General features: G+C 37.7%; 1 protein-coding gene across 1 annotated transcript; it reads left to right on the top strand.

The window, feature by feature from the left end:
- Window positions 1-5544: 5544 nt before the first annotated feature.
- LOC133338200 (uncharacterized) lies at window positions 5545-26900 on the top strand (the record flags this gene model as incomplete). Its single annotated transcript, XM_061546384.1, has 7 exons — window positions 5545-5634; window positions 15028-15261; window positions 21455-21639; window positions 21904-22010; window positions 23290-23443; window positions 23553-25030; window positions 26854-26900. Coding segments are annotated over 7 exons (2295 nt in total), but the record flags the coding sequence as incomplete, so codon positions are not given.
- Between the last annotated feature and the right edge of the window lie 45189 nt (window positions 26901-72089).

The raw sequence follows: 72089 nt of genomic DNA on the forward strand, positions 1-72089 counted from the left end.
ATTAAGCCTAGAAATATGTGTGTTAAATTTCGTGAAAATCGGTTCAGATTTAGATATAGCTCCCATATATATTTTCGTCCGATTTAAGGTAAATGGTGCACCAAAGTCCCTAAATATCTTTCGATTTGCACGAAATTTGGCATAGCATACTGAATTGAGTCTAGAATGATGCGTGCTAAGTTTCGTGAAAATCGGTTCAGATTTAGATATAGCTCCCAAATATTTTCGTTCGACTTAAGGTAAATGGTGTGTCAAAGTTCCTAAATATCTTTCGATTTGCACGAAATTTGGCATAGCATACTGAATTGAGTCTAGAATGATGTGTGTAAAATTTCGTGAAATTCGGTTCAGATTTACATATAGCTCCCATATATATTTCCGTCCGATTTAAGGTAAATGATGCACAAACGTTCCTATATATCTTTCGATTTTCACGAATATTCCCACAACGTGTTGTGTTGTTTTACTCCCTATATCTCTCTCTCTCTTTCGCTCATATGTTTTTATTGCTCTATAGGTTGCTTAAAATTAAGGTTTGTGTCTTGAGTCTTTTGTTTGTACTTGAGAGGAAAGCTTACAATTGAAATATTTCTTTGAAACCAAGTCTAGTAAATGGGTTAGGTTATTGTTTTGCATTGATTTCTGACATTATTTACCCATTTTAAAAATATACTAGAATTTTAAAAATATAATTCCATTTCAAGAAAATTTTTTCCACAAAATAAAGTACTTAGCAAATCCCACTGTCCACCACCCAAAAATAATTTCCATGACCCTATCGTCAATTACTACTTACTTTGTTGTAGTTTCATCGTTTTTTTGATTACTTTTTATTTTTCAAAACGGCAACCATATGCCGTGTCAGAGTCAAGCAAAACAATTTGAACTTTGTATGTTCGGTTTCTGTGTCTAGAGAAATTATTACCAGGAGCAAACATAACAGAAACTCCAAAACACCAAGTGAATCCATCAGTTGGAATATGAGAACAACAACAACAACACCATTTGGAAATTCCTAAGAAATTCTAAACATGGATGGCAACAAAAAAAAACCTCTTCCATCTAGCCACTATTAACATGGAATTTCATTGATTTTTTTCGCAAATGTCTTGTTTTCTGGTTGTTGGGTAAGGTAATGATGCGACAGCAGGTCCCAGTTGTTGTTGATGGGGGAGGCTTTCATTAAAACCAACCATTCAAATGTTGTTTTTTTTTCAATTATTTTCAATTATTGTGTTGATAGTTTCAATTTTTTTAAAGTTTCTAAAGTTCGAGAGAAAAAGGAAAAACCAGTAAGGACGGGGCCGACTATATGATACCCTTCACCACTTTGGATATATATGCAACAGATGGAATCCTAACAGACGTCGCATTTTTGAAGGACCATTAACATGAAATTAAACATGTCATTCTGCAACCTTTACTAATCTTGGGTCAGATATAGAGTTGCTTCTTACTATAGGGCAATATTATGTAAATAAATTTAAAGCAAAATATCGAAATCTAAAGCGATTTCATCGAAACCTGTCACATGTTAGGTTACACTTATTTCAGTATGTTTTGTGCATTCGGCCACATTTTGAGTTCTCTATTTACTTATAAATCCAAACTTCGTGCAAATTGAAGGATATATAGAGACTTTGTTGCACCATTTACATAAAATAGGACGAAAATATATATTGGAGCTACATCTAAATCTGAACCGATTACCACGAAATTTAACATACATCTTTCTAGACTTAATTCAGTACGCTGTGCCAAATTTCGTGCAAATCGAAGGATATATAGGACTTTGGTACACCATTTACATAAAATCGGGCGAAACTTATATATGGGAGCTATATCTAAATCTGAACCGATTTTCACGAAATTTAACATACATCTTTCTATACTTAATTCAGTACGCTGTGCCAAATTTCGTGCAAATCGAAAGATATTTAGGGACTTTGGTACACCATTTACCTAAAATCGGACGAAAATATAGATAGGAGCTATATCTAAATCTGAACCGATTTGCACGAAACTTAGCACATATCATTCTAGATCTAATTCAGTACGCTGTGCCAAACTTGGTGCATATGGAGAGATATATGCGGACTTTAGTGCACCATTTACCTTTAATCGGACGAAAATATATATGGGAACTATATCTAAATCTGAACCGATTTGCACGAAACTTAGCACACATCATTCTAGACTTAATTTAGTATGCTGTGCAAAATTTCGTGCAAATCGTAGGATATTTAGGGACTTTGGTGCACTATTTACCAAAAATCGGATGAAAATATATATGGGGGCTATATCTAAATCTGATCCGATTTTCACGAAACTTGGCACACACCATTCTACGCTCAATTGAGAACGCTGAGCCAAATGTCGTGCAAATCGAAAGATATTTAGGGACTTTGGTACACCATTTACCTTAAATCGGAGGAAAATATACATGGGAGCTATATATAAATCTGAAGCGAATTGCACGAAACTTAGCACACACCATTTTAGGCTCATTTAAGAACACTGTGCCAAATTTCGCACAAATCGAAAGATATTTAGGGACTTTGGTGCACCATTTACATAAAATCGCGCGAAACTATATATGAGAGCTATATCTAAATCTGAACTGATTTTCACGAAACTTAGCACACAACATTCTAGGCTCAATTAAGAACACTGTGCCAAATTTCGTGCAAATCGAAAGATATTTGGGGACTTTAGTGAACCATTAACCCTAAATAGGACGAAAATATATATCGGAGCTATATCTAAATCTGAACTGATTTGCACGAAACGTAGCACACAATATTCTAGGCTCAATTAAGAACGCTGTGCCAAATTTCATGCAAATCGAGATATATTTAGGGACTTTGATACACCATTAACCTTAAATCGGACGAAAATATATATGGGAGCTATATATAAATCTGAATCGATTATCACGAAACTTTGCACACATCAGTCTAGGATGAATTCAGTACGCTGTGCCAAATTTCTTACAAATCGGAAGATTTAGAGGGTTTTTGGTGCACCATTTACCTTAAACCGGTCGAAAAAATATATGAGAGCTATTTCTAAATCTGAACCGATTTTCACGAAACTTAGCACAAATCATTCTATTTCTAATTCAGTACGCTATGCTAATTTTCGAAAGATATATAGGAACTTTGGTGCATCATTTACCTTAAATCGGACGAAAATATATATGGGATCTATATCTAAATCTGAACCGATTTTCACGAAACTTAGCACACATCATTCTAGGCTTAATTTAGTATGCTGTGCAAAATTTCGTGCAAATCGTAGGATATATAGGCACTTTGGTGCACTATTTACCTAAAATCGGATGAAAATATGTATATATGGGAGCTATATCTAAATCTGAATCGATTTTTCCCAATTTCAATAGGGTTCGTCTTTGGACAAAATAAATGAGCTGTGCCAAATTTCATCCAATTCGAATCAAAAATGCGACCTGTACTTTGACGGACGGACATGCATAAATCGACTTAGAAAGTGATTTTATGCATATTCTCAAAAGGAACCATGTTTCTATCTCGTTTCCTTTTGCCTGTTACATACATATGCACAAAGACATAATACCCTGTACCACAGTGTGGTGAAGGGTATAAATAGACAAACAGAAAATAAAAATTGCAATAAGTTCGGCAACAATATATCGACATTCAATATATCTACTATAAATAGGGATTTTTATATGCGGACTATGGCGTTAATTGCTGCTAGGAAAACGAAATACTAAAGTACAGACCCTCACAAGTCGGAAAATTTGACTGGGCTGATGCTAAAATACCGATAAATATTAAAAATGTTCTGCGAAAAAGTTGTTTATCCGTGAGTTTTTTTTTAATATTTTCAGGGTCTATTCCTAGGGCGTTTTTAAAACAAAAAATTATGGGTCTACCCATAGTCGTGGATTTATAAAAAAATATTTTTCAGAGCCTACTTATAGGCGTGGCTTTAAAAAAAATATTTTTTCAGAGCCTACTTAGGCGTGGATTTTAAAAAAAAATATTTTGTTAAGCGTCTACTTATAGGCGTGGATTTTTAAAAAAATATTTTGTTAAGCGTCTACTTATAGGCGTGGATTTTTAAAAAAATATTTTGTTAAGCGTCTACTTATAGGCGTGGATTTTTAAAAAAAATATTTTTTCAGAGCCTACTTAGGCGAGGATTTTTAAAAAAATATTTTTTCAGAGCCTACTTAGGCGTGGATTTAAAAAAAAAATTCAGAGCCTACTTAGGCGTGGATTTTTAAAAACAAATATTTTGTTAAGCGTCTACTTATAGGCGTGGATTTTTAAAAAAAAATATTTTTTCAGAGCCTACTTATAGGCTAGGATTTCTTTTAAATATTTTTTCGAAGTATTGCAAACGTAATAATAAATGTAATATACACCCCACTTCATAGTGCAGGTTGAAAAAAAATACAGCCAAAGTGATTAGAATGGTTTAGAATTTAGTTGGAATTGTTGGCCTTCAAAGTTTGTTTGTACAACAACAAAAACAAAGCATTTAAGGTTTTGCAAAGGTAAAAGCTTAATGGCTTATAGATGTATACACACACATACAAAAACCAATCTCCTTACATTCACAGCGATATACGTTATTTGGGAATAAACCTCCACATGGTTTGTCATTGCAGTTAACCATTATTCCCTCCGTTTTTTTTCGTTTGTCCATCTGTCAAGTCCTCTCCAAGCACATAAATGACAATCATTCTTAGGAAACAACTCTATTAAGTCACCAGTTACTTCGCTTTGTTGTTGTTGTGTTTGTTTGTTGACTGCGTTGACATTTACATATCAGAAAAACGAACTAAATTCCAGGGAAGTATTTAAAAGTGGCACCCCAAAAAAACAACGAAATCATAGCTGTGGATACCACAACAACAACACCAAAATGTGAAATATCTGCAACAAAATTGACTGGTCAAAACTTCCACTTAAAAGTGTTATATTTGTGGGAGTAGCAAGGAAACCTATCCTGTTTTTTTTTTATATTTTTTTCAATTTTTTTCCAAACTATGAATTGCTAGCCCGGCAAGGCAAGTGAATGGCTACTGGGTTAAGTACCAGAGGCTGGTGTAGCCTAACTGGCTGCCAAAAAAACCAACCACCACTTCACATGAATTTTGAGGGAAAATGAAATTGTTTACAGACAGACCTTGGCAATTGTGGCCAAAGTAAGTGAGTGAAGGAGATTGATCACAAATCGATAACTGGAAAAAAAAACACACACACACCAAACCCTCATTCGTGACCATAGTAAATATGTAGATTGAATTCCCTCTCCTAAATAACGAAAAAAAAAACAATTCTACTAAAAGTCGTAGTCCATATTATATTTTGGGGCTTTTACTTAACATAAATGTCTGGTTTTGTTGTTGTTTTTTTTTTACTATGTGTGATTTATTGTTTTTAATGTGGCCCTAACACTCAACCATTACTTAATGGCGTAGAAAATAGGTTTACATTTCAATACGATTAAATTTAAAATATTGTTTCTTGTGTTTTCATTTCTTTGCAGGCTTTATCCGGTTTCCTAATGATGTTAACCCAAAATGGCAAACTATTGTATATTTCGGATAATGCTGCGGAATATTTGGGCCATTCTATGGTAAGTTGAAAATTAAATTAAATATAAAAATAATTGGTAACCTCTCAAGGCAGAGGTTATAAATAACATTGTGCAACAAAAATTGGGAAGGGGTTAAATGTCTTATAAAAACCCTTGGCGAGAGGGTTAAAAATTGAAAATGACAAAGAAAATATATAAAATATCGATGTCTTGTCTTTGAGGACCGCATGGGCGACATTTTTGTAGAATATTTGGAGGACAAAAAAACAAGGATAAAAATACGCACAAGGGCTTGAGGATATAGGAGTATATTTTTTATACAAATATTCCTCATTCGAGTTGACTGAAGAAAAAAAAATAATTTTTTCCAGTCTCACCATAATGGTGATGAAAATATTGATCAAAAATCTAGCCCTTTCTCTCCTATCTCTTTCTCTGATGTCTATAGGCAAAAATAAGACATAAGTCTTTCGTTCTATAAACTAAGAGAAGATGTTGAGAAGTATTGTTAATTGTAGGAGGATTCTTTGTAATGTTTGGGAAATTACTCATTGTCGCCGTAGAAAAGAGGCCCAGGAGAACGGCTCCGAAATATAATATTAATCTATACTAATAGAAGATCAAAGTGACTGACATAACGATTCATCAACACCCGGACGAAACGGCTGAAGCTAGAATCTTGAAATTTGGGGTGAGGAACACTCTTGGTCCAAAAAAGTGTCAAATTTGTTGGAAATAGGTAAAGTACTAAATGTGGTACCATTTGTTAAGGGTCTACCCATAGTCGTGGGATTTTTTAAAATAATTCTTCAGGGCCTACCTACAGGCATGGATTTTTTTAAAATATTTTTTCAACGTAGGCGTGGATTTTTTTAAAATATTTTTTCAACGTAGGCGTGGATTTTTTAAAAAATAATTTTTGAAGGACTCATTTTTTGGGGTCCTTAAGTAGGCGTGGATTTTTTTTAAATATTTTTTCTATGACCTACCATAGGCGTGGATTTTTTTTAAATATTTTTTCAGTATCTATCCATAGGCGTGGATTTTTTTAAAATATTTTTTCAGTGTCTATCCATAGGCGTGGATTTTTTTAAAATATTTTTTCAGTGTCTATCCATAGGCGTGGATTTTTTTTAAATATTTTTTCAGTGTCTATCCATAGGCGTGGATTTTTTTAAAATATTTTTTCAGTGTCCTTCCATAGGTGTGGATTTTTTTAAAATATTTTTTCAGTGTCCTTCCATAGGTGTGGATTTTTTTAAAATATTTTTTTCAGTGTCCTTCCATAGGCGTGGATTTTTTTTTAAATATTTTTTCAGTGTCCTTCCATAGGCGTGGATTTTTTTTTAAAATATTTTTTCAGTGTCTATACATAGGCGTGGATTTTTTTGTTTAAATTTTTTCAGTGTCTATACATAGGCGTGGATTTTTTTTTAAATATTTTTTCATTGTCTATCCATAGGCGTGGATTTTTTTTAAATATTTTTTCAGTGTCTATCCATAGGCGTGGATTTTTTTAAAATATTTTTTTCAGTATCTATCCATAGGCGTGGATTTTTTAAATATTTTTTTATTGTCTATCCATAGGCGTGGATTTTTTTAAAATAGTTTTTCAGTATCTATCCCTAGGCGTGGGTTTTTATACCCTTCACCACACTGTGGTACAGGATATTATGTCTTTGTGCATATGTGTGTAACAGGCAAAAGGAATCGAGAAAGATCCATTGTTCCTTTTGAGAATATGCATAGAATCACTTTCTGCGTCGATTTACGCATGTCCATCCGTCTGTCCATGTATTTTTCTGAACAAAGTGCAGGTCGCAATTATCATCCGATTTGCTTGAAATTTGGCACAGTTTATTTATTTGGCCAATGGCGAACCCTATTGAAATTGCAGAAAATCGGTTCAGATTTGGATATAGCTCCCACATATAGTTTCGTTCGATTTTAGGTAAATGGTGCATCAAACTCCCAATACTTGTCCGATTGAGACAAAATTTGTACAGAGTACTGAATTACATGCCAAGTTTTGTTGAAATCGGTCCAGATTTATATATAGCTCCCATAAATAGCTTCGTCCGATTTTATGTAAAAGGAGCATCATACTGTCCATATTTGTCCGATTGAGACAAAATTTTACACCGAGTATTGAATTAGACCCAGATTGATGTATGCGAAGTTTTTTTGAAATCGGTTCAGATTTAGATATAGCTTCCATATACATATAGTTTCGTCCGATTTTAGGTAAATGGTGCACCAAAATCCCAATATTTGTCCGATTGAGACAAAATTTTGCAGAGAGTATTGAATTAGGCTCAAATTTATGTAGGTCAATGAATTGAGGATCATTAGTGGATTAGAGAATAGATGTAGCAAAGGGCTTTTTGGACATTCGAACTATAAATATACGAAAATGTACTAAATTTGGTGCAATCCTTAGTATGTGAATGGAAGGTTGAAATAGGGTCGATATAAGGAGGTGGTTTTGAAAGCGTAGACTTATGTATGAAAGAAGTCCTACGTTGTACTAAATTTGGTACAATTTGAATTTGGAGAAACGGAAGGAGCTGGAATCCTGAAATTTCAAATTAACATTACCGTCAGAGTGTAGAATAACGATATGTAGTTAGTTTTGAAAATTTGTACTTATGTATACGAAAAGTACTAACTGGTACTATTTTGGTACAGTCTGAATTTGGGTGAACCGATAGAGCTGGAACACTAAATATTTGGAAATAAGATTACAATTGTAAAATTCAATTCTAACACTGAAATTTGGAAATAAGATTATTGTCGGAGTGCAGAATTGGAAGTGTAGATGTAGTTTTGAAAATTTGTACTTATGAGCTGGAATGCTGAAATTTGGGGTGTAGGATTGGACAATGTAGAAAGCTTTGGGTGTAGTTTTGGAAATTTGTACTTTTGAGTAATAAATGGTACTAAATTTGATACAATTGGGGTTTAGATTAGAAAAGTTGGAATAGAAAAATTTGAAATTATGATTACTATTGGAGTGTTGGTAGTTTTGTAAATTCGTACTTATTCGTACAAAATGGTACTAAATTTGGTATAATTTGAATTTTTGGAAAACATATAGAGCACAATCCTTAAATTTAGGGTTAAGATTTCTGTTTGAGTGTAGGATTAGGATATGTAGGTAGTTTGAAAAATTTGTACTTCTGGAATACTCAAATTCAAATTGGGGTTCAGAATTGAGGTATGTAGGTAGTTTTGTGAATTCGTACTTATGTGTACTAAATGGTACTAAATTATGTTCATTTTGAATTTTGGATTAACCGATAGAACTACAATCCGTAAATTTAGAGTTAGAATTCCTGTTGGGATGTAGGACTGGGACATGTTGGTGTCTTTTTACACAAAAAATCAGTAAAAGAGTGTGAATTGAGAGATCTATTATGAAAATTAACTCAGCAAATTTTTTCTTAGAAAAACAATGGATATGATTATGAACTCATGTATTTTTAACAAATTTGGGAATTTAAAAAAATTCTATATTTTAACTTTTTATATATTTTTTGTGGAGAAGAATCTTTCTTATTCTCACGAAGAAAATACTGAGTAATTATACCCTACACCCAAGAGTTTGTAAAGCGGCGAAATATTGGTCCTAGACCCACCTTTAAGTATACCGATCGTTATATCTCGACTAGGTGAGTCGATCTAGACATGTGTGTCCGTCCTGCTGTCCATTATAATTTGTAAACACAATACAGGCCACAGTTATGGACCAATCTTCACGAAATTTTGCTATGGCCAATGAAGACCAGTATTGTTTTTTGAAGTTGATAGTATATCCAAGAGGAGTGCTTGACCTTTAAATTTGGTATCAATTTTATTGTCGTGCGCACTCGGATGTGGGAGTTACACATAAATATTTACAGTTGCTTACGTGTTCAGATATTATTTAGTAACCACTAGAAGGCGGAAATATAGCACTGATCGCTTTAAAAATGTCCACGTATGGTCAAGGATAACGCCTATAATTTTCTATGCTGATCAGATAATAATATTGGGACCAAGTGGAGCGAAACTTATTTGTTTGTGCTTTTTTGAGTCGATCTATAGACCACAATTGAAAGGCGAACATCACAACACAAGCCAAGGTGAAGGGAATCTGGACAAGTAATTAGAAGGGCGGTACTGAATATTTGTAATATTTTTTTAAAGAATATTTTTCACGTACCTTTATGAGGCGTGGATTTTTTAAAGAATATTTTTCAAGTACCTTCATAAGGCTTGGATTTGAGTCGATCTATAGGCCACAATTGAAAGGCGAACATCACAACACAAGCCACGGTAAAGGGAATAGGGACAAGTAATTAGAAGGGCGGTACTGAATATTAGTAATATTTGTTGACCTCCAATCGGTCAAGAGGGTGAAAATATCGCGAAATATTGCCCATGCTCAGAATATGGAACCTAAGAATGTTATATTTTCGTGGAAGTGTATGGTCGGCCCCGTCCGACTATTCTGCTCCACTCACTGGTTATTACTGGAAAAGTAGCTTATCATATATAATGATATCATATTAATGATAATGGCATAACCTATTTATATCCTAATAACCTTATTCCCAATAGCCTCCTCTCAATTAAATTAGATCAAAAATAACCTAGCCTTCAGCAAAACAATAATTTCAATTAAAATACAAAATTTCGAAATAATTGTGCCTTCATTATAGTTATGTGCTTTTCTTTTCTTATTTTGTATTTGTAAATAATGGACCCCGACTACTTTTGTGGCCATAGAGATATAGCTATACTTTATGAGTCCTAGTGTTTACGGTGTCAATAGTTCAAATTCAATTTTTACCAGTTCATAATTAATTCTCAGTTCAAAACACCAGCAACAACAACAGCACTGTTTTATGGAGTTTGGTCAGCAGAAGAGAAATAAACGTCAAATAAAGTAACGATAGCAACAACAACAACAACGACACCAGCAAAAATAGCAATACCCTTTCAAAGTTTTATAACTTATCAATAAATCTTGGATATGTGGCTTTTGGCAATGGCCTGGACGGGCCAAGCCAGGCCGAGTCAAGTCAAGCAGGCAGGCAGGCAGGCCATAACAGCAGACACATAACGACACACCCAAATGAAATGAATTCATAGCTGTTTTACATATAAATTTTCTAGCTCACACACACATATATATAGGGGTTAGACAACTTGTAGTTTTTGGGGGGTGTTTTTTGTTTTTGCTGGGACAAAAGTACTTTTAATTTACTTAAGTCGGAACATTTCCTTTTTCGAAAAAAAGAAAAAAAAACACACACACACATAATCGAAAAGTCTCAAAAATTATGGTCTGGTTTATAAATCGATGTATGTGTCTTTGATGATATTCAAATAAATATGCCGGTTCATATGGGGGTCTTATGAACAAAAACACTCACACACACATACACCCGAATATTGTGAGTGAGGTTTTGACACAAAGCCCATTTGCGGTGTTGTTCTTGTTCTTCAAATGCAATTTTTAATTTGCACAAATAATTGAAGTGGCTTGGCTATTCGTTTTTTGTTGCTACCTTTGTTGTTGTTATTTTGTTGTTCTCTGCTGTCGCTATTATTCTTCTTAAGCTTTGCTGGGTTAAATGGAAAATTTATGGCCTGTCTTTGCATAGCTGGTCAGAGGTTTAATTCCTTCCAACGACATGCCACTAGTCTTGGTGTCTATGGCCACGACGACAACAACAACAACAACAACAAAAATTTATCATAACTATGACATAATGGTACAGTTTAATTAAATGGTGTCTTAAGGCGTGTCGTCATCATCATTGAGTAACATGGCCTGGCCTGGTGTTACTAACATGTCTAACATTTACCAGTGGCTGGTCATTTAGCCAGTTTAGCAGCCATCCCCTCAATTTGTTTTGAATGGAAGATCCTTGTATGAAAATTCATAGCGGCATCCATTGCCAATTGCAATGACATTTCGATAAATGAAATGTGATTGCCAATTAGCGTTGTTATGACATTTATTGCCACATTGTTATTTGGAATGTGTCAAATGGAATGAATGTACTTTTTCGGATATGACCCCAGGGAGTCAGTCTAGAGGATATGTAAAGATGAGTGGATTACAATGTTTTTAATATGTTGCACAACAAAAGACTTAAGACACAAACACGTTCTGAACTTCTTCTATCCTACACAAGAAGAAGAATCGTTTATAAGATTGGATTGGACCTTAACAAGGCGTGGATTTTTTAAAGAATATTTTTCAAGTACCTTTATGAGGCGTGGATTTTTCAACGAATATTTTTCAAGGACCTTTATAAGGCGTGGTTTTTTTAAAAATATTTTTCAAGTACCTTCATAAGGCGTGGATTTTTTTAAAAATATTTTTCAAGTACCTTTATAAGGCGTGGATTTTTTTAAAAATATTTTTCAAGTACCTTTATAAGGCGTGGATTTTTTTAAAAATATTTTTCAAGTACCTTTATATGGCGTGGATTTTTAAAAGAATATTTTTCAAGTACCTTTATAAGGCATGGATTTTTTTAAAATATTTTTCAAGTACCTTTATAAGGCGTGGATTTTTTAAAAATATTTTTGAAGTACCTTTATAAGGCGTGGATTTTTTAAAAATATTTTTCAAGTACCTTTATAAGGCGTGGATTTTTTTAAAAATATTTTTCAAGTACCTTTATAAGGCGTGGATTTTTTTAAAATATTTTTCAAGTACCTTTATAAGGCGTGGATTTTTTAAAGAATATTTTTCAAGTACCTTTATAAGGCGTGGATTTTTTTAAAAATATAGAATCACTTTCTAAATCGATTTATGCATGTCCGCCCGTCCGTCTGTCTGTCTAGCCATGCTAAATTGTATACAAAGTACAGGTCGCATTTATGATTCGAATTGGATGAAAATTGGCATAGGTCACTTATTTGGCCCAAGGACGAATCCTATTGAAATTGGGAAAAATCAGTTTAGATTTAGATATGGCTCCCATATATATTTTCGTCCCGTTTAAGGTAAATGGTGCACCAAGGTCTCTAAAAATCTACCGATTTGCACGAAATTTGGCACAGCGCTAGACTGATGTGTGCAAAGTTTCGTTAAAATCGGTTCAGATTTAGATATAGCTTCCATATATACTTTCGTCAGATTTCGTGTAAATGGTGCACGAAAGTCCCTATTAATCCTTCGGTTTGTACGAAATTTGGCATATCGTACTGAATTGAGTCTAGAATGCTGTGTGGTAATCGGTTCATATTTCGATATAACTCCCACATATACATATATATTCGTCCGATTTGTATGTCCGAGGGAACATTGGCATGTAATTGTAAAGATATATATACCCATAGTGGTGAAGGGTATCATATAGTCGGCCCAGTCCGACTTTACTACTATCCTTACTGGTTTTTAAATATTTTTAAGGATTTGGATTTTTTAAAGAATATTTTTCAAGTACCTACGTCTTAAGAATATTTTTAAAATGAACTGCGCAAGTCGTAGGTTTTTTAAAAATATCCTTTTTAAGTTGTGGTTTTTTAATAAATATTTTTGAAAAGGACATGCATAGAGCCTGGATTATGAGAAATATATTTTAATGACCTTTTTAAAAGATCCTTTATAAGGTTTGATTTTTTGAAATTATTTTCAAGGACAATAACATCATATTAAACCCGTAAGGAAAGTAGTAAAATCGGACCGGGTCGACTATATGATACCCTTCACCACTTTGGGTATATTCAACAGATGAATCCTAACAGACGTCGCATTTTTAAAGGAATGAAATTGGATCCATAAACATTTTATTCTGCTACCGATACTAAATTTTTTTGGTCAGATATAGAAGCTATATCTAAATCTGAACCGATTTCAGGAAACTTAACACACATCATTTAGGTCTAGAATGATGTGTGTTATGTTCATTACGCTGAGCCAAATTTTGTGCAAATCGATAGATATATAGGAACTTTGGTGGACCATTTACATTAAATCGGACGAAAATTTATATGAAAGCTATATCTATATCTGAACCGATTTTCGTGAAACTTAACACACATCATTCTAGACCTTATTCATTACGCTGTGAAAAATTTCGTGCAAATCGAAAGATATATAGGGACTTTGGTACACCATTAAATCGGACAAAAATATATATTGGAGCTAAATCTGAACCGATTTTTCCCAATTTCAATGGGGTCCGTCTTTGGGCCAACCAGATGAGCTGTGCCAAATTTCATCCAAATCGGATCATAAATGCGACCTGTGATTTGTTTACGGACGGACATGCATAAATCGATTTAGAAAGTGATTCTATGCATATTCTCAAAAGGAACCATGGGTCTATCTCGATTCCTATTACCTGTTACAAACATACCTGATACAAACATATGCACAAAGACATAATACCCTGTAACACAGTGTGGTGAAGGGTATACAAAAAATAAGTGAAACCGTCGTTAAGCTTGGTGGAACAGATCTGTTTATACCCTTCACTATGTGCTTTACATTAAAAATTTCGTAAATTTTAGTCATTTGAATTGGAAATGCGGCTAATACCGTGAAAATATCGACCGGACAAAATATTCGATATAAATGAATTTTTATGTGGTTATGTCGATGGCATTTCTTCAGGTTCAGAGTGGTCGCCTATAAATAAAAAATATTTTTTTTGTAGATTTTCTATTCATGCAAAACCTCTTCAGGCATCTAGGCACGTTTCAGAGGTCATATGATGTATAATACTACAATTCCTTCAGATTTTTTCTATATACGAAAGGCGCTTTCTCATTTATAGAAGACCCTTCAAATATAGGAAATATTTAAGCGATTGTCTAATAAGTAGAATTTTTTCGTGGTCTAGAAAATTAAAAAAAATGGGTCTGTGAGACTTTATAAATATGGGTGCTTTGTAAAAACATGGATCGGCATTTACCATCTTGTGCATAACAAACAAAGTTTGGATAAATCCTACAAAATACCGAAAATGAGGTAAGGCCTTTATATGGGAAATATTTCAATACATGGACCTATATTGATTTATTGTACCTATTTCTGCATAGATGTATGCCAGTCTCTCAAAACCTAAAATGCTAGATTACAGCCACTTTGTTGGGCTATATTCGGACATGACATTCTATGTCGATTTAGAATTTTATTTTGATAACGAATATATTTTAAGGTACCTCAGATGAATATCTCGAGGTCTTGTAAATGGAATGACAAAAGTTAATATACAATCCAGGGTATAAAAATTGTTTAATTTTATAGAAGAGGATTTCATGTATTTCACAGAATAAAAAAAATGCATAGGAACCCTGCATGACTTCGCATTTCTTTCCCTCTTCATTATTAATAGATTTTATAAAAATAAATATATTTGTAATTATATTCCAGTTATTTGATTATTCAATTGCCTATTTTCCATTTACATCCATTTGTAGGAAGATCTACTCATCCATGGCGATTCGGTGTACGATATCATCGATAAACAAGATCATTCAGCGATACAGGCGGAACTTAATCGCAATGTGCCACCACAGCCTGGACAACATATCAATTCGGCGGCAGCAGCTGCTGCGGCAATCTCAAATTTAGAGGGGGAGCATCGAATGTTTCTGTGCCGCATGAATGTTAGTCGCAATGCTCGCAGACAAATGCGTTTTGGAGATCAGAAGGTAAGTTGGTTATGGAACTTGGCTGCCTGTATGGCTCTCCGGCCATAATGTGCACTGCAAAATTACTTTTTCAGCGAGAAAATCTTTATTAATAATTTTGGATTTTTTGTGCGCGTTATCTATTGGCTTTTGCAACAAAAAAAAACTAAACGCTATTGAATAAATCATGAAGATGCTGGGGGTAGATAGAATAATATTTTTGGTTGCCAAATGCCATACATATGTATGAGTGTGTGTGTGAGAGTGTTGGGAGCCAAGGGGAATGGGAAAAAGGATTTTTTGTTTATGATTTAATAAAGATAAGATTTTAATTTAAGACTAATGAAATATTTATTAAAAAAAAATACTCACAATTGCGTGTTGAGCCCATGCGCCACGTTATGAAGCCATGCGCCAGCAAGCCAGCATTGCAAAATGGAAACCTAAAAAATAAATAAAACACTTTTGATTGGGAAATGAAGCTGCTAATTAAAATCAATAAATTCAAAACTTTTTTTTAATGCTTAAATAAAAAATAAGAGTTTTAGGCACTCCTTGATTTGATATTCTTAATTTTCTTTAGACAAAATTAAAGGGTTCCCTCCATATTACCCTGGTTGAGAGGTCAAAAAAGCCCCTGACAATTTATGTTCAATTTAAAATTCTTTCAATTCAAATGAAGATGTTCACAAAGCCAACAGGTGGTGGTGGCAGTGGTGTACAAATATTTTGCCAGTATTTGACATTAAACAAGCCGATCCAGCGAACCAAAGAATTTCAACAATTTATCAACATTAACTTCAATATGTTGAAACAAGCACACGTTGTTTTCAGTTGTTTTTGTTGTTGTTTTTTTTTTTTTTTTTTTGAAACTCTGAATGCTCATTCAAAAAACCACAACTTCGATATCTCAAAAAGGCTTAAAAATATGCAGTTAACGTTACTGGTAGCACGCCACAATCCGTCCATCCATGCTGGAGGTTCACTCCGCATGCTAAATTTTTTCTTGCTGAATTATTCATCATTCAGTATTTTTTTAGCATGGAAGGCATAAGTGAGGTCGTTGGGGAGGGGAGATGCTTTGGAGGATTTTGAAAATCATTGCATGTCCGTCTGTGGCATGTCAAAACCTGTGTAGAAGCCACCGAGATGAGTTGAAACCTTAACATTTGGCGTTTACGCTTCGCGTTTTTGTTTTTTTGCGAAGTGAAACTCAAGTGATTTATAAACTGACAAACGATGACAGTTGTTGTGATGTTGGCGTTTTGTTTGTGTGCTCAAGCACAACGAAAAAAAGGAAACCTACATTCGTATGTTCGTTCTTCATACATCAGTTGGATTGATGTGAGCCTTGCTGGGATTGGGGCGTAGTTTTTAGGTAGGGGTGGGATTTTTAAAACATGAGAACTTTTGAACGACTTTTTTGAAGGAAAAATATTTTGCAGGATTTCAAAGCAGCTTCGGACGAAAATATATATGGGAGCTATATCTAAATCTGAACCGATTTTTACGAAACTTAGCATACATCATTCTAGGCAAATCGAATGATATTTATGGACTCTAGTGCACCATTTACCTTAAATCGGCGTAGATTTTTTAAAAAATATTTTTTCAATGACCAAAGAAGGCGTAGATTTTTTAAAAAATATTTTTTCAATGACCAAAGAAGGCGTAGATTTTTTAAAAAATATTTTTTCAATGACCAAAGAAGGCGTAGATTTTTTAAAAAATATTTTTTCAATGACCAATGAAGGCGTAGATTTTTTAAAAAATATTTTTTCAATGACCAAAGAAGGCGTAGATTTTTTAAAAAATATTTTTTCAATGACCAAAGAAGGCGTAGATTTTTAAAAAAATATTTTTTCAATGACCAAAGAAGGCGTAGATTTTTTAAAAAATATTTTTTCAATGGCCGAAGAAGGTGTAGATTTTTTAAAAAATATTTTTTAATGACGAAAGAAGGCGTGGATTTTTTAAAAAATATTTTTTTAATGACCAAAGAAGGCGTAGATTTTTTAAAAATATTTTTTTAATGACCAAAGAAGGCGTAGATTTTTTAAAAATTTTTTATGACCAAAGAAGGCGTAGATTTTTTAAAAATATTTTTTTAATGACCAAAGAAGGCGTAGATTTTTTAAAAAATATTTTTTTAATGACCAAAGAAGATTTTTTCAATAAAATATTATTTTTCAAGGGCCAAAGTCTAAGATTCTGAGGAGTTTTAAAGAATATTTTTTCTAAGGCGTGGATTTTTTAATGATTTTTTTTTTTTTTCAAGAACCACGTAAGCCTTGGTTTTTAAATAAGATTTTTTCAATGACCATCTATGGCGTGGATTTTTTAAAGGACCATCTAAAGCGTGGATTTTTTAAATAATATCTATTCAAGTTCCCAAAATAGGCTTCAGCTTTTCTATGCGGCCAGAGAAGACCTTCAGCTCTTCTATGCGGCAGAGAAGACCTTCAGCTTTTCTATGCGGTAAAGCGAAAATGTATTAAAAAATATTTTTCAAGGTCCAAAATTATTTTTGGACTTTGAAAAATATTTTTTGGAAGGCTTAGATTTTTTCAATAAAAAATTATTTTTCAATGTCCAAATTCTAAAATTTTTTAGTCTATTTCAAAAAATAATATTGATGTTTAAAAAATATCGATAGTTTGATTATGAAAATATTTTTCTCAAGCTCCTTCTTCAAATCTTACATTTCCGACGCCTTATCTCTTCTGACAAACCACACTCTACAACTCATTCATTCACTCATCATGTTTTGTCGTTGGTTAGCTCACTTGTCATGTCATCGTGTCGGTGCGTCGTCCGTACAGCAGGATCATCATCATCACAGCAGTAGTCTTGCTACATACCATCGCCACCACCAGTCACCACTTACAGTAGTCGTCAGTCACATTATGAGTTACAAACGTCAAAAATTGTCATGATCGCCCAAAACTGATAGTGTCACTGTGACAACGCAATGAAGTTGTGTGACGACGGCGGCGGCTAAGTTAGTGATTTTCGGTTTCAATTTTCTTGTAAGCCACTTTTTATTTTTTGTATTTCAATTGCTTGCGTTTTCATGGAGTTTCAACTAACTTCAGCTGGTGGCTGGTGGTTGGATGGCTGGCAAAAGGAGGCTGCTGTTTGCCACTGTAAACAATGTGTGCCACATTATATTTGTGGTGACAGCATGTGGGCGTCATCTTTATCTGAAAACGTTGCTAAGCGCTCTGCAAGAGCAGTCACAGTCGGCACAGCACCACACAGCCACATTAACAACTGCGAATATCTCAGCAACGATAACAACTAATTTAACACAGACAGCCAGCCAGCCACAGCAACAGCTTCACTCTCTGTTGGCCAACTTCAGTTTTTTTTTTTGCCATTCGTTTCGGTTTCAAATCAAAATTGTTCCATATATACTTAAAATAATAATTATTATTAAGTGTGGCTTTGTGTGTGTGTTAGTATTTTAATGATTTCTATTTCAAGAATAATTGAATAGCAAAAAACCTAGCATCGTAGACCAGCAATCCGAAATTGTAACATCCTTTGCGTTGAAGTGTCATCTAAAAAAAATTGCCAAATCAAATAAAGACAGCAAAACGAAGAAGACAATAAGCCGAAGAAGAAGACGAAGCTGCAAACCAATTATTTTAACACCCACTTCAATTTTTTTGTGTGTGAGTTTTTTATTTTATTTTTGTTGCGATTTTGTATTCGTTCAACAAGCATGCAGGTTTGAAGATCTTCTTCAGGTTAGTCTGCTTGAGATTTTAGATGGTGGAATAAGGAGGACTTGATGATACTTTAAAGTGAGGAAGAAGAGGTCCTTGAAGAAGCCTAAAATAAAAAATACCCTCAGAGTGGCATCAACTTATAACAAAACAGGAGTAGAAAGGATATGTTTCAAGGACTATAAAAAATTGTTTAGACCCAACTGGGTTCCACATTTTTGCAAAATATATCCGAGGTATAGATTAAAAAATGGAAAGTGGATTTTTTAAAGAATATTTTTTAAAGGAATATCTACGGCCTGGATTTTTTAAAGAAGATTTTTTCAAGGACCATCTAAGGCCTGGCTTTATTAAAGAGGCTTTTTAGGGACCATCGAATCCTTGGTTTTTTAAGAAGATTTTTTTGAAGCACCTTCTAAGGCGAGGATTTTTTAAAGAATATTTTTTCAAGTTCCCCAAAAAAAGGCGTAGATTTTTTAAAGAATATTTTTTCAAGTTCCCAAAATAGGCGTGGATTTTTTTAAAGAATATTTTTTCAAGTTCCCAAAATAGACCTTCAGCTTTTCTATGCGGCCATAGAAGACCTTCAGCGCTTCTATGCGGCCATAGAAGACCTTCAGCTCTTCTATGCGGCCATAGAAGACCTTCAGCTCTTCTATGCGGTCATAGAAGACTCTTCTATGCGGACATAGAAGACCTTCAGCTCTTCTATGCGGACATAGAAGACCTTCAGCTCTTCTATGCGGCCATAGAAGACCTTCAAATACTTCTATGCGGCCATAGAAGACCTTTAGCTCTCCTATGCGGCCATAGAAGACCTTTAGCTCTTCTATGCGGCCATAGAAGACCTTTAGCTCTTCTATGCGGCCATAGAAGACCTTTAGCTCTTCTATGCGGCCATAGAAGACCTTTAGCTCTTCTATGCGGCCATAGAAGACCTTTAGCTCTTCTATGCGGCCATAGAAGACCTTTAGCTCTTCTATGCGGCCATAGAAGACCTTTAGCTCTTCTATGCGGCCATAGAAGACCTTTAGTCTATGCGGCCATAGAAGACCTTTAGCTCTTCTATGCGGCCATAGAAGACCTTTAGCTCTTCTATGCGGCCATAGAAGACCTTTAGCTCTTCTATGCGGCCATAGAAGACCTTTAGCTCTTCTATGCGGCCATAGAAGACCTTTAGCTCTTCTATGCGGCCATAGAAGACCTTTAGCTCTTCTATGCGGCCATAGAAGACCTTTAGCTCTTCTATGCGGTCATAGAAGACCTTCAGCTCTTCTATGCGGCCATAGAAGACCTTCAGCTCTTCTATGCGGCCATAGAAGACCTTCAGCTCTTCTATGCGGCCATAGAAGACCTTCAGCTCTTCTATGCGGCCATAGAAGACCTTCAGCTCTTCTATGCGGCCATAGAAGACCTTCAGCTCTTCTATGCGGCCATAGAAGACCTTCAGCTCTTCTATGCGGCCATAGAAGACCTTCAGCTCTTCTATGCGGCCATAGAAGACCTTTAGCTCTTCTATGCGGCCATAGAAGACCTTTAGCTCTTCTATGCGGCCATAGAAGACCTTTAGCTCTTCTATGCGGCCATAGAAGACCTTTAGCTCTTCTATGCGGCCATAGAAGACCTTTAGCTCTTTTATGCGGCCATAGAAGACCTTTAGCTCTTCTATGCGGCCATAGAAGACCTTTAGCTCTTTTATGCGGCCATAGAAGACCTTTAGCTCTTCTATGCGGCCATAGAAGCCCTTCAGCTTTTCTCTGCGGCCATAGAAGACCTTCAGCTCTTCTATACGGCCGGACACCGAACTTCAGCTATTCTTCTTATTATTATTATTTTAAGATGTAGTGTTGTTAAAGAAATTTTGTTCAACGATAATTCGAGGATATTAAATATCATCTTTCTACCTCTATAATACCAACCTATAGTATATATAGAAAACTTGTCTATCACTGATCCCCCGATGAACCTTATATATACGGTACAAAATTTTTTGTAAAAGTCCTTAAAATTGTTTTCCACCAGAGCAAGCGTAAATCCGCATTCTAAAATCCGCAACAAAAACCCTCACCTGGGCAATACATTATTTAAAATTTTTATAACATTAATCAATGATTAAATCGATGTCATTTAGAAAAAACTGCCTACCCTTTTACAATAGCATTTCCGAAAATTTAGAAGAAAAAAAAAACAAACCTACGACTAAGCAGAACATGTTACTTCATATCAATTTTACAACATCGATTAGAATGTAATAACGTAACATTTTTTTGGGGACATAAAGTTGTAATTGTACGGAGCAAAAAAAAAACAACAAAACACACAATCACTTTTTGCTGAAAAAAATTAACAACAACAAGTGATTTTTTTCAAAGTTTGTCATAAAAATTTGCTCTCCATGTTGGACAATTACTCTCCAAGCTTTAGTTTTTGATTTCTATTTTCAATTTTTCGGTTTATTTTTTTATTTTGTTTCTCTATTCTAGGTTGTCTTGGTTCAGGGTCATTATTTGTCATTTCTGCCACTTTGCAGCCGCAATGAACCCGTATTCTTGGCCACATGTACACCGATCGCCATGCCCGAGACGAGGGAGTGTGTGGTGCAGGGTGCCACCAATGTCTTTACCACCATCCATTCCATGGATATGAAAATAGCGCACATTGACAAAAAGTAAGTTGGACTAGTTTCGAAAAAAAAACAATTTTATTATTTTTATTTCATTCGGTTGGCCTGCCTTCACCACTACCACCGCTGAGCATTAGCACCAGTCACCAACCAGTCTCCCCAAGTGCGATTCGCATGTGTCCATGCTGGGTCCCCAGAGTCTTTTGCTCAGTGGTTGTTTTTTTCCGAGGCAGGCTTAGTGAAGGTCAGTTATTTATGACAGTTGGTTTTTACTAATTTTGGTGTTGTTGTTTTTCTTTTTCATTTCAGTGGCGAATTTCATTTAGGCTATTCCAGAGGTGATATTCAGGGACAATCCTGGTATGGCCTAATACACTCGGATAATTTACGAGAAGCTCAAAGTAAACATAGACTAAGTAAGTAAAACAACAGAAGACTTCCAGCACTTCTATGAGGCCATAGAAGACTTTCAGCTATTCCTTGCGGCAATAGAAGATCTTCAAATATCCTGTGCGACCACACAAACTCTTTAGCTCTCCTATGCGGCCATAGAAAACTTCCAGCTCTACTATGCGACCACAGAAGACTTCCAGCTCTTCTATGCGGACATAGAAGACCTTCAGCTCTTACATGAGGCCATAGAATACCTCCAAATCTTCTATGCGGCCATAAAAGACGTCCAAATTTTTTTTGTGACCATAGAAGACCTTCAGCTCTTCTATGCGGATAAGAAGACCTTCAGCTCTTCTAAGCGACCATAGAATACCTTCAGCTCTTCTATGCATGCGTTTTTTATGTGACCATAGAAGACCTTCAGACCTTCTATGCGGACATAGAAGACCTTCAGCTCTTACATGAGGCCATAGAATACCTCCAAATCTTCTATGCGGCCATAAAAGACGTCCAAATTTTTTTTGTGACCATAGAAGACCTTCAGCTCTTCTATGCGGATAAGAAGACCTTCAGCTCTTCTATGCATGCGTTTTTTATGTGACCATAGAAGACCTTCAGCCCTTCTATGCGGATATAGAAGACCTTCAGCTAAGCGACCATAGAAGACCTTCAGCTCTTCTAAGCGATCATAGAAGACCTTCAGCTTTTCTATGCATCCATATAAGACCTTCAGCTATTCTATGCACCCATAGAAGACCTTCAGCTCTTCTATGCATCCATTGGAGACCTTCAGCTTTTCTATGCATCCAAAGAGGCCCTTCTATGCGGATATAGAAGACCTTCAGCTCTTCTGTGCGGGTATAGAAAACCTTCAGCCCTTCTAAGCGACCATACGCCCATGGAAGAACTTCAGACCTTCTATGCGACCATAGAATACCTCCATAGAAGACCTACAGTTCTTCTAAGCGGCTATAGAAGACTTCCAGCTCTTCTATGCGACCATAGAAGACCTCCAGCTTTCCTATGCAACTATAGAAGACCTCCTATTCTTCTCTACGATCATATAAGACCTCCAGCTCTTATATGCGGCCATATAAGGATCCCAGACCTCTAGTTCTTCCATACGCCCATAGAAGGCCTTCAGATTTTCTATGTGGCCATAGAAGACCTTCAGCTCTTCTTTGTTGCCACATAGGACTATAGAGATATTCCTGCTCTCCTTGCCATTACATTTTATTTTAGACCTAATCAGAACATCTAATTAATATTTTCCCCCCTCTCATCATGTTTTTTTTCTTCCAGTAACACAATCCGAACAAGATCGTTCATGTATTTTATTGGTGCGAATGCAACGACGTCAGGGAGATTTTATTTGGGTACATGTTGTGCTGCAAGTACGTGATGCCCAGGATACCAATCAGCAACCAGTCATAGTGTGTACCAATCAAGTCTTAAAGTAAGTTGAAGAAAACCCCACCCTCCTTCCCGTTCTCCCTCATATATCCGTAGGTTTAATAAAAACATAATAGCCTCTCCCTTCACCCTGCGTTTCTTTTATTCCCCAGTGAACGTGAAGCCTCTGTAATGCTGCTAAATTCATGGCTCTACCACTACTACACCGTACAATCGAAAATTCAATTTGGTCTACCCTATGATGGTGGTACCCGCGTACCAGCCACCACACCCACCTCTGGAAATCCTGCTTCCGTTTATTACCACCATCACATACATCATCATTCTGGAACGTCTGCCTTCTCACCAACCTCAGTGGTGGGTTCACCATACTCAGGGCTACATCATGCCTCAAATCATCACGCCCATCCTCTGCAGCATCAGTATCATCCACATCCGCATATGCCCTCACATTATGGTTCATTTCATTCGAGTGGCAATGGTGCGGGTGGGGGAGAAATCCCAATGAATGGTAACTCTCGCACAAATGGTGAGGTATTAATGGACTCCCCTGATTCTCGGGTGGCAAGTGAGGCGACCTCAGGACAATTAACAAATGGTACAAGTTTACGACTAGAACCAGTGGATTATAGTCAATTGGGTGGTGGTGGAGGCTCTGGCACAGGTGCAATTTCAAACCATTCCATATCGCCGGCCCGCTCTCCCTCCTCCCAGAAATCAAATGGAAACGATTTACGCTGTGAAAGTGCCAATAGTTCGATATCAAGTCATGTATCCGCCGCCACCAGTTATGCCATGTCATGTACCAGTCACAGTCGTGTAAGTCCACCCCCGGCCAAACGTAGAGCCCTGGGAAAATTGGAACCCATCTATGTCCCCGATACCTCCGAAGAGGGTAGTCACTACGAAATTTGTGAATTAGATCCCGTCTATCATCGTACCTCCGACAATCATCATCATTCATCGGTAATATTTGCCACTGTAGTGCCGACAAGACCACGTCTTCTCAATAAATTATTACCTCCCGATCCCGCAGAATTTATGGATCAATGGAATCCCAGTCCACCATGGTCGGAGAGTGCCCAGAAGCTAGATAATTCCTCTTCGTCACAACAAGAACTAAGTCCCTGCATAACAACCACCCCGCCGACACCCACAAGTGCTCCACCCACCATGGGGGTGGGTGGGAATTGTAACGCCAACGGTATATCTGCCACATTGGGTTCGGCATTCTCATTTGAATGGATGCCCGAACAATTGGTACCCGTTGTACCGGATAGCTGTGTAACTTGCCTTAATTCCGAAGGCTTGCCAATGGTGATGAGTCACCATCATCATCATCACAACCATCATCATCATCATCCTGCCGTTGATACAGCTAATGGTCATCATCATTCTCCTCATTGCCCACCACCCCCACCATGGACATCACACATGATTAGTTCGGATCATTATAATCACCTCTTGAGTACACAAAATCAACAGCAGAGAATATTGAGTTTAAATGAAACGGTCCATGGTGATCATCCACAACATCATCATCAGCAGCAGCTAAATCATCATGAAAGTGTTCCTGTTGAGGGACATGTCATGAAATGTGAGCGTCCCGATGAATTAAACCCAACAAATGGTAAGTTTTGAATTTTTCAGAAAAAAATGTTTCAATATATTGTAGGAATAAAGGTTGCGGGAGTCCTCACAGACGAGCTGATCAGAAAATCGTATTTGGCAAGAAAATAAAGAATTAAAGGGTGGGGGTATTTATTGTAGAGTGTAATGCTAGGTTACCATGATGGGTCAGTGAGCCTTTATAGGTGAGAGGAATAGATTATAATCTAAACGCCAGGGTGTCTATGAAGATGAGCCGAACATCCAGATATGTAATTAGACATAGAACCATAGAGGACGTGCAGCTCCTCTATGTGGCCGTAGAAAACCTTCAGATCTGCAATATGGCCATAGAAGACCTTCAGTTCTTCTAAGGAGCCATGTAAGACCTGCAGCCCTTCGGTAATAGATGACCTACAGCTTTTCTCTGCGGTCATAGAAGACCTTCAGTTCTTTCATGCAGCCATAGAACATTTTCAGCTTTTCTATGCTCTTGTAAAGCAGGTTTTCCGTGAGGTCATAGATGACCTTCAGCTCTTCCAAGCAGCCATAGAAGACGCATAGAAGAGCTGTACCTCTTCTCAGTTCTTCTATGCGGTTATGGAAAACCTGCAGCCCATCTATGCGGATATAGAAGACTTAAAGCTCTTCTATGCGGTCATAGAAGGCCTGCGCCCATCTATGCGGTTATAGAAGACCTACAGCTTTTCTATGCGGTCATAGAAGACCTTCAGTTCTTTCATGCGGCCATAGAACATTTTCAGCTTTTCTATGCTCTTGTAGAGCAGCTTTTCCATGAGGTCATAGATGACCTTCAGCTCTTCCAAGCAGCCATAGAAGACCTCCAGCTCTTCCAAGCGACCATAGAAGACCTTAGCTCTTCTAGACAGCCCTGGAAGACCTTGGCTCTTCTAGGCAGCGATAGAAGACATACTGCTCTTCCATGCAGCCATAGAAGGCCTTTAGCTGCTGTAGGCAAATAAAGTAGATCATCAGCTCTTATTTGCCACCAAAGAAGACTTTCAGCTGTTCTATTGCAGCCATAGAACCCTCTAGATCTTCTATACCATCATAGAAGTCGTTCAGCACTTTTATGCCGCCAAAGACGACCTACTTTCTTGACGCGCAGAAGGGAGTATTTATTGAAAAGCTGAAAGCTAGAGAGTTTTTAGAGTTGAAAAGAAGATCTGACAATTTTACTGTCAGGGAATTAGGATTGAGCTGATGGTCCTCCTTAACGAGGAAAATACCATGAGATTAGGCCAGCTGAATTGAAAGTCCTCTGAGCCAATATACAGAAAATCTAAAGAGCCGTATAGTCTTTGTAAAAAAATTAAATATCAAAAAATAATTATAGATTATATGAAGGTCTAGGATCCTTTTATAGATGAAAGGTAGGGAAACATTTATAGACGATCTGATCTTTTACGACAACTTCAAATTATGCCACATAATATCGTCCATAAATAAACAAGCATTCATTTAGCCTGTCTATAAAGATTCCGGCCCATCGATCAATAATTGTTTTAGGTTACCGTGTTAGATCAGATTTGAAAGCCAGAGGTTCTTTATTGGCTAGTTGAAGGGCAGGGTAATCTTTATAGGCGATCTGGCGATCAAACAATACCTCTTCATCTCGTCCATAAAGGATTGAACTTTTAGAGTGACTATAAAGATAACCCGTCCCTTTGGTCTATAATAGTTCAAGTTGTCGTCGAGTAGTCTATAAAGACTCTCTGTCCTTCTGATCATTTGTCATGATTCCCTGGCCCCTTCTTCTTACAGAAATTGTTATTTTTTAATATTTCTAATTCATCCCCTATGTGTTTTTTTTTTTCTTTTTAGATCCGGAACAAAATCATCAGCCACGCAACAAACAGGAGGGTCATTAAGTCGAGACGGTGGCTATTCGGCAAAAGTCAATATGGAATGCCATAGAACCTCTCATAACCCCACAGGCTCTTATCCGCTTAAATCGAAGATTTAATAACGTCTAGGGGCAAAGCCAATTAACAAAATAATAAAAATGTAATTTATTTTCAATAATTTTTCTTTTTTTAACGATTTTTTTACTGTCAATTTTTAGTTTGTCTAGTTTGTAAATTAGCTTTTAAATTGGAAACGAAAATAGTGCAATTGTTTTTTTCTTTTTTTAAGTTGTAAACATTTCGAATAATTTCTGAGATAAGCCGAGAGGGAGAGACACTCATAATAATTGCTTTATTTAGTCTCAAAGTGGAAACCGGTACATACATAGATATGTATCATAAAAATATATACATATACATATATTTATTTTTTTTTTATTGTATAAACAAAGTTTTGAGAATTTTCTTTTCTAAATGTCATATTTTTTATGTATTTTTTTTTTTTGTAGCTATTATTTAGTTGTAGACATAATTAGTATTTTAGTTAACAAATCCAACAACAAATTGCAATAAAATTTTAAATTTTATTTATTTCGTGTAACTCAAAGCGGTGTTGTTCGATATTTTCAAATGGATGGGGAAAGAAATGGTGAGTAAAGAATGTGATTTTATTCTAGAAATTTCAGGGTTCAAAAAGAGATGAGAGGGAGCTGAAGGGAGTCTCTATAGACGAGCTGAAGGAGCTCTATAGACGAGCTGAAGGAAGGCTCTATAGACGAGCTGAAGGGAGTCTCTATAGACGAGCTGAAGGGAGTCTCTATAGACGAGCTGAAGGGAGTCTCTTATAGACGAGCTGAAGGGAGTCTCTTATAGACGAGCTGAAGGGAGTCTCTTATAGACGAGCTGAAGGGAGTCTCTTATAGACGAGCTGAAGGGAGTCTCTTATAGACGAGCTGAAGGGAGTCTCTTATAGACGAGCTGAAGGGAGTCTTTACAGGCAAACTGATTTAGATGAGCCAGTCTCTACGAATTTACAGAATTTTTCAGACAATATTAGAGGAAGTGTATATAGACGTCGTGCAGCACCGAAGTACTGTACCAATTGGAGAGCATGCAGAAGGCACACTCTCCCCCTTGGTGAGGGGCGAAACCACAACCCCCGCGATGCTCCCCAGGGGGCCACACCAACTGTCAGGCTGAATCTACAGATCCAGGGGCACCTGACACCCGCGGTATGGAAAACCTCCGCTCAGGCTCGAGACCAAAGCCTCTTCCAGTTTGACGCACGTCCGGGCTGGTATCCCAAAACAACAATATGCAACGACGATAACCGCAGGTGGCAAGGAAAAACCTGGCCACAAGCAGTGACAAATACACAAAACACAAACAATTAACATGCTGTCCTCACGGACTGCACCAAGGGCCCCAACGGACCGCGGCATCGGACATCACAACACAAACAATGAACAAAACTGCCCTCACGGACAGCCTACACTACATCCACAGGACGAGTGAAGCACACGAAGTGGACACCACAAACCACCCACGATGCACATACAACCGCAGGCAGACCATACACCATCTACAACTCCCAACAGCCGCCGATCACCGCACCAAGACCAGCACCGCCACCCGGTGCACCTACCCACCACCACCCGGTGCAACCAAACCACCCAATTGCAAGGGGGCTATGTACGAGGACCACCTCCACTAAGTACTGTCCATCTCCTAAATGCTTCACGAGCAAAACTATTTAAACAACTAAAGGTCCGATCGTCTTCAAGTGCCCTACTGAAATCCCACCCCGCCCCTCCATTCGATATACCCATACTTTCTAAATCTCTAATGTCATCATAGTAACAGCATTCCGTCAGTATATACTTCCACTCCTCGGTCATCCCGCACCCACATAAATCCGTCTGGGCAAGGCCTCTTTTATGCAGAAAAGCATTAAGAGAGCCATGCCCCGTCAGTAAGAAACCAGTCCTTAAGCCGAAGCGAAAGTCTGGCCGGTCCACTACGAACGTTGCGTCACGAATTGTCACTGTTCGTCCACCTAGTCCTCCACCTATCAACAACACAGTCCCGAAGGATAGTGCTGTACCGCCTACTCTCCCCATCCACCAAATCAGAAGGCCTGAGCCAATCATCCTCATCCAACTGCAAACCACGCTTAAGCTTATACATGATAGCCCTACATCTCACTTCAAGATCAAGCGGCGCGGCGCCAAGCAGCACTTGCAACGCCTCTGTTGAAACAGTGCGACACACTGGCAAACACGCTAACATGACGACCCGCTGACACGAAAGGAGCTTTCTCTGCCCGAAGACAGAGGAGGCAGTTCTGTACCATATAGGTGCACCATAAGTTGCGCAGGCAACAAAAAGCCCACCATATATGATACGTACAGAGCGCCTACTCAAGCCCCAATTAGTCCGCAAAACACGACTGATGGTCCCAACGACCGTTGTCAGCTTCTCTTTCAACCGATCAAAGTGTGGAAGAAAATTCAAACACTCTGACACCGTTACTCCCGTTGGAGGTGTTTGAATTTTCTTCCACACTTTGATCGGTTGAAAGAGAAGCTGACAACGGTCGTTGGGACCATCAGGCGTGTTTTGCGGACTAATTGGGGCTTGAGTAGGCGCTCTGTACGTATCATATATGGTGGGCTTTTTGTTGCCTGCGCAACTTATGGTGCACCTATATGGTACAGAACTGCCTCCTCTGTCTTCGGGCAGACAAAGCTCCTTTCGTGTCAGCGGGTCGTCATGTTAGCGTGCTTGCGAGTGTGTCGCACTGTTTCAACAGAGGCGTTGCAAGTGCTGCTTGGCGCCGCGCCGCTTGATCTTGAAGTGAGATGTAACACCGTTAACAGTACACGAATACCTTATGCCGCGTTCACCAGCTCGAATGCAGGGAGGACGACTGCGTGCCAACCTGCCTTTCAACAGCATCAGCACCGTCTTCTCAGTAGCCACCTCCACTCCAACTCGGTCACTCCAAGCCTGCACAATCTACATAGCTTGCTCACCACGATTTTCCAGTTCAAGGCGACTATCCCCTTCAATCATGATGAGCAAGTCATCCGGATATGCGCAAACCTTAAAGGAAGCAGCCAACTCCCGCAACAGGGGATCCATCATGAGGTTCCATATACATGGACCACAAATGATACCCTATGGGCAACCCCGCTGCACATCCCTCCAGACCGAAGCACTGGCTCCCACGACACAAGCCTTCCTTCCAGGAGTAGGAAGAATTTATAGGCCAGCTGTTGTTGTAGCAGCTCTATTGTTTTTATACAATGGGCTGAGGTGATAGACGTTGGCCGAGAAAGCCTCAGGTAGTTTCGGATCGTAGACCCCTTTGTCGTGACATTGACTATTTGGACTGAAGGTCAGGAAGCTACTGTTACTTATAGGCGATCTGTGAGTCAGGGTGTCTTTGTAGACTTGTTGAAGAAGGCCTGAAAGGATAGACGAGTTGAAGTCCAGTATATTTTTGGAAAGTCAAAGAGCCTTCATGGACAAACTTAAAACCAGAGGTAGAGATTAGAGTTAATCCCCAGGAAGTCTTTGGGATTTCTAACTTTCCTATGTATAGAATACCTCTAGACAATCGTTTCGGAGACCTCTTGAGATCATCTATCTACAGAAGGGTTCTATGTGGTCTGTATGTATATATTTTTTCTGGTACTACAAAATACTACAAGTTTTTAAATTTCCCAAAATATATATGTCGTATATATTCACCATATGCTGTTGATGTTGTTTACCTGGCTCTTGGTGTCTGTTGTAAATAATTCACATCCTTGCTAGACACCACCAAACACTCAGATAGACAGCCAGCCAGTCATCTAGCCAGCCAGCCATCCAGCCAATGAAATGAAAATAACATTTCTTTGTCACCCAAAAGGTAATTTTTACTGGAAAAAGTGAAGAAAACGTGTACAACTTGGCAAAATACTCGTGTTTGGAAAATTCAAATCACATTTGAATGGATTTTGTTGTTGTTGTTGTCGTCGTTTTGTTTCAATGGTTTTCAATCCATTGGGGGTGCTGTTGCATTGGCGCTTTTTTTTTTGTTGGCCTGATGTTACATCCCAGAGGAAAGCCCAAAAGGCTATGAAATGAAATTCAGTGGAACAACATCTCAGCGACATAAAAGCTGTTTGGGGTTTTTGTTGTTGGTGTTGTTGTTGTTTCTGAAACATATTTGTGGCACTCGTGTCAGTCAGAGGCCAGTCTTCTTGGCTACTACTCCAGCATTTAATGTAACATCAGAGTACTTCATCTCTATGGGACAGACAATTGGTTGGTTGGTCGTACAGACAGACAGACAGGCAAATACAAATGGACAGACATTGAATTCAAATAATAAACCCAAACGAAACAAAACGACAACAACCGCAACAAAGCTGAGAGACAAAACTCACCCTCACACCCAATATTAAAATCATTCAGAACAAAAGGTATGTCGTGACCCCAACGTGAATGCGTTTTTATGCGATTTAAATGTTGCCAAATAGTCGCGAACTCTTTATTATTATTGTTGTTGTCGTTGTTGTAGTTGGCTAATGTTATTGTTGCTGGCATTTAATGCTGCTGTTCCTGCTGCACTTCCATACTTATGGTTAACTTGGCCCTGGCTATTTTTTTCTGGATTGTTTGTCGTCATTGTTAAACGGTGGCTGCTTATGTTTACCTTCTTGCCTGGTTATTTAAAAAAAATACCAAAAATAAAAACTCCCGACCAGAAGGATTCGAAACATTCAAACAGATTTAACATAGTTTTGTCTTGAATATTTCTCTTTTTTTGTGGCAAGAAGGAAATATCTGGCTGGGCATTGAGCAGTTTACAGCTCCAAAGTTTAATTCAAATCAAAACAAAGTAACCGAATCTTATCAACCAGGAAACATATGTGATAAAGATTAAAATTTGTCACATGAAGGCTCTCCTCAGATTGCTAATAAAGACTCGTTCCTTGTCAGCTAGTCTTGGAAGATTATCTGCTTTCAGACCTTCTATAACTCAGGGAATACTTCTAGAAAGACTGCCGGCCTGCTTTTAAAATATCTAAATAGACACCCTACCTTCAGCTCGTATATAAAAAAACTATCTTGGATGACTCGATATCCAGTTCGACTATGAAACTGTATTCTTGTCGACCCTCGTCGACTATACAAATTTTGTTAACCTCCTACATGTGGATTCATTGCTATATCGATTCAAATTCCTCATTTATAGAGACTCCCTTCATTTTGTTTATGACAACTAAAATCAGGTCGTCTCTGGATACTAACTTGAGTTCTATGGCGTGTCCCTTCATTTCGTCTATAAAGCCTCATTTCGGTTCATTTTAGAAGCTCCCTTCAGTTCATGTTAGACTAATTTCACCTGGTATTTAAAATCTCCTTTTAAAACGAGGGACTCTACTCAGATCCTTAGTCGTCGGTCCTGTCTGTCTGAAAATGCTCCCTTCTGACACCCTTCGACACGTCTATATAGACTCCTTTCTGTCCTTGAAAAAATATTCTTTTAAAAATCCACGCCTTAGATGATCCTTGAAAAAATATTCTTTTAAAAATCCACGCCTTAGATGATCCTTGAAAAAATATTCTTTTAAAAATCCACGCCTTAGATGATCCTTGAAAAAATATTCTTTTAAAAATCCACGCCTTAGATGATCCTTGAAAAAATATTCTTTTAAAAATCCACGCCTTAGATGATCCTTGAAAAAATAATCTTTTAAAAATCCACGCCTTAGATGATCCTTGAACAAATATTCTTAAAAAATCCACGCCTTAGAGGCCTTGAACAAATATTCTTAAAAAATCCACGCCTTAGATGGCCTTGATAAAAATATCCTTTAAAAATCCACGCCTTAGATGATCCTTGAAAAAATATTCGTTTAAAAATCCACGCCTTAGATGATCCTTGAAAAAATATTCTTTTAAAAATCCACGCCTTAGATGATCCTTGAAAAAATATTCGTTTAAAAATCCACGCCTTAGATGATCCTTGAAAAAATATTCGTTTAAAAATCCACGCCTTAGATGATCCTTGAAAAAATATTCGTTTAAAAATCCACGCCTTAGATGATCCTTGAAAAAATATTCCTTTAAAAATCCACGCCTTAGATGATCCTTGAAAAAAATTAAAAATCCAGCCTATGTTGAAAAAATATGTCGTTTAAAAATCCACGCCTGTTATGGTCCTTGAAAAAATATTCAACAAACGCCTTAGATGATCCTTGAAAAAATATGTGTATATGAGATGTGTGAAAAAATATTCTTTGGTAAAAATCCACGCCAATGATCCTTGAAAAAATATCTTTTAAAAATCCACGCCTTAGATGATCTTTCAAAAAATATTCTTTTAAAAATCCAAGCCTTAGATTATCCTTAAAACAATTTAAAAATCCAGTCCTTGAAAAAATATTCTTTTAAAAATGGTCCTTGAAAAAATATTCTTTTAAAAATCCACGCCTGTTATGGTCCTTGAAAAAATATTCTTTTAAAAATCCACGCCTTAGTCCTTGAAAAAATATTCTTTTAAAAATCCACACCTTAGATGATCCTTGAAAAAAATATTCTTTTAAAAATCCACGCCTGTTATGGTCCTTGAAAAAATATCATTTAAAAAATCCACCCCTTAGATGATCCTTGAAAAAATATTCTTTTAAAAATCCACGCCTTAGATGATCCTTGAAAAAATATTCTTTTAAAAATCCACGCCTTAGATGATCCTTGAAAAAATATTCTTTTAAAAATCCACGCCTTAGATGATCCTTGAAAAAATATTCTTTTAAAAATCCACGCCTGTTATGGTCCTTGAAAAAATATTCTTTAAAAAATCCACGCCTTAGATGGTCCTTGAAAAAATATTCTTTAAAAAATCCACGCCTTAGATGGTCCTTGAAAAAATATTCTTTAAAAAATCCACGCCTTAGATGGTCCTTGAAAAAATATTCTTTTAAAAATCCACGCCTTAGATTGTCCTTGAAAAAATATTCTTATAAAAATCCACGCCTTAGATGGTCCTTGAAAAAATATTCTTTTAAAAATCCACGCCTTAGATGGTCCTTGAAAAAATATTCTTTTAAAAATCCACGCCTTAGTTGTTTTTGAAAAAATATTCTTATAAAAATCCACGCCTTAGATGGTCCTTGAAAAAATATTCTTATAAAAATCCACGCCTTAGATGGTCCTTGAAAAAATATACTTATAAAAATCCACGCCTTAGATGATCCTTGAAAAAATATTCTTTTAAAAATCCACGCCTTAGATGATCCTTGAAAAAATATTCTTTAAAAATCCACGCCTGTTATGGTCCTTGAAAAAATATTCTTTTAAAAATCCACGCCTGTTATGGTCCTTGAAAAAATATTCTTTTAAAAATCCACGCCTTAGATGATCCTTGAAAAAATATTCTTTTAAAAATCCACGCCTTAGATGATCCTTGAAAAAATATTCTTTTAAAAATCCACGCCTTAGATGATCCTTGAAAAAATATTCTTTAGAAAATCCACGCCTGTTTTGGTCCTTGAAAAAAATATTCTTTAAAAAATCCACGCCATATCTGATCCTTGAACAAATATTCTTAAAAAAATCCACGCCTTAGATAGTCCTTGAAAAAAATATTCTTTAAAAAATCCATACCTTAGATGATCCTCGTCAGTTAATGTCCTCAAAAACCTACTTTTAAAATATTCTTTCCATGCTCAAAAAATTAACCCAGGCTATGTTTATGTGAAACGCCACATAACAACAACAAACTACAGAGGAGAAAATATGTGTATATGAATGTGTACATTTGTAATACAATTTTGGTATCCTTTAAATGCCAAACAAAAGGAAACACAGCACACATCATGTGAAGGGATAAATCACAGTGGACGATAAAATTAAAAATTACGAATTTTCTTGTCTTTCAATGTGTCTTTCGTATTTGGCAATCTCCCCCACTGTGCAACCTTTAACGCATTGCAGACGACTATGACGACAACAGCAGCAAGGAAAACAGAAAAAAACTCCTGGTCCAACCAAATAACCGAAACGAATAGTCAGCAAGTCAACCAAGCCAGCTATCCATCCAAGAGCCTCCAAATATTTACAACGGACATAGAGCGAGCTTACCCTGTCCCGGTAAGCCAAATACCTAGCTTTGAAGGCAAAACCAAACAAAAACTCATCCTCAGCTTTTGTTTTGGGTGGTTTTTTGTTGTTCACTGCAATTGTTGTTGTTGTTTGCTTCCTTACTCCTCGGTGTTGTTGTTTCTGTGGATTTTGTAATATAAAATTTTTCCTCAGCCTTTATTTGCATACAATGCCTCCAAAAAAAAGAGCTACACACAGCATGTTATCTTTCTATGACCTACACCAATATTTCTGAGAATGATTGTGTCTGTCTGTCGGTCGGATGGTTTGTCTGTCTGTCCAGTATCGGTTTCGATTTGGAAAACGTCCATCGTTTAAGAAAACCAACAACAACAACAAAAAACGCCACAACAACTTTGGCACTTTAATATCAACAACGTATCACACACAGAAATAAAGGAAAAACAGCAACAACAACAACATGAGGAAGAGTTCAACTCTTGGCTACTAAATCGGCAACAACAATTTTTGGATATGGACATACCTATTTTATGCATATGTAGGGAATTTTTTGGGAAATAATTATTTTGATGGCAGAGGGAGTAGGTGGGGCATAAAGGCCTTAATTAAAATTAAAAAAAAATATTATTTAAAAAATCCTGTTTTGGTTCTTAAAAAATATTCTTAAAAGAATCCTGTTTTGGTCCTTAAAAATATTCATAAAAGAATCCTGTTTTGGTCCTTAAAAATATTCTTAAAAGAATCCTGTTTTGGTCCTTAAAAAAAACTACGCCTATGTTGGTCCTTGAAAAAAATCTTTAAAAAAAATCCACGCCTATGTTGGTCCTTGAAAACAATTCTTTAAAAAAACGCCTATGTTCTACAAAAAGTTTTTTTTAAAAAATCACGCCTATGTTCTTGAAAATGATTCTTTAAAAAATCCACGCCTATGTTGGTCCTAAAAATATTCTTTAAAAAATCCTGTATGTTGGTCCTTAAAAATATTCTTAACTAAAAAATCCTGTTTTGGTCCTTGAAAAATATTCTTAAAAAAAAGACGCCTATGTTGGTCCTTGAAAATTATTCATAAAAAATCCACGTATGTTGGTCTTTAAAAAATTCTTTAAAAAAAATCCACGCCTATGTTGGTCCTTGAAAAAATATATTTTAAAAATTCCACGCCTATGTTGGTCCTTGAAAACAATTCTTTAAAAAATCCACGCCTATGTTGGTCCTTGAAAACTATTCTTTAAAAAATCCACGCCTATGTTGGTCCTTGAAAACTATTCTTTAAAAAATCCACGCCTATGTTGGTCCTTGAAAACTATTCTTTAAAAAATCCACGCCTATGTTGGTCCTTGAAAACTATTCTTTAAAAAATCCACGCCTCTGAAAACTATTCTTTAAAAAATCCACGCCTCTGAAAACTATTCTTTAAAAAATCCACGCCTCTGAAAACTATTCTTTAAAAAATCCACGCCTCTGAAAACTATTCTTTAAAAAATCCAAGCCTCTGTGGGTCCTTAAAATTATTTTTTTTTTAAAATCCACGACTGTTTTGGTCCTTGGATCCTATCCTATTAGAGGCCCCTTCCTATCTTCTCTGCCAGTTTCAATGTATAAATTAAACAAAATTCATATTGTCAAATATTACCTCAATTTTTCTGGAGCCATGTTCGCATACAAAATGTGTCTCTCCCTTCCCAGGTCCCTAGGATGTAAGTACAAGGAAAACACAACTTTGGCCAATTAATATGATTAAAATAAACAATTTGATTGTGTCTGTCCCCCAAAACCACATCCAGAGACCTCACAATAATAAAGCTACCTCATAATAACAATGGCATTGTGGCCCTCCCCACAACCCAAGTCCATAAAAGGGCTGAAGAAGGTGAAGTCATAGCAACAGCAGCAGCAGAAGCTGCAGTAATGGGTTATTACAAAGAAAATTGGGTCGTATCCGGCATTCTTAGTCTGCATTTCAAACTTTGTTACCCATTAATGATGATGACGACTACGACGACGTCAGTGAAGCTCCCAGCCCCTCTAACCAGACAGAAAAAAACCAAAAAATGAAATACTATTTGCCTCCCCCTAAGAGAATTTCCCACGCTCAGTATTGATCGTGCTTAAATTGATATTTTATAGATTTCGGGAAAGAAAAGCCAACAAGAAGAACAGCAACAAAACAGGGCGGCCTGCAGCGACAACTTTTGTTTTTGTATTTTTGCATAGATGCTAGAAAAAAGATCGCAGAGCCTAAGCCAATGAATAATTTTCATATTCCAGCGATAGGTAGGTAAGGAAAATCAACATAATTTCTATGCGAGATAAGGTCAGGCTGGGGGTGGAGGGCGAGGAGTGGAGTGGAGTTATACCACACAACTGATATTGAACTAAAAAAGAAACCAAGCAAACAAAGTGATAGCCATGGCCTCCCCCACCAACACCTTCACTACAACCACCACAAGTCAACAAAAATGATTTGCTTTTACAGCTTTGATGCCTACCTTCATGTAAATGTGTGTGTGTGTGTGTGTATGTTTGTGTGTGTGGATCAGAATAATGGCAAGAAAAAGAAAACTAGCTGCAGGATAGAGTTTTATGTCCGACATAGTCTAGAATAACAATATCTTCGGTTTTTTGGTTCAGATTATATTACAGACGGCTTGAAGATATCAGCCGCCCAGCAACAACAAAAACAACTACCTTGCCAACAAATCTTCATATTCCAGTTATGGGGTTTCTTCCGTTTTTTTCTCTCTTTGGGTTCGCAGCATTAGCTGTTGATAACCATCATCATGATCATCATCGTCAACATTGGGTATCCGTATCTTGATCATGATCTACATAGACATTGATGATGATGGTGATTATGACGGGCAGTGTTTGTAGGGAGCAGAAGACATGGGGAGGAGGTGGCCAAATATTAAGTTTGTTAATATGACTGTATAAATTCATATCTATCCGGAGGCTGTACATTATTGGAAAAACAAAACAATGTTGATGTTATTGTTGTTCTTGTTGTACAGAAGATAAAGAAGAAATTTGAAACTGTTCAAATTTGATGGACTGGAAAATTTTCAAATTTGAGGATATAAATGTCAGTTTTTATAAAGAACATTTTTCCAATATCCTTGAAGGGTCTGGATTTTTTAAAGAATATTTTTTCAAGGACTATACAAGGCATGGATTTTTAAAGGAATACTGTTTGAAGGACCTCCAGAGGCATAGATTTTTAAAGATTAGTTTTTCAAGGACCTCCAGAGGCGTGGATTTTCTTAAGAATACTTTTTCAAGGACCTCCAAGATCGTAGATTTTTAAAGATTAGTTTTTCAATGACCTCCAGAGGCGTAAATTTTTAAAGATTAGTTTTTCAAGGACCTACAGAGGCGTAAATTTTTAAAGATTACTCTTTCAAGGACCTCCAGAGGCGTGGATTTTTAAAGATTACTTTTTCAAGGACCTCCAGAGGCGTGGATTTTTAAAGATTAGTTTTTCAAGGACCTCCAGAGGCGTGGATTGTTAAAGATTAGTTTTTCAATGACCTCCAGAGGCGTAGATTTTTAAAGATTAGTTTTTCAAGGACGTCCAGAGGCGTGGATTTTTTAAAGAATATTTTTTCAAGGACCTTACAAGGCTTGGATTTTTAAAGAATATTTTTTTAAGGACCTTACAAGGCTTGGATTTTTAAAGAATATTTTTTCAAGGACCTTACAAGGCTTGGATTTTTTAAAGAATATTTTTTCAAGGACCGTGGATTTTTTAAAGAATATTTTTTCAAGGACCTTACAAGGCGTGGATTTTTTAAGGAATATTTTTTCAAGGGCCTTACAAGGCCCTGGACCGTGGATTTTTTAAAGAATATTTTTTAAAGGATCTTACAAGGCGTGGATTTTTTAAAGATTAATTTTTCAAGGACCTTACAAGGCCTGGATTTTTTAAAGATTAAGTTTTCAAGGACCTTACAAGGCGTGGATTTTTTAAAGAATATTTTTTCAAGGACCTTACAAGGCGTGAATTTTTTAAAGAATATTTTTTCAAGGACCTTACAAGGCGTGAATTTTTTAAAGAATATTTTTTCAAGGACCTTACAAGGTGTGGATTTTTTAAAGAATATTTTTTCAAGGACCTCCAGAGGCGTGGATTTATTAAAGAATATTTTTTCAAGGACCTTACAAGGCGTGGATTTATTAAAGAATATTTTTTCAAGGACCTTACAAGGCGTGGATTTTTTAAAGAATATTTTTCAAGGACCTTACAAGGCGTGGTTTTTTTTTAAAGAATATTTTTTCAAGGACCTTACAAGGCGTGGTTTTTTTTAAAGAATATTTTTTCAAGGACCTTACAAGGCGTGGATTTTTTAAAGAATATTTTTTCAAGGACCTCCAGAAGCGTAAATTTTTAAAGATTAGTTTTTCAAGGACCTCCAGGGGCCTAGTTTTTAAAGATTAGTTTTTCAAGGACCTTACAAGGCGTGGATTTTTTAAAGAAGATTTTTTCAAGGACCTTACAAGGCGTGGATTTTTTAAAGAAGATTTTTTCAAGGACCTTACAAGGCGTGGATTTTTTAAAGAAGATTTTTTCAAGGACCTTACGAGGCGTGGATTTTTTTAAAGAATATTTTTTCAAGAACCTCCAGAGGCGGGGATTTTTTAAAGAATCTAAGAATCTGCCACATTCCCAAATGCATTGCTAAAAACCTATAGAATTGATGAAGATCATACTCTCGATGGAATAGTTGGAATGATCAATGCTTGTTGTTGTATTTTTGTTTTTCGTTTCAATATTACAACAGTATTTAAGTGTAAATAACGCAACAAGAACAAGAGCAACAACAGCATACAAGTGTTACTATTTCTTGTAAAACTCAGCCAGACCAGTGGTTTTTGAAATTCTAGATAGTCGGATAGTCGTAAAATACCAATGCTGGCCAAGAGCTTTTATCGGATTTAGACAAAAACAAAAATTCTTTCAGCAACATTTGGCAGGGGTGCAAACGCTATTCTGGTGGGAGCTATTGGCCCGTGTGTTCCGACACATGTACGTGTATGTTGACCAGTCGATTTGCCATTTGCGAATATCTGTTGCGCGCACACAACATGCGTGTATGATCAGTTTCTATAATCGTCGAGAGTGTAGCTATTAAATGTAGCTATTTTTACGGGATTGACTTACACATGGATGCAGGTGAGTCATTCGGTTTGTGGGTAGTTACACGGAGAAAGACAAACATTTTAAAGGGTTTATATGCGTATATTTTTTCAGGACCTCTAAGGCTGTGAATTTGTTCACCTCTAGAGGCGCAGATTTTTAAGTAATTTTGTTCAAGGACCTTCAAAGGCGTGGATTTATTAAAGAATATTTTTGAAGAACCTCTAGATTTTTTAAAATAAAATAGATTTTCAATGACTTCCAGAGGCGTGGATTTTTAAAAAATTGTTTTCAAGGACTTCCAGAGTCGTGGATTTTTAAAGAAAAGTTTTTCAAGGATTTCCGAAACGTGGGTTTTTAAAGAATATTTTTTCAAGGACTTCTAGAGGCGTGGATTTTTAACGAATAGTTTTTCAAGGACCAAAAAGAAGCGTGGGTTTTTAAAGAATAGTTTTTTTAAGGACCAAACAGAGATGCGGATTTATAACGAATAGTTTTTCAAGAACCAAAAAGAAGCTTAGATTTTTAAAGAATAGTTTTTCAAGGACTTTCAAAGGCCTGGATTTTTAGTTTTTGAATGACCAAAAAGAAGCGTGGACTTTTAAAGAATATATTTTTTCGAGGACCAAACAGATCCGTGGATTTTTAAAGAAGATTTTGAGGTGGCGATTTAAAATTGAGTGAATAAATTTCTCCCAGTGTAGATTTTCTAATAACCACTTTTAAAGTAAACTTCTATGGCCGGTACTTGTTCCGAACATTGCAACATGAAGTAACTCCATGTAATTGCTGGCAATATGGCAATTACATTTGTTGTTGTTGTTGCTGTTGTAGCAACAACAGCTGCTGTTTATCCATCTTCATAAATATGCTTAGGTTGCTGATAAAAAAGGCAACTCCAACGAATTTGGTTTAAAGAAACCTAAGCAATGAAAAACGTACAACACCAACGAAGTATGTGTTTGCAGAACGCTATAGCTTTACTTTGTAATTAGAAACACATCCTAAAGCGAAATTATGGTAGGGGAAGATAGACCCAAGTGATGCTCTCGTCTATGTAAACACCTTTTGTTGGTTAGTTGCTGCAGGATGGCCACTACAGACCAATGCTGCAGTGGTCAGTCAGTCTACTATTGTGGGTGGTGAGGGCGTTCAGCTATGTTAAATTTGTTTTCCAAATCGATTTGTATCGAATATTAAAATCAACATCCGATGATGATCATTTCATTTGCGCTTGACCAGAAAAACACTTCTGCCACAGCACCATCACCATCAAAAAAGCAAAAAAAAACAGCGGCTGTTAGTTCAACATTAGCTGCAGTTTTGTGTTGCGTGACATCGCTTCAACCGCAGCTCCAGTGAGAATTGATTTGATAAAGTGCCACCACTTCTCCTTCCTCCCGCACACTTCTTCATTATTCGTATTCTTTTTTTGTATTTGTACAACAACATTTAACTTTGATCTTGAACATTGTTGCCATTGGATGTGGCAAGATGGAAGATGATGTTCTTTTGAGCTGTTCACTTGGTTGGCAGGGCTACCATTGTTTTGTTGTTGCTGCTATTTTTCGAAGATTTTTTTAATGCCGCATCAGCAAGACAATGCAAATCCGTTGAAAATCACCTAAATGCCAAATGAAATGATTCTTGTTGTTGTTGGCTTTTCGTTCTAGTGAAACGCCCAGAAGCTTTGACCTTTTGGGGTTAGCTTTGTTGTTGATGAGATTTTTTTGCTTTTAATTTTGATCGGTGGCAATGGATATGGGAGATTTTGAAGGGGTCGAAGATTCGAAATGCGTCTTTATGGACTCCTATAAAGGAGTATTGAAGGACTCATATAAAGGAGTCTTTATAAACTTCTAAAAAAAGTCCTTAGAGACTCCTATAAACAGAGGCGTGGATTTTTAAAGAATAGTTTTTTAAGGACCTCTAGAGGCGTAGATTTTTAAAGAATAGTTTTTCAAGGACCTCTAGAGGTGTAGATTTTTAAAGAATAGTTTTTCAAGGACCTCTAGAGGCGTAGATTTTTAAAGAATATTTCTTTAAGACAAACCAGAGGCGTGGATTTATAAAGAATAGTTTTTCAAGGACCCCTAGATGCGTGGATTTTTAAAGAATAGTTTTTCAAGGACCTCTAGAGGCGTGGATTTTTAAAGAATAGTTTTCCAAGGACCTCTACAGGCGTGGATTTTTTAAGAATAGTTTTTCAAGGACCTCTAGGCATTTCTTTTTGAAGAAGAGTTTTTAAAGGACCTCTAGGCATGTCTTTATAGACTCCTATAAAGGAGTCTTTATAGACTCTTATAAAGGAGTCTTTATAGACTCCTATAAAGGAGTCTTTATAGACTCCTATAAGGGAGTCTTTATAGACTCCTATAAAGGAGTCTTTATAGACTCCTATAAAGGATTCTTTATAGACTCCTATAAAGGAGTCTTTACAGACTCCTATAAAGGAGTCTTTACAGACTCCTATAAAGGAGTCTTTACAGACTCCTATAAAGGAGTCTTTACAGACTCATATAAAGGAGTCTTTATAGACTCCTATAAAGGAGTCTTTATAGACTCCTATAAAGGAGTCTTTATAGACTCCTATAAAGCAGTCTTTATAGACTCCTATAAAGGAGTCTTTATAGGCTCCTATAAAGGAGTCTTCATAGACTCCTATAAAGGAGTCGTTATAGACTCCTATAAAGGAGTCTTCATAGACTCCTAGAAATGAGTCTTTGTAGACTCCTAGAAATGAGTCTTTGTAGACTCCTAGAAATGAGTCTTTATGGACTCCTAGAAAGGAGTATTTATAAACTCCTTTATAGACTCTCAGAAAGGAGTCTTTAAAGACTCCCAGAAAGGAGTCTGTATAGACTCCTAGAAAGGAGTCTTTATAGGCTCCTTGAAAGGAGTCTTTATAGACTCCTATAAAGGAGTCGTTATAGACTCCTATAAAGGAGTCTTTATAGACTCCTAGAAAGAAGTCTTTATAGACTCCTAAAAAGGAGTCGTTAATAGACTCCTAGAAATGAGTCTTTATGGTCTCCTAGAAAGGAGTCTTTATAGACTCCTATAAAGGAGTATTTATGGACTTCTATAAAGAAGTCTTTATAGACTCCCATAAAGTAGTCTTTATAAACTTCTATAAAGGCTCCTTTAAGGAAGCCTCTATCCTTAAAGGGGCCTTTATGGACTCCTACATTTTTTCCTTACGAGAATAAAATTGATTATTTTTCTATAGAAAGCAAGTTAGACAAAGCACCTGTACTTCTTTTATGAATTCAAGAACAAAAAACATTACCATCTCCGACCACTCTCCGGCACACATATCTACAGATGCCTCCACCACCAGCAACAACAATAGCAACATTCATCTAAATGATTCAGTGCTAACACAGAGGATGTAAACATTGAACATTAATTTTATTTGTAACAAAATGAACTCCACGCCACTTGAGAAGGCTCATCGATGGAGCCAAGGGTGCGGAGTGGTGGCTACACATTCAACAAAGGCAGACAGACAAAATAGAATAGACGGACAACGAAACGCATGCGCCTTGTGCTACAATAAATCCAAATATTTGTATGAGTTAACATGAATTTTGTTGGAGTTGGATTTTTTGTTCGGCCCCATACTTTCCGCAAGTTTAACCGACGCACACCAACAACAACAACACCACCACTAGCACCGACAGGTATACTGGAGTACTTGAAATGTTCATAAACGTCTGTTGGAAACCGAAGCAACGCCACTAACTCATCGACTGTGGCTGTGACTGCAAATTTTTCACAATGTGCACTTGTAACCTAAGAAAGTTGGAAGATTGGCGAAACTCTCCACTCTCAACGACGACGAAGAAGAAGAAAACAAACTCGAAGTGACTGACAACCTTTGGCTAGCCGATTTTTTTGTGTGAGCATAAATATGAGAATGTTCGTATGTGAATTACGAACAAATAAACAAAAATAAAACAACAACAACATATATATAGAAAATTTGGTGTTTCAATTTCCAAACACTAACAGAAATTTTAATAGGTACAGATTAAAGGAAAATTAAAAGCAAAAGGTTTTCTAGAAAAATAATAAAATTTAAAGAAAATTTGGTGGAGACCAAGGTTTTCTATAGAAAATTTGGTGGAGACCAAGGTTTTCTATAGAAAAGAAAATTTGGTGGAGACCAAGGTTTTCTATAGAAAATTTGGTGGAGACCAAGGTTTTCTATAGAAAATTTGGTGGAGACCAAGGTTTTCTATAGAAAATTTGGTGGAGACCAAGGTTTTCTATAGAAAATTTGGTGGAGACCCGGGTTTTCTATAGAAAATTTGGTGGAGACCCGGGTTTTCTATAGAAAATTTGGTGGAGACCCGGATTTTCTATAGAAAATTTGGTGGAGACCCGGATTTTCTATAGAAAATTTGGTGGAGACCCGGGTTTTCTATAGAAAATTTGGTGGAGACCCGGGTTTTCTATAGAAAATTTGGTGGAGACCCGGGTTTTCTATAGAAAATTTGGTGGAGACCCGGGTTTTCTATAGAAAATTTGGTGGAGACCCGGGTTTTCTATAGAAAATTTGGTGGAGACCCGGGTTTTCTATAGAAAATTTGGTGGAGACCAAGGTTTTCTATAGAAAATTTGGTGGAGACCAAGGTTTTCTATAGAAAATTTGGTGAAGACCAAGGTTTTCTATAGTGAAGACCAAGGTTTTCTATAGAAAATTTGGTGAAGACCAAGGTTTTCTATAGAAAATTTGGTGGAGACCAAGGTTTTCTATAGAAAATTTGGTGGAGACCAAGGTTTTCTATAGAAAATTTGGTGGAGACCAAGGTTTTCTATAGAAAATTTGGTGGAGACCAAGGTTTTCTATAGAAAATTTGGTGGGGACCAAGGTTTTCTATAGAAAACTTGCTGGAGACCCGGGTTTTCTATAGAAAATTTGGTAGAGTCCACGGTTTTCTATAGAAAACTTACTGGAGACCCGGGTTTTCTATAGAAAATCTATAGAGTTCCAAGTTTTCTATAGAAAACATTTTGTAGAATCCAAGTTTCTTTACAAAACTTAGTGGAGACTTTTGCCAACTAAACAATTTTCGATAACTTTCCCCTTCTTGTCCCCATCCCACTACTCCCCAGTATAGAACATTTAAACAGTTGTATCTGACGCTGTTATTCTCTGCCATTTGTTTGGTTCGTATGCAACAGCATCTGCACATGCGCACAAGATTTAGAACGACATTAGAGCAGTCAATCCATCATGGATAAACATTACCATAAATTACATAGAAATAATTGATTATTATGAAACTGCGGATGAGAACATACTCACCTACATAGGACGTAAACAACAACAGCCGGAGTAACATGACGACGACGGTTCGAGATTTACTTGGCCCACAAGTGAAGGAGGTTACTTTGTTATGGTCTTCCATTTTTTTATTTTGTTTTGGTTTGTTTGGGTTTTGGGCCATTATCCTAGCCAGTGAACGGCCGCACGCACAAGAATCGCACCGATTTAGTTTAAATTACTCCGAACAACAAATGTTAGTGGGAACCATAGATTCGCCAAACAACACCAGCAACAACGATGGCTGCAAGAAAATGAAGATGATTTCAAGTGTAATGCTATAATACCGCTTAAGATTTTGGTCCATACTTAAAACTCAATATTGTTGGCTGTTGGAGAGAAAAATGTTTGACTTGTTGTTGGTGTGATTGTTGTTGTTTTACATAGCTCATCAACAACATCTAGCCGCTAAAACAGAGACATGTGGCCGTTGTAACTCCTTTTTTATTCTTAAAATGTTGTTTCAAGTGGGGGTCATGGTACATACTTGTAATTGGCCACAGTGTTCGGAAGCCAAAGGGGAAAAGTTTTTTTAAGAGTTTTCAAAAAAAGTTTGACATTTATGGGCAATGGATGAAGACCCTTAAGACTCTCTAGATGGAGATTTTCCTCCTTCTCTTCTTTGTGAAAAATGTCAAACATTTTTCAGACTCCTAACACTGTAACCCTATGTTTACGAAAAAAAAATTGCCAAACAGAAAAAAATCTAACCTGGTACGAAAATTACTTTGAACTTAACAAACTGCCAAGTGGATGCAGGACAAATAGGCTGACTGACGAACTGACACACACACACCACCAAAAAAAGAAAATAATTCTCTCATAGACATACTTCAGTGGAGCCCCACTTCAATTATGGTGAATGTAATTTGAAAAATCAACAAAATTATTTTTTTACTCCCTCCAGAAAAAACAGTGGAGAGAATGTCTGGATGGCTGTTAATCTGGAACATAGCCAGAGATGATTTTCTTTTTTTCTGGCCACAATTCTAGTTAAATTCTAAAGTAATTTTGAACGAAAAAAAAGAATGCAAATATTAACTAAATACGCCTATTACATATTTTTGAACAAAATATATGAACTAATGTGGCCCAAATAGTTCCCATAAATATGTTAGCTGTCTGTCTACTATTTGCCTGTCTTTTGGCTTATAATTGCCAGTGGTTTTGTTGTCTGGTCAAAATCTATTATGATTCGTACCAGGTTCTGTAGTTAATAATGGATTGCATTGTTGCAGAGGGGACATATGGGATATTCCACACTGAGTGGAGAGCCTATACATCTTCATAGGGACCAAGTTTTTCTATAGAAAATTTGGTGGAGACCCGGATTTTCTATAGAAAATTTGGTGGAGACCCAGATTTTCTATAGAAAATTTGGTGGAGACCCGGATTTTCTATAGAAAATTTGGTGGAGAAAATTTAGTGGAGACCCGGATTTTCTATAGAAAATTTGGTGGAGACCCGGATTTTCTATAGAAAATTTGGTGGAGACCCGGATTTTCTATAGAAAATTTGGTGGAGACCCGGATTTTCTATAGAAAATTTGGTGGAGACCCGGATTTTCTATAGAATGGAGACCCGGATTTTCTATAGAAAATTTGGTGGAGAAAATTTAGTGGAGACCCGGATTTTCTATAGAAAATTTGGTGGAGACCCGGGTTTTCTAGAAAATAGAAAATTTGGTGGAGACCCGGGTTTTCTATAGAAAATTTGGTGGAGACCCGGGTTTTCTATAGAAAATTTGGTGGAGACCCGGGTTTTCTATAGAAAATTTGGTGGAGACCCGGGTTTTCTATAGAAAATTTGGTGGAGACCCAGGTTTTCTATAGAAAATTTGGTGGAGACCCAGGTTTTCTATATAGAAAACTTGGTGGAGACCCAGGTTTTCTATATAGAAAACTTGGTGGAGACCCAGGTTTTCTATATAGAAAACTTGGTGGAGACCCAGGTTTTCTATATAGAAAACTTGGTGGAGACCCAGGTTTTCTATATAGAAAACTTGGTGGAGACCCAGGTTTTCTATATAGAAAACTTGGTGGAGACCCAGGTTTTCTATATAGAAAACTTGGTGGAGACCCGGGTTTTCTATAGAAAATTTGGTGGAGACCAAGGTTTTCTATTGAAAATTTGGTGAAGTCCCGGGTTTTCTATAGAAAATTTGGTGGAGACCCGGGTTTTCTATAGAAAATTTGGTGGAGACCCGGGTTTTCTATAGAAAATTTGGTGGAGACCCAGGTTTTCTATAGAAAATTTGGTGGAAACCCGGGTTTTCTATAGAAAATTTGGTGGAGACCCGGGTTTTCTATAGAAAATTTGGTGGAGACCCGGGTTTTCTATAGAAAATTTGGTGGAGACCCGGGTTTTCTATAGAAAATTTGGTGGAGACCCGGGTTTTCCATATAGAAGACTTGGTGGAGACCCGGGTTTTCCATATAGAAAACTTGGTGGAGACCCGGGTTTTCTATTGGAGACCAAGGTTTTCCATATAGAAAACTTGGTGGAGACCCAGGTTTTCTATATAAGATATTGATATTCTCCCAGAATAACACTAGCTTTCTTCGCGGAATTTTACAAGATCTTCTACTAGATGATCACTAGTTCATCTTATAGAAGATCACTAAATATTTTCCACCTTCTTCTGGTGGATTAAAATATTTTCTATTAGAAGATCACTGGATTCTTTACTGGAGGGTTTAAAGATCTTCTTCTAGAAAATCACAAGATCATATCCTAGAAGTTTAGACGTTCTTCTTATAGAAGATCAGAAGATCTTCTCCTACAAGATCAAAAGATCTTGTTCTAGAAGATCAATAGATCTTCTGCCAGACGATCACTAAATCTCCTCCCAGAAAATCACCAGTTCTTCTCTCAGAATATCACTAGATATTCTCTTAGAATATCACCTAAATCTTTGGATCTTCTCCCAGAAGACCACTAAAGAAGAAGATGTCTAGGTCTTCTCTCAAAATACCACAGGTTCTTCTCTCGCAAAATCACTAACACTACCCCTAGAAGATCGCTAGATTTCTCCTAGAAGTTCACAAGATTTTCCCCCAGAAGTTCACAAGATTTTCTCCCCAGAATATCGCAAAATCATCACCCTTCACTGGATATTCTGCCAGAGGATCACAAGGTCTTCTCATAGAAGTTCATAGGTTCTCCTCCCGAAAGATGGAGGAGAACCTACCCTAAATGAGCACTAGATCTTCTCCTACAAAATACATGGAACTTCTAGTAGTAGATCACTGAACTGCCTCCTAGGAGATTACTTGAGCTTCTCTTAGAAGATCACTGGATATTGTTCCAGAAGATGTTTAGATATTCTCCCACAAAATCCCAGGTTCTTCTCTCGCAAATTCACTAACACTACCCCTAGAAGATCACATGATTTCTCCCAGAAGTTCACAAAATTTTCCCCCAGAAGTTCACAAGATCTTCCTTCAGAAGATCGCAAGATCATCTCTCTTCACGGGATATTCTTCCAGAAGATTACTAGGTCATCTCCTAGGAGTTCATAGGTTATCCTCCTGAAAGATCACTTGATCTACTCCTGAAAAATTATACACTATACATACACTACGCTATAGGATCAGTAGATCTTCCCATAGAAGATCACTTAATAATTCACTGATGATCCATTTTTTGCTAATTTCACATCAATTTTTCCACACAGTGACCCATATCATCCACCTCCTAACACATCCCAAACTACTAAACCTAAAAGCAGATCGACGTTATTTATTTACGGCTCAACTGTATATAATAAGAACTATTAATCTAAGACGCCCATGACAAATCACTCAATTGTCAGTGGCTCCAATGGCTCCGTGTGGAACACACACATACAACAGGTAGGCCCGGCTGGCAGTTACTTCTTCAAAACCATTATTGTTATTATGCTCCAAGTCTCTCTTCACAAAAACTAGAATAGAAAAAGATAAATCCAACAAGTGCCTAGAAACCCACTCCACTAACTTTAGATTCCCTTCCGAAAGAGCCTCTTGCCGATACTACTGTTGTTGTTGTTGGTGGTGGTAGCGGTGGAGATGATGGTGGTTATCCTTTGTATTATTGAAAGCAGTGACTTAATTCATGGCCATTGATGAGTCTGATTAGGTGGATGACGACGATGATGATGATGATGACGACAACAATGACGACGACGACCATGACAATATGCGACCGAGGAGATCCATAAAACTGTCCTCATCCATTCAGTCTATCTGTCATTCAACATTTCTAGCGATTTAGTGTCCAGAGATTTTGTCATTCCATCAATCGCATTTTGAAATTAATAACTTTGCGAAATGATGTTGTCGTTGCCGAAACGAATGGACGAATGAACGATCGTATGGGAGAGAAAGAGAGTCTAGGATCCACCACAGCTTTTCGATGGTAGTCAAAATAGTGGTGTTGGTTCAATAACAATGGTCGGTTCGGTGATATTTATTCAAGTGGCACCACCACTACTATTTTTTTTACCACCGGCCGATTGAAGTTTGGATGCTGTGTAATAAAATAGAACTTTTGATATCTTTTCTTCGTTCCTAGCTTCCTAGGGTTCATTTCGATACGATTCGGTGACGTTTCTTTTGTGACCGACGGGAGTTTTGCGTCTGATGTATAGCTGTCGATCGCCTTAAGTGTTGTCTTCTTTATGGCTGGCAACCATTTGATTGCAAGTGACGATAATGTGTTGTTGAATTGGCGCTTCGGCAATTCTTGAAATATTCACAACAAAATAGATGCAGCAGCAGCAGCAACAACAACAACACAACAATAAAATATCATTTGGATAGTTTTGTCTATCCGTTGAGCTACGGGCGGTCAAAGGCGACAGTTAAAGAATTTTCGAGGGTATTTTTTATTAATGTTACCAAAAATATATTTCGTATAATAATTTTATAGGAGAACTGTCGTAGACCTCATATAAAGGTTCCGCATCATGTTCGATATTTTGCAGGTCTTATGTAGTATTCCGTGTTCTTGTAGGGTGAAAAATATCTATGCACAATATTATAGATGTAAGCCCGCATTTGACATAGGCCCCGCCCTGTTTTCGGTATTTTGAAAAGTCGTAGCCGGAGTTTCCCAACGAAGTGGCTGGCATTTCGGATTTGCAAATTATCTATGCAGAAAATATGCAATATAGGTTTATGTTTTACATAAATCCCTTATAAATATCCCTCCCCATTTGCGGTATTTCGAACATCCTATCCGCGTATTTCAAATGAAGGTTCTGCCCGATTTTCGGCATTTTGAAAGCCTTAGCCTCATATTACCACACGATGTGGTTGTAATTTGGCACACCGGTTAAAAATTATCCTTGCAGAACATTTTTCGACATAAAAGCCTGTTTATGTCGCCAACAGGTAATTTGAAGGTCTTAGCCTCATTTTAGCTCCCCATTTTCGGTATTTTGAAGATCCTAGTCACATTTTTCAAACAAAGAAAGCTCTGTTCTTAGACGCATATTCCCAAACGAAGTTCTTGTAATTTGGCATACCGGGTTAAAAATGCAGAACATTTTTGGAAGTAGACCCATGTTTTGACTTTGCCACTATATAAAAGTCGCGCCCCGCATTTTCGGTACTTTAAATGTCTTAGCCGCATTTTCAGTAATAATGTGGCTGTAGTTTTGTCCTACCGGGTTCTTGGAGGGTTAAAATATCTTCGTACCAAAAACGATCAATATTGGCTTATTTTTCGGGATGGGCCCCATATAACGGTAAATCCCGATTTTCAGTGTTTTGGAGACTATAGGCAAATTTTTCATCCTAATTGTCTCTATTTTATATTTTTGGTCCTCATTGGGTAGCAAAAAGTTTCCTACCAAAAATCTTAAATATTGGTCCTGTTCTTTATGATAGCATCCATATAACAGTATCTCCGAAATCCCGATATTTTGGAGAATTTGAGTGCGTTTTTCCACCAAATTAGATGTAATTTGATATTTATTTTTGATTTTAGGATTATCATTAGCTAGAAAATCTCTTTACCAAAATATTTCAAATTGGGCCCAAGTTTCGAAATAGTCCCCATATAACAGTACACCCGAATATTCGGTTTTTGGGGTGTTAGCAACGATTATCAATCGAATTGACACTAATTTGACATTTTTGGGTCTCATGGGATAGAAAAATCGTCATACCAAACATTATTAATATTGACCCATGTTTCGAGGTTGCCCCCCACATAAAGGTACCTTCCAAATTTCGGTATTTTGGGAATTTTTAGCACATTTTTCAACCGAATTGGCTGTAATTTGGTATTTTAAACTATTATTGGAAATGTAATTTTTCTACCAAATCTTATTAACATTGGTCCGCTTTTTTAGGTAGAATCCATATAAAGGTACCATCGGAATTTCGATATGTTAGGGAGCTTGGTCGCGTGAATTGGCTGTAAATTGATATTTTAGGTTCTCACTGAATAGAAAATCTTCCTACAAACATTTATCGGCATTGGTCTAGTTTTTATGATAGACCCCCTATAACGGAATCTCCCAAATTTCGATATTTTGGGGAGTTTGCTCGCGGGTTTCAACCAAATTGGTTATTTTGAGTTTTCATTGGACAGAAAATCGCCATACCTAAAATTATTAATATTGGTCCATTTTTTTTGTGGTAGCCACCATATAAAGGTAGGTCCCGGGTTTTCAGGTTTTCACGTGGCATGACATAGCCCCCTGATCGATATTAGTCCTAATATATATTAAGAATTTTCAATGTTTCTCTCATAGTGATAGTATAACAGTTATTTATAAAAAACTGTTCTATAACAGATTTTCAAATTGAAAATAAGTTTTATAGAATATTTCATTGATTGGTTTATAATAAGTTTGTTTATAGAGAATGTATCTGTATAACAGTTAGTGTGCGTATAAGAGATTATCTTCTAGAGATTAGTTATATAATAGACTTTCATTTACTAATTAGTTGTACAACAGTTTTTTGTATAGATAATCAGTTGTATAACAGTTTTCTTGTATAAAAATTGTCTTGTTAAGTGGAAAATTTGATGTATAACAGTTTTTCTACTACCGTATAACATATATCCTTCTACAAAATGCGTCTGCAAAAGAGATTGTCTTCTAGAGATTAGATATATAACAGATTTCCTTTTTGAGATTAGTTGTATAACAGTTTTTTGTATAAAGATTGTTTTGTATAACTGGAAAAAGTTATGTATAACAGTTGTCCTACTAGAAAATGTGTCTGTACAACAGATTTTTTTCTAGAGATTAGTTGTGTGATGGGTTTTTTATTTACAAATTAGTTGTATAACTGCAAAATTTTATGTATAACAGTTTTTTACAGAAAATGTATCTATATAACAGTTGTCCTACTAGAAAATTTGTCTGTATTTTAGATATTAGTTGTACAATATATTTTCTTTTCGAAATTAGTCGTATAACAGTTTGTAGAAATTGGTTAGTATAACAGATTTTCTTGTACACAATTTTTATATAACAATTTTTGTATAACAAATGTTGTGTTGAAAATTTCCTTGTATAATATATTTCGTTTGTTTTTAATTAGTGTGTATAACAGTTTTAAATTATTTGTATAACAGTTTTAAACACAATTTTATATTAGTTTTTCCTACGGCTTGTTAGCACTTCCCTTGTATATTTTGTATGTTGTTAATTAGTTGTACGTATAACAGTTGTAAATAATCTGTATAACTACACAAATAATATCAGTTTTTTAGTCGTGTATGCAACTTTTCCAAACAATTTTATAGCGCATCCGCTACGAAAATCATTTCGAGGGAGAACAGTTTAAGGCAGCAACAATCATTCAATCGTCAAAAGAAGCGATGACAATTTTTTTACTTGATTGACTATTCTGAATGGGACATCATTTGCAATTCAAAAAAAAAGGAAAGACAAAATACTCTCCCCACACTAGACTAATGGGCTTCAATCGGCTAGTTGAACGCCAAAAGGATTAGACGAGTGTATGTGTGCTGTGTGGCACAGGTCATTCAATATCCAACCAAACAGCCAGACCACTCTACTCATCCATCTAAACGTTCAGCCAACAACCCATCCATCTATACGTCCAGTCATCCATCCGTCCATCCATCCATTTGCCTTCCATTTAACATGTATTATCATTATTATTTCTGCTGAATGATGCTGTTGCTATTATTGTTTTTGTTGTTGCTGTCGAGGCTCACTCCAGAGTATTTTTTCATTTTAATTTAGAGCTTTCTTGTCTATAATTTTTTTTGCGGAAAATTGATGTGATTTGATGTGTTTGTTGGCCGTTTGTTTATCAGATCCGGTGGGCTTTCGTTGCTGGGAATGGTCAAAAGGGATAAAAGGTAATCGCAACTGACACTTGTTGCTTTGCCAGCAGAGGACGACGATGTACAGTGAGGTGGAAGAGGACTTAAATGAGAGAATAAGAAGTTGATATATCTCTAGATGATCCAGAAATCACTATATATTCTATTCGGAAATCACAGATAATCGCCATATATTCTAATAGAATATTGCTTGGACTACTCAACATACAAGGTTCCATCCCAAAAAGGTATCCTGATCTTCTCAAAAAATATAGTATAACCAGACCTTTTCTGAGATGATATTCTCACTGATATTCTTATAGGAAATCGGCGAACATTGTCAGAAGTAAGAGAGAAAAATATTACAAAAAAATTATCAGATATTGTTGCTCATGGATGATGGAAGGTCAGAGAATCATTTTATAGGGGATCACTAGATTTTCTCAGAGATTTTATTTTGTATATTTATATTCTTAGAGGTAAATATATCGATGATTCTTACCACACAAGTTTGTCTCTATATTTTCTCATAAAAAAATATACACCACTAAATCTTCTCACAGCCCTTTCTAACGAAGATTTCACCTGATCTATTCACAAATGAAATGGTAAGGGCTATTTAAAAATGCTTACCAGATCCAGAGTATGACTCAATCCTTTCATAACATGTCGATTTTCTACAAGAAGATCAATGTATAGTCTCCCAGAAGAAGAATGGACCCTCTCATAATAAATCATTAGATAATCTCTTGCTATATCTTCCCCGACAAGATCAATCGATCTTCTTCCAAAAGAATAACTCATCTTTGAGACAGAGAACACTTGCCGTCATAGATCTCCAAAACATTACACCTCTTCTATAGGTGTCAAATATGCGATGATAGTACATCAGCCGGTCATCTTCATCGTATAGGATTCCTCCGTCTCGCAGTTTCAGCAAAGCTGCATGGGGGATGTGTTTTCCTCCAGGTATTGCTCAAGTAGTCCATTTTCCACAAGCTGGCTCCTTACCAGGAAGTGGAGGTCATATTTCATCACGCAGACATCGATCCGGTTGAAGTCGATTGCATTGTAGATGTTCCTTTTGGCCGGACGTCTACAAATTCCATTGCTATTGCCAATATATTTCTCTCCCCAATTCTACTCATTTCTATTTGAGCTGACGATATGTCTGACCATACAGCAAAGGAGTAGGTGATGATGATTCGAAGCACTTGCTTGTATATTAGCAACTTTACCTCCGAAGAAAGTCCTCCTCGCATTCCAAAGAGTCTTTGATAAGCAAAGTTCATATTTTTGGCCTTTGATAGCTCATAATCCACATGGCGACATAATTCGAATCTTTCGTGCAGGTTAATTCAAAGGTATTTCATCCTATCTGACACACCTATGAATTAATTTCCAACATTTAAAATTGCAATGTGTTTTACGGCAACCCTTCGCAGTTGCCTTGGGTTTGCCCTTGAAAACCACCGATACACACTTTACAACATTGGGTTTATGTCCCTATTTGTTGAAGTAGTTGTGAATTATTTCCATGTACACATTCAATCTTCTTTCCACAGTGCTTCTAAAGCGACCTTATGATCAGCATATGTTCAGGTGGCCCTGGTATGTCGCATACGTATAGGTTGTATAGAACCGTCCCCAGTAGTGATCCCTGTAGCACCCCTGCATTGACCGTTCGCTGTTCAAACATCTTATCTTCAATTCTCACACGAAATATCCGTTCCTTGAGAAAACTTTTCACCATGCGACAAGTTTATTGATCGAATCCGAGCATTTTCATCTTATAAAGAATGAAATGCTGCCAGACTGTGTCAAAAGCTTTGGCAAAGTTCAAACCATTTCTTCAGTTAGAAGCCTTCGGTGTCATATGTAGAGAATGCTGCCAGTACGTGGTTTGTCAAATGTATTGCTTGAAATGCAAACTGACAATCTCTAAGGGTCTTATTTCCTTCTTTCCACAATAACATGGTTGATGCGTCGCAGAATAAATTACTCCAGTAATTTCCCAAAGGGCGATAGTAGGGAAATTGGTCTGTATCTTCCGCGCAAATACTGTGTCAGACATAATTCGAATCGTTCGTGCAGGTTAATTCCAAGGTATTTCATCCTATCTGACACACTTATGAATTCATTTCCAACCTTTAAAGTTGCAATGTGTTTTACGGCAGCCCTTCGCAGTGGACTTGGGTTTGCCCTTGAAAACCACCGATACACAATTTCCAACATTGGGTTTATGTCCCTATTTGTTGAAGTAGTTGTGAATTATTTCCATGTACACATTAAATCTTCTTTCCACAGTGCTTCCAAAGCGACCTTATGATCTGCATATGTTCAGGTGGCCCTGGTATGTCGCATACGAATAAGTTGTATAGAACCGTGCCCAGTAGTGATCCCTGTAGAACCCCTGCATTGACCGTTCGCTGTTCAAACATCTTATCTTCAATTCTCACACGAAATACTCGATCCTTGAGAAAACGTTTTATCATGCGAAAAGTTTATTGATCGAATCCGAGCGATTGCATCTTATAAAGAATGAAATGCTGCCAGACTGTGTCAAAAGCTTTGGCAAAGTTTAGACCAATAGCAATGGTTCCTTCCTTTACTTTGAAGCCTTCGGTGACATATGTAGAGAATGCTGCCAGTGCGTGGGTTGGCAATCTCTAAGGGTTTTATTTTTTTTCTTTCCTCAATAACCCGGATGATGCGTCGCAGAATAAATTGATCCAGTAATTTGCCAAAGGGTTATTAAAAGGAAATTGTTCTGTAGCTTCCGCGCAAAGACTCATCTGTGTCAGACGATTTTGGGATTGGTACAACTAGTGCCCCTACCATGCTATTGGGAAATAGCCAAATTATTATAGCTTCTCCTGCTTTATTCACGGCAATGTCTTTATCGATGCCATACGATTTTATCGGAGAGCACGGCGTCTATGAGCCCAGCCTCGACCAGCAGGTCTAAAAAGAGTGGCTTGGCGATGCCACTCCTTTTATACCTGCTGGAGATTGTCTGTTAACACGATGTCCGCTTATTAAATTTCCATCGCAAGTAGTGTAGACCGTTCACGCTAGAGGGGTTCTTAACATTGTCACTGCAGATAAGTTTCTTGTACGACCACTAGGGGGCATTTTGACCGTTACTTTTAATCTAAATACGTTCACACCTCAGATGTTAAATTAATTTTAGTTGACGTTAACATTTTGTGACCTAAACAAGGAGTCTCGACGACTTTTAGGCGTTACAATGTTCTCCTAGATGATGAGAAAACTTTCGTCTACAAAAACGATATGTTTTTACCAGAAGGTCATCTATTTGTAGATCTTCTTCTAGAATATCAAGGGATCCCTTATATCTTCTATGAGAATAGATTCATATCTTCTGTGAGAAAAGTCGATATGCCTTTTTATACCCTGTCTCACTGTTTTCTCTCCCCCTCGTTCCCCTCGAAATTTACCAGCCATTCATTCATTGATATCACAGTGTCACATAGCATTGTTCTAAGCAATTTCAATTCTTAGTAGTTCCTCCTTGAGAGCACAAAAAAGTTATTTCCCAGCTAATGGACAACTAAATAGATGCTGCCGGTACTCTGTCTAAGCCATTCCGCTGAATCCGCATTTTTATTGGTGTTGTCATTTTGCAACAAGACAATTGTCAAGTGATTGATAAGTGAAAAGCGAGCAAAATGATAAGCAAAGCGGCAGGCACACACAAACTCTGAGACAGGACATATGCAGAGATTCACAACATCCATGGCAGGCAGTCAGGCCAAACAACCAGTCAGCCGGTACGTCACTCATTTGCTGGCAACAAAGAAGCCATAAATGGTAGCAATTAAGGCAAATCACCATAAAAAGACCAATGCCCCAATGCCACCATCGTGAAATAAAAAAAACGTTGGTATGGGAATTTTGTTTTTTTATTTTTCTTCATTTTGAGAATCTCAGCAGTGAGAAGCGAAGGGGGGGCCACAACATCATGAACGACCATTGGCCAAGTGATGTTTTGTATCGCCATACATTTGCATTTTGGGCGGGTGGTGTTTATTGGCCGTGTCATTTTGAATTAAAAGCTAATAAAATTGTCAACCACCACTCAAAACACAAACGAGAAGCGGTTCGAGAAATCCGATCAGCAAATGAGGTAGGAGCTGGAGTTTGTTGTTGCAGCACGATTTGTTTGTAGCTCCGCTTACAACAAAATCACAAAAACAAAAAAACAAAAACATCAAAACATATGGCATTTGATTATCAGAAATGTTGTAGTTGTTGTGGTTGTTTGTTTTGTTGGCGAATGTTTTTCGTTTATTGACACTTTCGTAGCCACAGCCCCAACTACCACCTCCGCCATCTCCTCCTTTCCCACAGCAACTAAAATATTCATTGCCAATATAAGGCCATTTCGGTTCGGCATACCGACTGCTGCTGAAACTACGCCTTCTCTTCAGCTGCTGCTGCAAATCGACAATAGAAATCAATGTTCCGACCAACCATCCATCCATCTGGACATTATTCAAATGAGCCGAACAATTTAATTGTTCATTATTGCAATAACAATAACAGCAACAACAACTACTAACTTCTAGTGCTGCCAAATGAATTCATAATGAACTGCTCGAAGTTCCCAAACAGGCATGAACAGTCCGCTCATTTTGCCATATGTAGCTGTGTTATAATTCCAAAATTGTATTGAAAGGTATGCAAATGCCTCTCGATTGGCGAGTATTGAACTCGAAGGAGTATGGCAGGCAGGCAAATGGTTGGGGGCTATCCCACAGTCATTACAATTTTTGTGAGTTTTTATTGCCATTTCATGTTATCGGCGACAAGTTCAAGCATTTATTGCAGTATTTGTTGTGGAAAACAACAACAACGAGATGAATGAGAAAAAGAACAAAAAACATGGTAACCAATTTAAGTGCCCTACCCTATGTATGGCCTCGTATGATAAAGGTTATCTACAAAAACATAACTAAAAATTAGGGACTTGAGGACCTCCTAAGGGTCTATCTGTAATATGGCTCTTGCGATGAGCGGAGAAGCTTTACCTTGTATAGGAAAAGATTCTCTTCTTCTATGAGAAGAACTTCAAATCTTCCTTTCACTTCTTCTTTAAAGCTCACCCCATAAGGAAAGCCTATCAAAAGCTTCACATCTTCTATGAAACTAGCTTCGACTCTTCAATGAGAGAAGAACTTCAAATCTTCTATGATAAAAAAGCTACAACTCTTTTATGAGAGAAGAAAATCAACTCCCCTATGAGAGAAGAGCTCCAATTCTTCTATGAGAGAAGAGCTTCAACTTTTTAATGAGAGAAGGGCTTCAAACACGTCTACGAGAGAAGAGCTGCAACTGAAAGGAGATCTTCAACATTTCAATGAAAGAAGAGCTTAAATCTTTTATGGGAGTGCTTCAAATCTTCTGCTAGAGAGAAGAGCTTTATCTCCTCTATGAAGTGAGCTTTAACTCTTTTGTGAGAGAAAAGCTTCAAATTGTCTGCTACAGAGAAGAATATTCATCTCTTCTATGAAGAAAAGCTTTATCTTTTCTATGAAAGAAAAGAATCAGAAGAGCTTCAACTCTTCGATGAGAGAAAAGCGACAAAAAAACCTTCTATAGAAGAGCTAAAATAACTTCTGCTTCTCTATGCGGACATAGAAGACTATGCTGTCATAGAACTTCTGCACTTCCATGGGTCCATAGAAGACCTTCACCTTTTCTATGCGGTTATAGAATACCTTGAGCTCTTCTACGGGGACATAGAAGACCTCCAGCTATTCTATGCGTCCATAGAAGACCTTCAGCTCTTCTACGAGGCCATAGAAGACTTTTAGCTCTTTTATGCAGTCATAGAACACCTCCAACTCTTCTATGCGGCCATGGAAGACCTCCAGCTATTCTATTCTTCGGACATCGGAGACATCCAGCTTTTCTATGTGGCCATAGAAGAAATTCTGCAATAGAAGTCCTTCAGCTATGTGGCCATAGAAGATCGTCAGCTCTTCTATGTGGCCATAGAAGTCCTTCAGCTCTTCTACGCGCCCATAAAAGACCTATAGAGACATTTAGCTTTTCTATGCGGCTAAAGAAGACTTTCAGCTCTTCCATGCGCCCATAGAAGAACTTCAACTCTTCTATGTGGACATAGAATACCTTCAGGTATGAACTCCTTCAGCTCTTCTATGTGATCATAGAAGACCTTGCGCTTTTCTGAGGGTCATAGAAGATCTTCAGCTCATCTATGCGGTTATAGAATACCTTGAGCACTTCTACGGGGACATAGAAGACTTCCAGCTATTCTATGCGTCCATAGAAAACCTTCAGCTCTTCTACGCGGCCATAGAAGACCTTTAGCTCTTTTATGAAGTCATAGAACACCTCCAACTCTTCTATGCGGCCATGGAAGACCTCCAGCTATTCTATGCGTCCATAGAAAACCTTCAGCTCTTCTACGCGGCCATAGAAGACCTTTAGCTCTTTTATGAAGTCATAGAACACCTCCAACTCTTCTATGCGGCCATGGAAGACCTCCAGCTATTCTATGCGACCATAGAAGACCTTCAGCTCTTCGGACATCGGTGACCTCCAGCTTTTCTATGGGGTCATAGAATACCTTCCGCTCTTCTGAGGGTCATAGAATTTTTTCAGCTCTCCTATGCGGCCATAGAAGCCCTCCAGCTCTTTTATGCCACAGTAGAACACCCCCAACTCTTCTATGCGGTCATAGAAGACCTCCAGCTATTCTATACCACCATAGTAGACCTTCAGCTCTTCTGAGGGGACATCGAAGATCTCCAACTTTTCTAAGCGGTCATAGAATGTCCTAAACTCTTATATACGGCCATTGAAGACCTTAAGCTTTTCTCCGGGAAGATAGAAGACCTTTGCTCTTCTAAGCGGTCGTAAAAGGCCTAAAAAATCGCTGAAAGTTCCGTTCTTCTATTTGGCCATAGAAAGGGTTCTATGCAGACATAGCAGTTTATGCTTCAATTGGATTTAGGAGAACATAAAAGTCCTTCCAATATCCAATACGACTTCATTTAAAGTGTGTCTTTAATTCGTCACTAATTCCGATTGCATTCGAACAATCGCTCATGTAATAGAACAACCTATAAATACTAAATAAAATCCCAAATGCCGGTTTATGGACCAAAATAAAAAAACTGCAACAAGAAATAAAACCATCGAACGAATTTTTGCCATAAATCATTGACTAGAATTTCTGATTTGAGCGAATATTTAAGCGATTCTACCTCGCCGACGACGACTGTTGAACTTGTAAAACTTTTTGTTTTCACAAAAGGCAACAAAACACTTCGCTATGAGAAGGCAACCACAACAACAACAAAAACGCCAACGATCAACACGGCCGAAACCGCCACCACCGCCGCATGTGGCATAATATGGTGTTGTTGTCTCAACCTCCTTCGAACCATATCAGCATACAAAGTTAGAACGCTTAAGATTTTTTTGAATCCGGTAGAAAAAAAATTCTGCAGCACCACCAACAGCAACAACAAAAAAAAACTTACAAAAAAGATTTATGAGTTACGTTTATATGATTATGGTAATTAGGTCATCATTTACCGCGTAAATGGTCTATATGGTTGTGTTTGGCTCGGTTCGGTTCGGCTCTGCTCAGCTTGGTTAGAATGGTTGCAATGGTGCTTGTTTGTCGTTTGGTTGCTGGAGCTGAGTGCTTGGCTGGCGGACTGGCATTCATTTAGGAATGTTCGAACTTAGTTTTGGCACGAAATCATACAGAGTTTAAAACTTCGTCGCTTGGCAGTTTTTTTTTCATTTCTTGCGGACACCAAAGGTCATCTCAATGGAATACATAATGTGTAGCCAGTCAGCCAGCCAATCCACTGAGCAATGCAGTGCAACAGCCGCAAAGTGCTGCCTAATAGTTGATATGAGCACACATAGAGGGTCTCGCCAGCAACCTGGCGGGCTCACTGGCTGTTTGGTTGGCTGTCATATGTTTCTCCTCGTCCACTGTAAGCTAAGGTGCATTTGCCAAAAGATTCTATTATTACTATTATTTTCCCACATACCTAAATAGTTTTAAAGATAACTAACTATGCTTGTTGGACTTCACTGCAGTGGGGTTACTAGTGTGGTGCTTAACATTTTAGTGGAGAAAATTGCATATTGAACCTTAAAGGGAATTATTTTTGGTCACCTAAGAAAATCATCCAAGAGCTCGTACCTAGTATAACTCCGTTAACTTCTATGATATAGATAAGACCTTCAGCTCTTTTATGTGGTCATAGACGACCTACAGCGGCCATAGAAGACCTTCAGCTCTTTCATGCGGCCAGAGAAGACCTTCCGCTCTTCTATGCGGCCACAGAACACCTGCAGCCCTTCTATGCGGCCATAGGAAACCTTCAGCTCTTCTATGCGGCCTTAGGAGACCTTCAGCTCTTCTATGCGGCCATAGAAGACCTTCTGTTCCTCTATGCGGTCTTCTAAAATACCTTCAGCTCTTCTATGCGGTCTTTTAGAAGACTTTCAACTCTTCTATGCGGTCTTCTATAAGACCTTCAGCTCTTCTATACGGCTATAGAAGACCATCTGCTCCTCTATGAGGCTATAGAAGACCTTCTGCGGTCATAAAAGGCCTTCAGCTCTTCTATGCGGCCATAGAAGACCTTCAGCTCTTCTATGCGGTCATAGAAGACCTTCAGCTCTTCTATGCGGCCATAGAAGACCTTTAGCTCTTCTATGCGGCCATAGAAGACCTTTAGCTCTTCTATGCGGCCATAGAAGACCTTTAGCTCTTCTATGCGGCCATAGAAGACCTTTAGCTCTTCTATGCGGCCATAGGAGACCTTCTGCTCTTCTATGCGGTCATAGAAGACCTTCAGCTCTTCTATGCGGTCATAGAAGACCTTCAGCTCTTCTATGCGGTCATAGAAGACCTTCAGCTCTTCTATGCGGCCATAGAAGACCTTCAGCTCTTCTATGCGGCCATAGAAGACCTTTAGCTCTTCTATGCGGCCATAGAAGACCTTTCGCTCTTCTATGCGGCCATAGATCCTGCAGATTGTTAATCCGACTATGTTTATTAACCCCCCAACCATAGTTTATTTAATATGCCATGTGGCCAATGATATCCATCCATTTGTTGCTTAAGAGAACCTGCATCGAACATACACTGGCTGCACATACCTGGGCCAAGCAACAAGTCAGCCAGCCAGCCAGCCAAAGACCAAAGATTGACTTGTAATCGTTACTAATAACCTCATCTCAGTTTTAAATCATTAAATCAAAGAAGTCCTTTCTGGCCAGCAGCAGCAGCTACAACAACATCGGCAACATTGTGGTGATAATAATCATTGTTGATATTGGCTGGCGATGTTGTTGTCTTGGGAGTTCGCCTATTGATATTAAACTTGGCTGTTTGGTTTTGGTTCCACATTAACACCCAGATTGATCTTCAGCTTCAATCTTTCCACGTAAGCGTTGATGGTAGCCAACGACGACTATCGTTGTTGGTTGATGATGATGAAAACAGCTACAACAGTTGTTGGTCCAGGTTTGGGCCAATAGGTTCGGTGGTGGCCAAGCCAAGTACATCACAGGGTGATTGGTATGCAGTAAAACAGTGGTTACAAAGTATTCCAAAGATTTCAAGGCGCGCTTGAGGACATATGTCCGTAGAAGTTCATAGAAAATTGAAGGTCTTCTCCACTTTATAACTGGAGTTCTTCCTTCATCGAAGAGGTGAAGGTCTTCTACATCGAATAGCTGAATGTCTCCTTCATTGAGGAGATGAAGGTCTTCTTCGTGGAAGAGTTGAATGTCTTCTTCATCGAAGAGTTGAAGGTCTTTTTCATAGAAGAGGTGAAGGTCTTCTTCATCGAAGAGCTGAAGATTTTCTTCATCGAAGAGGTGAAGGTCTTCTTCATAGAAGAGGTGAAGGTCTTGTTCATAGAAGAGGTGAAGGTCTTCTTCATCGAAGAAGTGAAGGTTTTCTTCATAGAAGAGGTGAAGGTCTTCTTCATCAAAGAGCTGAAGGTCTTCTTCATCGAAGAGGTGAAGGTCTTCTTCATCGAAGAGGTGAAGGTCTTCTTCATCGAAGAGGTGAAGGTCTTCTTCATAGAAGAGGTGAAGGTCTTCTTCATCGAAGAGCTGAAGGTCTTCTTCATCGAAGAGCTGAAGGTCTTCTTCATCGAAGAGTTGAAGGTATTCTTCATCGAAGAGCTGAAGGTCTTCTTCATCGAAGAGTTGAAGGTATTCTTCATAGAAGAGCAGAAGGTTTTCTTAATCGAAGAGCTGAAGATCTTCTCCATCAAAGAGCTGAAGATCTTCTCCATCAAAGAGCTGAAGGTGTTCTCCATCGAAGAGCTGCTTTTCAATTAACATTGATGACCAAATACCACTGTCCATCCAATTTCCCCAGTATCACAATCATTGTCGTCATCATTTACCGCGTAAATGGTCTATATGGTTGTGTTTGGCTCGGTTCGGTTCGGCTCTGCTCAGCTTGGTTAGAATGGTTGCAAGAGGTGAAGGTGCTTGTTTGTCGTTTGGTTGCTGGAGCTGAGTGCTTGGCTGGCGGACTGGCATTCATTTAGGAATGTTCGAACTTAGTTTTGGCACGAAATCATACAGAGTTTAAAACTTCGTCGCTTGGCAGTTTTTTTTTCATTTCTTGCGGACACCAAAGGTCATCTCAATGGAATACATAATGTGTAGCCAGTCAGCCAGCCAATCCACTGAGCAATGCAGTGCAACAGCCGCAAAGTGCTGCCTAATAGTTGATATGAGCACACATAGAGGGTCTCGCCAGCAACCTGGCGGGCTCACTGGCTGTTTGGTTGGCTGTCATATGTTTCTCCCCGTCCACTTAATGTAAGCTAAGGTGCATTTGCCAAAAATTCTATTATTGCTATTATTTTCCCACATACCTAAATAGTTTTAAAGATAACTAACTATGCTTGTTGGACTTCACTGCAGTGGGGTTACTAGTGTGGTGCTTAACATTTTAGTGGAGAAAATTGCATATTGAACCTTAAAGGGAATTATTTTTGGTCACCTAAGAAAATCATCCAAGAGCTCGTACCTAGTATAACTCCGTTAACTTCTATGATATAGATAAGACCTTCAGCTCTTTTATGTGGTCATAGACGACCTACAGCGGCCATAGAAGACCTTCAGCTCTTTCATGCGGCCAGAGAAGACCTTCCGCTCTTCTATGCGGCCACAGAACACCTGCAGCCCTTCTATGCGGCCATAGGAAACCTTCAGCTCTTCTATGCGGCCTTAGGAGACCTTCAGCTCTTCTATGCGGCCATAGAAGACCTTCTGTTCCTCTATGCGGTCTTCTAAAATACCTTCAGCTCTTCTATGCGGTCTTTTAGAAGACTTTCAACTCTTCTATGCGGTCTTCTATAAGACCTTCAGCTCTTCTATACGGCTATAGAAGACCATCTGCTCCTCTATGAGGCTATAGAAGACCTTCTGCGGTCATAAAAGGCCTTCAGCTCTTCTATGCGGCCATAGAAGACCTTCAGCTCTTCTATGCGGTCATAGAAGACCTTCAGCTCTTCTATGCGGCCATAGAAGACCTTTAGCTCTTCTATGCGGCCATAGAAGACCTTTAGCTCTTCTATGCGGCCATAGAAGACCTTTAGCTCTTCTATGCGGCCATAGAAGACCTTTAGCTCTTCTATGCGGCCATAGGAGACCTTCTGCTCTTCTATGCGGTCATAGAAGACCTTCAGCTCTTCTATGCGGTCATAGAAGACCTTCAGCTCTTCTATGCGGTCATAGAAGACCTTCAGCTCTTCTATGCGGTCATAGAAGACCTTCAGCTCTTCTATGCGGCCATAGAAGACCTTCAGCTCTTCTATGCGGCCATAGAAGACCTTTAGCTCTTCTATGCGGCCATAGAAGACCTTTCGCTCTTCTATGCGGCCATAGAAGACCTTTAGCTCTTCTATGCGGCCATAGAAGACCTTTAGCTCTTCTATGCGGCCATAGAAGACCTTTAGCTCTTCTATGCGGCCATAGAAGACCTTTAGCTCTTCTATGCGGCCATAGGAGACCTTCTGCTCTTCTATGCGGTCATAGAAGACCTTCTGCTCTTCTATGCAGCCATAGAAGACCTTCAGCTCTTCTATGCAGCCATAGAAGACCTTCAGCTCTTCTATGCAGCCATAGAAGACCTTCAGCTCTTCTATGCAGCCATAGAAGACCTTCAGCTCTTCTATGCAGCCATAGAAGACCTTCAGCTCTTCTATGCAGCCATAGAAGACCTTCAGCTCTTCTATGCAGCCATAGAAGACCTTCAGCTCTTCTATGCAGCCATAGAAGACTTTCAGCTCTTCTATGCGGCCATAGAAAACCTTCAGCTCTTCTATGCGGCCATGGGACACCTTCAGCTCTTCTATGCGGCTATAGAAGACCTTCAGCTCTTCTATGCGACCATGGAAGACCTTCAGCTCTTCTATGCGGCCATAGAAGACCTTCAGCTCTTCTATGCGGCCATAGAAGACCTTCAGCTCTTCTATGCGGCCATAGAAGACCTTCAGCTCTTCTATGCGGCCATAGAAGACCTTCAGCTCTTCTATGCGGCCATAGAAGACCTTTAGCTCTTCTATGCGGCCATAGAAGACCTTCAGCTCTTCTATGCGGCCATAGAAGATCTTCAACTCTTCTATGCGGCCATAGAAGACCTTCAGCTCTTCTATGCGGCCATAGAAGACCTTCAGCTCTTCTATGCGGCCATAGAAGACCTTCAGCTCTTCTATGCGGCCATAGAAGACCTTCAGCTCTTCTATGCGGCCATAGAAGATCTTCAGCTTTTCTATGCGGCCATAGAAGACCTTCAGCTCTTCTATGCGGCCATAGAAAACCCGCAGCTCTTCTATGCGGTCATAGAAGACCTTCAGCTCTTCTATGCGGCCATAGAAAACACGCAGCTCTTCTATGCTTCCATAGAAGACCTGCCATTATTTTAAAAATCCACGCCTATGAAGGTCTTTGAAAAAAATATTTTAAAACCCCTATTTCTTAACCCTTTTCATTATGACCTTATAACTAAATCCCTACACCAAAAATTGATCCTGCAGATTGTTAATCCGACTATGTTTATTAACCCCCCAACCATAGTTTATTTAATATGCCATGTGGCCAATGATATCCATCCATTTGTTGCTTAAGAGAACCTGCATCGAACATACACTGGCTGCACATACCTGGGCCAAGCAACAAGTCAGCCAGCCAGCCAGCCAAAGACCAAAGATTGACTTGTAATCGTTACTAATAACCTCATCTCAGTTTTAAATCATTAAATCAAAGAAGTCCTTTCTGGCCAGCAGCAGCAGCTACAACAACATCGGCAACATTGTGGTGATAATAATCATTGTTGATATTGGCTGGCGATGTTGTTGTCTTGGGAGTTCGCCTATTGATATTAAACTTGGCTGTTTGGTTTTGGTTCCACATTAACACCCAGATTGATCTTCAGCTTCAATCTTTCCACGTAAGCGTTGATGGTAGCCAACGACGACTATCGTTGTTGGTTGATGATGATGAAAACAGCTACAACAGTTGTTGGTCCAGGTTTGGGCCAATAGGTTCGGTGGTGGCCAAGCCAAGTACATCACAGGGTGATTGGTATGCAGTAAAACAGTGGTTACAAAGTATTCCAAAGATTTCAAGGCGCGCTTGAGGACATATGTCCGTAGAAGTTCATAGAAAATTGAAGGTCTTCTCCACTTTATAACTGGAGTTCTTCCTTCATCGAAGAGGTGAAGGTCTTCTACATCGAATAGCTGAATGTCTCCTTCATTGAGGAGATGAAGGTCTTCTTCGTGGAAGAGTTGAATGTCTTCTTCATCGAAGAGTTGAAGGTCTTTTTCATAGAAGAGGTGAAGGTCTTCTTCATCGAAGAGCTGAAGATTTTCTTCATCGAAGAGGTGAAGGTCTTCTTCATAGAAGAGGTGAAGGTCTTGTTCATAGAAGAGGTGAAGGTCTTCTTCATCGAAGAAGTGAAGGTTTTCTTCATAGAAGAGGTGAAGGTCTTCTTCATCAAAGAGCTGAAGGTCTTCTTCATCGAAGAGGTGAAGGTCTTCTTCATCGAAGAGGTGAAGGTCTTCTTCATCGAAGAGGTGAAGGTCTTCTTCATAGAAGAGGTGAAGGTCTTCTTCATCGAAGAGCTGAAGGTCTTCTTCATCGAAGAGCTGAAGGTCTTCTTCATCGAAGAGTTGAAGGTATTCTTCATCGAAGAGCTGAAGGTCTTCTTCATCGAAGAGTTGAAGGTATTCTTCATAGAAGAGCAGAAGGTTTTCTTAATCGAAGAGCTGAAGATCTTCTCCATCAAAGAGCTGAAGATCTTCTCCATCAAAGAGCTGAAGGTGTTCTCCATCGAAGAGCTGCTTTTCAATTAACATTGATGACCAAATACCACTGTCCATCCAATTTCCCCAGTATCACAATCATTGTCGTCATCATCATCACCATGATCGCCACCACCATCATCTGTTACAGGCAATACACATAGATACATATTTCAGTACGGAATGGAAGAGAAAAAAAAATACCACAGAGTTTATTTTTTTCCAGATCGATTTGGGAAGCACCGCACGATGCTTTACTATCTTAACAGGAATCTCCCACATTGGCGCCTGCTGCTACTTTAAGTTTCAAAACTCCGAACAAAAAAAAAACACAAAAACCTACAACAACTTGATGACAAGACCCCAGAAAAGAGATTAGCACTTCTGCAAAGAGATTTTGATGGTGGAGGAGGTTACATTACAAAAAAAAACCATCGAACAAAAACTACATTTCCTAACCAAAGACCTGTGTGTCCGTGTATTAATGGCAACTTTTGCGCTAATTAAAAAGTATTCAAGCATCATTTTGCTGCTGATGCTTCTTCTTCTATTTGTATCACAGCAGATTTTTTTTTTGGTTCGTCCATATCCTATCTGTGATTTTAAACGCCAGAGCCATATAAAATGATAATGTGAGATAACACAACGACCAAATGTGTGATCCTGGCTAGGATGAAAACAACAAGAAAAGTGGAAGACAATCTGGTCCCACCCTTATCACCTTTGGTGTGTGTGTGGGAGCTAAGGCATTGACCAGTGCATGAGCCACTTCTGTGGGAGAAAAATATGTCGTTTTTTGGTTTAAGGACAAGAATGCGTTCAATACCTTATCACTTGGTGCAAGAGGACGAAGTTTGTCGTAACGGCTAATTATACCCGGAGCATATAATGAATTCCATAGCCATGATATTAGTGATAGAAATCGTTGCTAAAGGAAGCTTGTAAAGAGTAATAGAAAAAAAACATTATTTAAAAAATACCTAAAGATATCCACCCTTGAGAAAATATAGCTTAGAAAATACATCCTCCGCAGGGGTGCGTGAAAAAATAATAGCGTTAAAAAAATCACGCCTATGGAGACCCTGTGGAGGTTCTTCAAGAAAAAATTTTAATTAACTGCCTGCAGGGGCAGTTGCATATATAGCTCCCAATCGGACGAAACTATATATGGGAGCTATATATAAATCTGGCCCGATTTTCACGAAACATGGCAGATATCACTGTAGGCTCAATTTAGTACGTTATGCCAGATTTCGTGTAAATCGATAGATATGTAGAGACTTTGGTAATGTAAATTAATCGGACGAAAATATATATGGGAGCTATATCTAAATCTGAACCGACTTTCAAGAAATTTTAAAAACATCATTCTAGTCCTAATTTAGTACGCTATGCCAAATTTCGTGCAAATCGAAATATATATGGGACTTTGGTGCACCATTTACATTAAATCGGACCAAAATATATATGGGAACTATATCTATATCTGAACCGATTTTCACGAAACTTGGCAGACATCATTCCAGACTTAATTCAATACCCTGTGCCAAATTTCGTGGAAATCGAAAGATATATAGGGTCATTGGTGCACCATTTACATAAAATCGGACGAAAATATATATGGGGGCTATATTTAAATCTGAACCGATTTTCACGAAACTTGACAGACATCACTCTAGGCTCACTGTAGTACATCACTCCAGACTCAATTCAGTACTTTATGCCAAATTTCGTACAAATCGAAATGTATATAGGGACTTTGGTGCACCATTTACATTAAATCGGACAAAACTATATATGGGAGCTATAACTATATCTGAACCGAACAAATTGAAAGATATATAGGGACTTTGGTGCACCATTCGGATGAAAATATATATGGGAGCTATATCTAAATCTGAACCGATTTTCACGAAACTTGGCAGACAACACTTTAGGCTCAATTCAGTACGTTATGCCAAATTTCGTGCAAATCCAAGGATATATAGGGACATTGGTGCACCATTTACATAAAATCGGACGAAAATATATATGGGAACTATATCTAGATCTGAACCGATTTTCAAGAAATTTTACAAACATCATTCTAGTCCTAATTTAGTACGCTATGCCAAATTTCGTGTAAATCGATAGATATATAGGGACTTTGGTGCACCATTTACATCAAATCGGACGAAAATATATATGGGAGCTATACCTAAATCTGAACCGATTTTCATGAAACTTGGCAGACATCACTCTAGACTCAATTCAGTACGTTATGCCAAATTTCGTGTAAATTGAAAGATTTATTGGGACTTTGGTGCACCATTCGGACAAAAATATATATGGGAGCTATATCTAAATCTGAACCGATTTTTTCCCAATTTCAATAGGATTCGTCCTTGGTCCAAATAAATGAGCTGTGCCAAATTTCATTTAATTCGGATTATAGATGCGACCTGTACTTTGTTTATAATTTAACACCAACAGACGGACAGGATGGACATGCATAAATCGACTCAGAATGCAATTCTATGCATATTTTCAAAAGGAACTATGGGTCTATCTCCTTTCCTTTTGTCTGTCACAAACATATGCACAAAGACATGATACCTTGTACCACAGTGTGGTGAAGGGTATAAAAATCTACGCTTGTTGGGATCCTTAAGAAATTTTCCTCTAGTGAACTCCAACAAATGTTTAAAAACAACAACGCCTATAAAGGGTCCTGGGTAAAATACACAGACTTAATTATAAGCCGTTACGGTGTCCAGTTTACTACCCTGTTTAGTCGATGCCAAAGTATTAAAACATGAGTCATTTGAAGAGCAATGTTCTGCTACTCAAATATATTCAGTGTTTTTTTTCTTTCAAACCCGCATGAGGAAAAAGATCCATTCTGAAGTCACAAATCCACACGGAATATTACCAACCGACACGGCCCACCAAACATAATAATCTGCTTTGTCAGTGTCAAAGGGGTTATTATAAGACCCTTTAACTAACATAAAAAGGAAGAACCCATACTGAGGTCATCATCACACCCTCGAAATCTTATCAGTCGATAGGGGCCCCCAATTTACTACCCTACTTTATAGGGGCTCTTTTGAAAACAAATATTCTAATTCCCAAGTAATTTCAGGGTGTTTTTGCCAACCTCACTTGAGAAGCGAAAATACCATGCTGATATTAACACACAACCCTGTTATGTCCACTTCTAACCTCTATTAATGAGGAAGCAATATTAAAGTCACCAATCCACAGTGAATTTTATTAACCGATACGATTCTATTACCCTGCCTTATCGGTATCAAGTTTAATGGTTTCTTAATTGAATTAAGTGTTTCATTGAAGAAGAACCCATACAGGGTATTCCGAGTTACACCGAACATTATCAGCAGATACGGCTGTCCATGGTCGGGATTTTGTGGGTTATTGCTGCAGTTTTTAATTGGAGTGGCTGTAATTTGGTATTGCGGGTTCTTGGAGGGCGAAGAATATATTTGCAAACAATTGTTCGATATAGGTCCTAGGGAGAATAACCTGAACAAAAATCTAAGCGAACTGAGGGAGTTCAATTGCGAGATCCGAAACTATAGTCTTCCCAGCCTTACCCCTTGGTGGACAATGTCATATTTTCTATTTTACAATAACATGTTCAAGTTTTGATAGATATCCGTTCCGATTGCGGAATTTTGAAAGTCTTAGACGTGTTTTAGAGGGTGAAAAGTTATCTGTGCAGAAACTTACCAGCAGATAATTTTCAATGGCATAGACCCTATATAAAGGACCCGACCGTAAGCTTGAAAAGACTGACAAGTAGCGCAGGAAATGTTCCAACGTTTCGTCGGTCAGTCTGCTAATCTCATTTTTGTTTAACATTAAAATTTGTTTTGTCTTATCTTATTACCAGTCCGCTCGATATTCTATAGACTTTGGTGGGTTTCCGTTGACCATGACCTGAGTTCCAAACACGTTGGATT

This window comes from Musca vetustissima, unplaced genomic scaffold, assembly GCF_032173495.1.
Source record: "Musca vetustissima isolate MV318-11 ecotype Yass unplaced genomic scaffold, APGP_CSIRO_Mvet_v1 utg13750, whole genome shotgun sequence".
Lineage (NCBI taxonomy): Eukaryota > Metazoa > Arthropoda > Insecta > Diptera > Muscidae > Musca > Musca vetustissima.